At 41.8% G+C, this 72,089-nt stretch overlaps 1 protein-coding gene and 1 non-coding gene across 2 annotated transcripts; one reads left to right on the plus strand and one right to left on the minus strand.

Annotated features, from left to right (window-relative positions):
• Window positions 1-636: 636 nt before the first annotated feature.
• On the plus strand, window positions 637-22,516 carry SNRNP48 (small nuclear ribonucleoprotein U11/U12 subunit 48). Its single transcript, XM_050787459.1, has 9 exons — window positions 637-831; window positions 4,027-4,140; window positions 4,401-4,461; window positions 5,651-5,725; window positions 11,940-12,128; window positions 13,243-13,364; window positions 15,959-16,047; window positions 16,581-16,745; window positions 19,372-22,516. The coding sequence occupies exons 1-9, from the start codon at window positions 676-678 to the stop codon at window positions 19,418-19,420; spliced, it is 1,020 nt and encodes a 339-aa protein (XP_050643416.1). The 5' UTR covers window positions 637-675; the 3' UTR covers window positions 19,421-22,516.
• A 6,723-nt stretch (window positions 22,517-29,239) lies between these two features.
• Window positions 29,240-29,343, minus strand: LOC126954087 (small nucleolar RNA U13). Its single transcript, XR_007725533.1, has one exon. It is a non-coding gene; the product is annotated as a small nucleolar RNA U13 (small nucleolar RNA).
• Between the last annotated feature and the right edge of the window lie 42,746 nt (window positions 29,344-72,089).

Genomic DNA, 72,089 nt, shown 5'->3' on the forward strand with positions numbered 1-72,089 from the left:
CAACATTTAATGATTTAATTTTAAAAAGAGGGTGAAGGAGGCTGATCTGGATTAAAAGAGACAATAACTAATAACAGCTTATGGGTTGAAAAAATAAAACTGCTATGGAAATAATTTTGGGGACAATGGGGAAATTTGAATATGAACTGTATAATAAATGATTTTATGGAATTACTAATTTTCTTAGGTTTGATCATGTATTGCGGTTACACAGGAAAATGTTCGTATTCTTGGAAGAAGCATGTTAACATATTTGGGGGTGAAGAATCTGCAACTTACTTTCAAAGAATTTAGTAAAAATCATTGGGTGGGGCTGTGAATGTGGAGAGAACAGATGGAGAGAAATCAAACGTGGCAAAATGCTAACAACGAGCTGAAGGACAGCTAAACGAAAGCTCACTGTACTATTTTTAAAACTTTTCTGTAGCTATAAACCGTTTTTTCTGAGAAAGTCGAGGAGCGTGAACGTCTTTCAAGAAAGGCCAGCGCAACTGCACCCAAAAGCTGAGAGGAGATTGGAAAACGCCTCTCAAAATAACAGTCCCGCCCTTCCCGAGGCGCTTCCCTACAGGCTGTTCCAGTCACGTGGTGGCTGTGGCCCCGCCCACAGCTCCCAGAGGCCCGCGCGCGCCGTCTGCAGTTCGGCCGCTTCCTCTTGGCGGGTGGGCTGCAGCCATGGAAGGCGAGCCTCCACCTGTGGAGGAGCGGCGGCGGCTGCAGGAGGAGCTGAGCGAGTTCGTGGAGAGCTGCTGCCGGACGCTGGAGGAGGTGACGGCGTCCCTGGGCTGGGACCTGGATAGTCTGGATCCCGGGGAAGAGGAGGCGGCGGAGGTGAGGGGCGCGGCCGCGGGGCCCTTTCGGGGACTATCGGCCCGCGGTCTTCTCTGGAAGAAGGGAGATCCGCACTGGCAGCCGCGGAGGAAGGGCGAGGAATCGTCGTCCGTGTGCAGAGCCGCGATGGGCGCCCGGGACCCGAGGGGAGCCGCGGGCCCTGGAGCAACCCTGACCTCCCTGAGTCCTGGGCTCGGGCGCGCGAGGGCCTCCCGAAGGCTCCACGCCGACCTCCGGTGCGGCGCTCCTCCCGCGGAACTTCGAGCTTAAAGAAAACGGGGGGCCGGGCGCGGTGGCTTACACCTGTAATCCCAGCACTTTGAGAGGCCAAGGCGGGAGGATCCCTTGAGCCCAGGAGTTCGAGACTACCCTGGGCAATATGGGGAAACCTCTTCCTACCAAAAATACAAAAATTAGCCGAGTGTGATGGTGTGAGCCTGTGGCCCCAGCTGTTTGGGAGGCTGGAGTGGGAGGATCGCTTGAGCCCAGGAGGTCGAGGTTGCGGTGAGCCGAGATCGCTCCGCTGCATTCCAGCCTGGGCAATAGAGCAAGACCCTGTCTCAAAACACAAACAAACAAAATTCCGGAAGATGTGTTGAGTGAGGAGGGAATGGCAGATTTGGTATTTATTTAGAAAGTAAGTGAATGGGTCTCAGAGTGCTGCAGAGGGATTGGCGGTTTGCATTGTCATCTGTCATATGGATTCCGCAGCTGCACCAGATTCGGTGTCAGGAGAGCTGGGAGTTTGCCAGTTCGCCTTTCTATGCCTTAAAATTGGACACTTCTTACTGGGACAGCCCCGATTCTAGGATTATTAAAGGATGTCACCAAGAAATGGTAACTGGCAACTCCCGTGGACATTAGCATTGCTTTTTTTAAAATGTAGGCAAGTGTATTTAGAGTGAACAATGGTGATTTTTGTTTTTTGTGGGGTGTTTTTTGGTGGAGTGAGAGGAAGGGAAGTGCTCCAATGTGGGGTAATTCATTATCTTTAATATTACTTCTGGGTTTACCACGCTGTAATAATTTCTCCTGGGTTTAAGTTACTGATTCCTGAGACATTTAAAATATATTTGATTTCTGCATATACCATTCATTATTTATTGTATTAAAAGCACAGAAGAAATTAAAGGATCTTTATTGTTCATTTAGAGGGGTATTTGAAGCTGGGAATTCCATTGAGTGGGACTTACCAGACCTTTCCATACATTGTTTACTCAGCATTGGAGTAACATTGGATTCCTTGTATTAACATTTAAATATCACTTTGTTTGTGCCACTTAAAATACATTGCTTCATTTAATACTCAGAATAACCCTGTGAGGTAGGTATTGTTGACCACATTTCATAGACAAGGAAAGGGACACAGAGGTAATAATTTGTCCAAGGATACACTGCTAGTAAATGGCAATTAGGATTTCCACCGGTGTTTTAGTACTAAAATTTAGTGAACAACAGTTACAGTTCCTGGTCCTCACAGAGCTTATTGTCTGGTGGTGGTGAGGGGGAATACGGAGAACTCAACTGTTATATTATCATGGGTCTATGATGGGTGGGGTTGGAATTGCTATAGTACAGTTTATTATAGGCTGTGGTGGACAAAGTGGTGGTCAACAAAGGCTTCCTGGACAAAGTGAATTCTAAGCTGGTAAATAAAAGTGATCTGAATTAACTAGGGGATTGGGGAGTGAGAAGAAGCATCAACAGCATGTGTAGAAGTTCAGAGACAGGGAGTAACCATATCAGGAAGCAAGTAGTTAAGGATAGCTAGAGCATAGGGTGTAGAGTTACCGCAGAACGATGCTGGGGGGTAGAGGTCAGATCTTAAATGTCCTTGTTAGCCATATTAGAAAGTCTAGATTTTTTTTTTTTTAAATGAAGGCAGTGGGGAGGCATGGAAGTATTTTAAGCTGGGGCATATCATAATCATATTTACCTTTTAGTAAAATAATAACATACATTTATTGAATGCTTGCTATGTACCAGGCCCTATTTGAATTCCTTTATGTGTATAAACTTTGGTATACTTTTTTAAATCTTCACAATCACTTTTTGAGAGAGGTCCTGCTATTATTTTCATTTTATATAATAGATAAGGAAAATGAGACAAAGAGAGATTAAGTACCTCACCCAAATTCATGCAGCCAGTAAGTGGCAGAGCTGGAATTCAGACCAGGTACAGGATGGAAAATGAAGGGCAGGGCAGCAAGACTGGAAACAGAGAGAGAAAGCGAGCGTAGTCAGGAGATGGCTGTTGTATTCCAGCAGAGAGTTGATGATCCCTGATTTGGGGAAGTGGCAGTGGGGATGGAGGATGTTGAGGGATTTTCAGAAATATTCAGGAGTTAAATTGGCAGGGCTAGGTGATTGATTGGATATGGGTGATGAGGGAGAAGACGTGGTTTCTTGCTTGAGCAAGTGGGACCTTTCACTGAAATGGAAAGTACAAGAGGAGTAGGTTTGAGGGTTAGGAGACGATGAGTAGAATGAATTTATTTTTGTTTGTGTTGAACTTTTAGTGTCTTTAGTATATGGTACTGGACAGAAACAAGGTTTAAAGATATAAATTTTGGGAGTCCTCACTGTATAGTGAGAGTTGCAGCCTTGAGATCTTTCTTTCAGTAAGCAGATACTAAATAGCAAAAGGTCAGTGGTTATATTAATTTATGAAAACCAACATCTAAAGGGGGACAAATAGAGCAAGGTAGACAGATATTTAGAGGAGACCAAATAGAAGAAGCCAGAGAGGTAGAAAGAACATGAGGGGTGTGTCTGAATGACAAATGAACAGTTGGAGTGCGACCTTCCAAGAGTTCAGATATGACAAGACAGTGACATGTTCTTTGGCTTTAGTAGCAAGGTTGTTAGTGACCTATTGACTGGTTTCAGTGGGGTGATGGTGGCAGTGAGTGAGGAATGGTTATAGATGAGGTTGTTTAGACAGTGAGTGTAAATACACATTTCAAAGAGTTAGGCTTTGAAGGAGTGGACAGAGGACAGGGGCATTAGAGAGTTAGGGGTTGAAGGAGTTTTGTTTTTCTTTAATACACACCCACATGGGGGTTGAGAGAGGCCTGTAAAAGAGGATGCACTAGACAGTACTGGTACATAATTAAATGGTAAACATTTAATGGTAATAATTATTTATTTTAATATTATGTACCGATTTTCTTTGTTTCTGTTTGATTTTTATAGGATGAAGTTGTGTTATGTCCTTACGATTCCAATCATCACATGCCTAAATCGTCTTTAGCAAAGCACATGGCATCTTGTAGATTGAGGAAAATGGGCTATACCAAAGAAGAAGAGGTACCATATATTTATTATTTTATAGTAAAATATATATGTATATGTCATGCATTTCATGCCTTAATTCACAATTTTTGGAAGTTATATTGTGAGGCTCACCAACATGAAATAATAGCCCTTACTTGAAGGGTAGGATGGTACTTGCCTAATTTCACAAATTATTATGAGAAATAATTAAGTGATACTAATCTATTGTTTATGTCAAGTCTTAAAATAGTCAATTATCTGATACTTAAGAACACTAAGATTTTTTTTTTCAGGATGAAATGTATAATCCTGAGTTTTTCTATGAGAATGTGAAGATACCTTCAATTACTTTGAGTAAGTATTAAGTTATTATAATTTTAAAATATCTTAGTGTAGATACTGATTTTTCATTTTTGCATTATCGAAAGAATGGATTTTATAAGCATGCTTACGATTAAGAAGGACATTTAGTATCTTAAAAGCATGTAGAATTAATTAATGTACAAGGCAACTAATTCACATAATCTGAAGTTTAGAGACCAGGCTTGTATTTTTTTTTTTTTTTTTTTGAGACGGAGTCTTGCTTTGTCACCCAGGCTAGAGTGCAGTGGCCGGATCTCAGCTCACTGCAAGCTCCGCCTCCCAGGTTCACGCCATTCTCCTGGCTCAGCCTCCCGCGTAGCTGGGACTACAGGCGCCTGCCACCTCGCCCGGCTAGTTTTTTTTTTGTATGTTTTAGTAGAGACGGCGTTTCACCATGTTAGCCAGGATGGTCTCGATCTCCTGACCTCGTGATCCGCCCGTCTCGGCCTCCCAAAGTGCTGGGATTACAGGCTTGAGCCACCGTGCCCGGCCTGACCAGGCTTGTATTAATAGGCAGTGAAAACCTTACAAAGCTTTGTGTAGTAGAGCAGACACCTTCCTTCTCAGTTACAACAAAAATTTGAGCCTGTGACATAGATTGAAGGATGAGACTGAAGATGGACATGTGTTCCAGGGATTCACAGCATATATAGAGGTTAAAGTCTTGGGCTCTTGAAAGAGAATGTCCTGATTCAACTCCTGTTTTTATCATGAACAGATGTGACTTTCAGCGAGGTAATTAACCTGTTTGTTGCCTAAATTTCTTTATAAAATGGAGATGGTTATAATAGCACTTTGCGAGGATTAAGTGATATATATATAATATTCTTAGAATAATGTCAGGCACTTAGCTGGAGTCAGCTAAAGGGTCACAGAGTTGTGACCATTACAGCACAGGCTTCGAGAATGTTAGCTGTTACTGGTCAGTAAAATTTGTCGCTGCTACTGCTGCATGCCTAATTATAGGCATGAACTGCTTGAAGTCTGATTACTTACTGGGCTGTAGATAAATCTGAAAGGATTCTGTGTTCAGATTTCATAGACAGGGATGTGGATATTTCTTAAGATTCTGGAAGGTTTGTCCACGTGCCCAAAGGGCTTGGATCAGAAACCAGTTAATCATTTAATTATGGTCACTGATGATTCATATTGTATTTATGGATTTTTTTTTTTTTGACAGATAAGGACTCACAATTCCAGATAATTAAACAAGCTAGAACTGCAGTTGGGAAAGACAGTGATTGTTATAATCAAAGTAAGTGGCATTACAGTTTAAGTGAATTAATGAATCAAATTATTATTTTTCTCATAAACATGTTACTAATTTCAAGAAAAACCTGTGAAAACTGTTACATGGGAAAGGTTAAGTTTTACATTTAGCATTAGGCTAATTTGCTTCATTTCACCATCATTTGTTAGATGTTTCCTGTTGAGATACACTAGAGTCTCATTAGGACACTGTCTTAGCTAGGGGTTCATCCTTTGGAATAACCTGGTGATTTATAGGTGAGATTGTCTTGTGGCTAATACAAAAAACTGTTATTTAGTAAATACAGATGGTCCCAACTTAATGATGATTTGATTTAGGATTTTTTCAATTTTATGATGGTATGAAAACAATGCACAATCACAAGGTTTTAGACTTTAAGTACTAGTGATTCTTTTATCAGACTCTGGGCTGCATTTTCAACTTAACCGTATAAAGTTTATGATGGGTTTATCGGGATGTAACCCCATGTAAGTCAAGGAACATCTATAAATGCCACTGAGTGAGACTCTTTTACCCTGAGATTTCCTCTCTTTAGAGTATTGAAATGCAATGTAAAGAAAAGGCTTAGGCTGAAAGAGATTAGTCTCCACAGGTACCCTCAGATTGCTACACAGTAAGTGAGTTGGTTTGAAGTGATGAATGCTTGGGATCCCCTTCTCAGAAAAAAAGTACAAACACAAAAGTTTTACATATAATTTCAGAGGATTCATATTAATAGATCCTTTCATGCCCACCTTTAGAGCTGGGTTAAAGAGTTCTCCCTGGGAACTTCAGCAGAGAATAGGTTAGAAGTTTTAAGCATAAGCTTTTAGGAAATTGAAAGAAAACTTAATCCATCAAAAACAGAGACATAGGCCAGACACGGTGGCTCACGCCTGTCATCCCAGCACTTTGGGAGGCTGAGGCGGGTGGATCACCTGAGGTCAGGAGTTGAAGACCACCCTGGCCAACATGGCGAAACACTAAAAAATACAAAAATTAGCTGGGCATGGTGGCAAGTGCCTGTAATCCCAGCTACCTGAGAGACCGAGGCAGGAATTATTGCTGGAACCCAGGAGGCGGAGGTTTCAGTGAGTCCAGATCGCACCATTGCACTCCAGCGTGGGCAACAGAGCGAAACTCCATCTCAAAAACAAACCAACAAACACATAGACAAATGAGTTAATAAAAGTTTAAATTTCTCATGAATGTAGATATGATATGACATCTAGCCAAAACCTGAGTGGCTTCTCTTATAAGGATTTCTATTTCTGCATTGTCTTCTTTGAACCTTCTGTAGGTAGCTTTCTCTGCACAACTTACCTTTTTTTCCTCATTCTTTTTTCTAGCTGAATTATATTTACCAGGCTGTAGTCATGGTTGGTTTTCTCCCTCATTGAAGTTGAGGATCTTTACCAAATATTGTTTTAAGTCAGTATCTGGACTTGATTTCTCAGAGTTGCACTGTGGCTACAGAAGGAAGACCATCCTTAGCTGTCTATATTACATGGGTTCTCTACAACAGCCAGAAGCACATTTCTTGTATTTTTTGTTTTGAGGTTCCCACTTTTGTCCCTGTCAGCGAAATTCCAGATTTTTTTCTTTGAGGGAGACAGTTGACTCTCATTTTATTTATTCGGACAGATTACTGAGCTGTGACTAGACTGGTCAAGCCTTTTTTGGCCTCTGCTATTGGTTCTACTCATATCCCCTGGTAGTGTACCCATAAAAAAGTTGGAAGTTTTTGGTTTTTGAAGAGGTTAATAATACTTAAAGGACTTTGTTTGACTCTTAAGTGGTTAGATTTACTGAATTTATTTTAGAGTTGAAAGAGAACTTGGAGATCATCTAATACAGTGTCTGCATTTTACAGATAAGAAAAACTATCTGATGGAGACATGATAAAGTTCTAGTGTGTTGGTTCTAAAAGTCCTCCATATTTTTATTTTTTAAAAGGTTATTTTTTTAAAGCTCTTTTATGAATTACATTTCTCTTTCACAACAAACTTGTGATAAACTGAATGATATTTTCCCCTCCATGATAGGTGAAGAAACAGACACAAAAAATGAAGTAACTCGCCTTTGCTAGATAATAGCAAAGTGGATCCAGAACTAAGTTCTGAATTTTGACACAAACTCTGAACTGAGTTGATTTTCTGTTAGATACCCTACATTTAGTAAAATTTGTGGACTAGGATTCTAGATATTGCTCAAATTTATTTATCATGTCTTTCATGATTAAGTGGAAGAATATCACAAACTTCGTATCTCTACATACTAATTGTGACTATTGGTGCTGTTAATTGTTAATTCTGCTTTGCGTAAACCTGTTTTAGAGAAATAAAAGTAGCTGCTTGGCCATGTATTAATGATGACAACTCTGAGTTTTTGTTTCTTTATCTGTAATATAAAACTCTATTTATAGAGTTGTTGAGAGGAACAGAGATAATGGATGCTAAACAAGCCCTAGCTCCAAAAATTGGTAGCTTCTATGGTCTAAGTGGAAATTAATGTACAGAAAGTAATATTAAGATAATGAAATGGATGAGTTTTATATATATAAGTAATTTAGAAAATGTTCTGCTTTTTAATTTTTATAACGGTAATAAGGGAGATTTGGACATGGAGCTTAGTTCTTTTCAAAAGCAAATAATTACTTCGAATGAATAGTTCTTTTGCTAGGTAAGAGGAACTTTGATTTTGAATTCTTACACTATCTTAAATTAAGATATAATTGTTACCAGTAACTTTTTTTTCTTTTTTTTTGAGGCTGTCTTGCTCTGCCATCCAGGCTGGAGTTTAATGGCACAATCTCGGCTCACTGCTAGCTCGGCCTCCTGGGTTCACGCCATTCTCCTGCCTCAGGCTACCGAGTAGCAGGGACTGCAGGCACCTGCCACCATACCGGGCTAATTTTTTTGTATTTTTTTAGTAGAGATGGAGTTTCACCATGTTAGCCAGGATGGTCTCGATTTCCTGACCTCGTGATCCACCCACCTTGGCCTCCCAAAGTGTTGGGATTACAGGCGTGAGCTACTGTGCCTGGCCAACAGTAACTTTTTATATGATCTTTAACCTTGTTTAAAAATTTTTTTTTGGCTGTGCATGGTGGCGCATGCCTGTAATCCCAGCACTTTGGGAGGCCGAGGTAGGCAGATCACCTGAGGTCAGGAGTTTGAGACCAGCCTGGCCAACATGGTGAAACCCTGTCTCTACTAAAAATACAAAAATTAGCCAGACGCTATGGTGCATGCCTGTAATCCAGCTACTCAGGAGGCTGAGGCAGGAGAATCGCTTGAACCTGGGAGGCGGAGGTTGCAGTGAGCCAAGATGGCGCCACTGCAGTCTAGTCTGGGCGACAGAGTGAGACTCTGTCTCAAAAAAAAAAAAATTTTTGTTTTATGTTCTCTGTAGAGAGTTATGCAATTTCTGAACAGATTATTTTTGTGGCTCATTTATGTCTTAGACATTTTAAGATCTTTTCCCTCAGGACAAGACTTTCTTTAAATATCTTATTGATGTATTTACTTCGAAGGGAGAATGACTCACATGAAAAATTTTACATTTCTCCATCTAATTCATATTTTGTTTGTTACACACTGAAATGTAAGTTTTTTGACAAGGTTTTATATGCATGTTTTCATTTCATCTGTCATGTCAGGCCTAAACTCAGTGTACAGAATTCTCAATCTTAAACTTTATGAAAGCTCGAACAGCTATTAGATGTACATACTTGTTTTCAGATATAGTTACTTCGGCTAATTTTTTAACCAAGATATTTCAATCATAAACAATCAGTTTATGTTTAGTGGTTTATCTTTTTCCTTCAATATTAAATATTCAAGTTGTATATTTCAGTATCGTGAAGTGTGTTTGAGTCATGGCCATGATCAGTGTGCTATCAAAGATACTTTAAAAGACAGGATAGAATGGCTTTAGATCCAGTCTGTTCCTATCACTTGTGAGACTTTGGGCAAGTCATGTTACTTCTATGACCCTTAATTTCTTTATCTGTAATGTTAGGGAATTGACTCTGAATGAATTCTCCCTAAAATTCTGAATTTGTATCTTTGTGACAACACCTGCTACTACTATTTAATGTTGTATGTTATATGTTTAAGATCCCCTTTGATAACAAAAGTAACTAACAAGAATTAGAATTGGCATTATTAAAACAATAGATTAGAGTTTCAGTTTGGGGTGATGAAAAAATTCTAGAGATGGATAGAGGTTGCACAACAATGTGAATGCACTTCATGTCTCTGAACAGTACGCTGAAAATATAGTTAGAATCTTAAATTTTATGTTATATATTTTGCCACAAAAAACCTGCAAAAACAGGCAGCCAAAGGGTCTTAGAGTTATTATAATTACAGCGCATTCATATGTACCTTTAAATCATTTAGAAACATGCATTTTGAAAATTTACATTTTATGTAAATGTAAGTTTATTTAAGTATGTTTATCCTTTTTGTTGTCAGAAATATCTATGTTCCGAATGAATTGAATGCAGTTTGTTGCTTAACCTTTCCTGTACTTTTTCTTTTTCAGTAATTGGGGTGAGTATAAAGAGGAATTAGGAACCTGAATGTACTCCTTATTTAAAGATATGCAGTATCCTTTTTGCAAATGATATCCTTTTAAAAGTATCACTCAAATTTCTAAACTTTATCTTAATACCTGTCACATATTATAGTCTTGAATTGGAATTTTGGTTGAATTACAAGGAATTTAAGTGTCAGTCTTCATCATAAACTTAAGCTGAATAAATTGAAGAAAATGCTAAAATAATTTAAGAAGGAAATTATATTTCTTTGTTTAAAAATAACAGGCAAAGGTTTATATGGAGCTTGTTTGTAATACATCATTACTTTCTAATCTTTGTTTTTCTCCCAAATTTTTATAGCCTATATTCAAAGGAATTAGGCTTATCAAAGCTGTTTTTATAATTTTGTATTATAAAATGCTTACTATAATTAGAATAAAATTGATTGACTTGAAAGGGAACCCTTTTTTTTCCATTAATTCAAAACCCTTTGACTAGTAAAAATGGCCATGTATTGTTATGTAAAGCCGTGTTAAACCATGGCCTCAGATTGACTGCAGCGCTCCTCTTAATATGTAGACAAGTAGTACCTCTTTTTGTTGTAATGCTTAGTTCATAGTATGCTCTCATTTGAATTCTTTTTGCCTCTACCTAGGAACTTAATGAGGTTAGACTTTATCAAATATAAGTATCTGGAAAGAGCTACTGATTTTATGTTCTATGAACCAGTTACTACTTTAGAATAAGTTAGCAAACAATAAAAGGATTCCTTTAGTAGCTCATGTTCTTTGTTTGCATTAGTGAATAATGAAGTCTAGAAAGAATTGTTTTAAATTGCTTTTTTTACAGTTCCAATCATTTTTTTATTTGAGAAAATTTGAATCTCAAAACAAAAATTTTCTTCAATGTTTAATACATCACATCAAGGTATTGTATTTACTTTTTTTCACTAATGAGCAGATTTTAGAAAATTCTGTAATTACTGGGGGGCACTGCTATTAACTTTTTTCAGTTAATTTGGTTAAGCCACTATGCTTCCTCCTCAGGAAATTAAAATGAGTTTAGTTTCAATTTAATCTGTTCTTTTCTGGCCTGACGAGGTGTGGGATTTCTGCTACTTAATTATTTTTTGGCCCCTAGCTCTAAGTCCTTGCACAAGTGGGATATATTTTGAATATTGACCATCTAGCTTGATGTCTCATACAAAAGATATTTTTTACACAGTTTTTAATATTTCCATAGTTTATTTTCAAAGGGACTATAATGCATATTACTTATTAAAAGCATTTTCTTCCCAACTTTGATGGGGAAAAGCCTATCAACAGATACCTACTTTTGTAGATGGCTATAAAAATTGTTACCCAAAAGGTTTTCTTAGAGCAAATTGTCTTTTATGATTATTCCTGCCTGCCTTCTTGGGATCTGTCTTTATATTGTTGGAGAGAATAGCAAACATCCATAATACGTTGTATTTTTTTTGTGGATATAACATTCAGGATAGAATTGTTGTTTGTCATTTATTGCTTAGATTGATATTTTGTATATTTAGAGATTGTGAAAAAGAGTTTGTGTTAATATTGCATTATTAAAGCACATGTTTGAAGATAATTAGTAGATTTTAAGTTCACAGTGCTTCATGTATTGTTTATTCTTGTGATTTTATTTTCACTTTAGGGATTTATTCTTCTTTGCCTGTTGAAGTTCCTCTGAATCACAAACGGTTTGTTTGTGATCTAACTCAAGCTGATCGTCTTGCCCTCTATGATTTCGTAGTTGAGGAGACAAAGAAAAAGCGCTCTGATTCTCAGATTATTGAAAATGACAGTGATCTCTTTGTAGACTTGGCTGCCAAAATCAATCAAGGTTTGAGATGCACATCATAGCTTTACTTTTTTTCATTATCATTTTATTCTGTGAGTGTTATTAAGATGATTTAATTGTCGGGCCACTTTGAGTTAGAGTAAAATGGTTTTATATCATTTAATATTGAAGTGAAGTTGGCCCTCTGTAACTGTGGGTTCCACATCCATCAATTTGACCAACTGTGGATTGAAAATATTTGGAAAAAATAAAAATGGGTGGTTGCCCCTGTACTATACATGTAGAGACTTTTTATTGTCATAATTCCATAAACAATATATTAACAACTATTCATACAGCATTTACTTCGTATCAGGTTTTTGGTGTTTTTTTTGTTTTTGTTTTTTTGTTTGTTTGTTTGTTTGAGACAGAGTCTTACTCTGTCGCCCAGGCTGGAGTGCCGTAGCGCTATCTCTGTTTGTTGCAATCTCTGCCTCCCAAGCTCAAGCGATTCTTGTGCCTCAGCCTCCTGAGTAGCTGAGATTACAGACGTGGGCCACCATGCCTGGCTAATTTTTGTATTTTTAGTAGAGATGAGGTTTTGCTACGTTGGTCAGGCTAGTCTCAAACCCCTGGCCTCAAGTGATCCTCCTGTCTTGGCCTCCCAAAGTGCTGGGATTACAGGCTTGAGCCACTGTACCTGGCCTGTATTAGGTATTGAAAGTAGTTTAGAGATGACTTCAAGTGTACAGGAGGGTGTGTGTAGGTTATATATAAATACTGCACCATTTTATATCAGAGACTTGAGCATCCATGGATTTTGGTATCCTTGGGGGTTCCTGAACAAATCCTCCACGGATACTGAGGGATATTTACTCAGTACCTGAGGTTTTACTCTGACTTTTACATTAAATGTACCTTCTTTCTGTAAGAATATTACAACTGTGCTGTTACTTTAATCCATGTACCTAAGCACTCTTATGTTCAACTAATGGCTGGAGAAAAGGAATGATATAAAACTTAGCCCGTGTATATAAATAATATACAATTTTTAGAATGTTTTTATGTGCTACTTTGAAACGAGTTAAAAATATAGGATTGTGATGTGTTTATTTGATAATTCATAGAATTTAAAAGGTTTGAAGGATATAATAATTTTATTTTATCCTTTCATTAGATAATAGTCGAAAAAGTCCAAAATCCTACCTTGAAATCCTAGCAGAAGTAAGAGATTATAAAAGAAGACGCCAGTCCTATAGAGCTAAGAATGTTCACATAACCAAGAAATCATATACTGAGGTAAGTTTTACATAATCTTTGTTGATAACAAAAATTTTCTTTTGGTAATTTTCTAAATCTGTTCTATGAATTTCCACAATTTTTTGGAAATTTTCTGAAAGTGTCTTCAGGGTGGCCACACCTGATTTGTATCTGTTCCATCAGTTCTAGACCCACCCTTTAGCAAGCAAAGGCTTTCATAGTACAAGAACCTTATATAAAACAATTGTACAATCTTAAAAGGTATCTCCTTGTGAGAAAATAGTAGTGTATCATGGTAAGAGCATGAGTTTGGGCTTTAGGTAGACCTCACATTGAGTTTTGATTCTGCTATTTCTCATTGGCTCTTTGACTTGAGCAAGTTGTTGAGATTTTTAGATCGAATGTTTTCTTTTCGTAATAAGAATATAATCTTTGCAGGGTTGTTATGAGAATTGACTGACAATGCATGCAAACACAAATTTCTTCATGGATATTAGCTATTATCTTTTTTGGCAGAAAGCATGTTTTTATGTACTCTAGTAAATATTTGGGCTTAAGAAATGTGTTGATATACATTATTTATACATTAGTCTCTTAGTGTATATCTAGACTTATTTTCAGATGCCATTTAATGGCTCATTAGCGTTGATGAATTTTTTTGGTGTATGAATTACCTTGCCCAGACTCTACAAATAATTTCCTCATCAATTCCCTAATTGTTCCCATATTTTTTCTTACTTCTCTCTGATGTAAAAGACCTTCCATAATTTGGCCTCCTTTTCCCAAGCATTTTCTTTTGCTTTAGTCAAGCATGTCTCTTAAACTGTATCTGATTGCATATAATTACTCTTACCTCCATGCCCTATTACCTGATATTTTCTTACCTGAAATGCTCTGTTTTTGCCATTTTAAATGTTGTTGAGTTTAAAGGCCACCATTTCCATGAGGTGCTAGTTGACTAATCTATCACTAGTTTATTGTACTTATACTTTGTACCACACAGCTTAACTCTAAATTTTATGCTGTTCTTTTTTACAATTAAAGTCTGTGTTTTAGACTTACCTTCCCAAGTAGAGGCCTGGGTCCCTGTCGTACTACCTTGGTGATTCTTACAGTCCCTAAGATACTTGGCTCATCAGTTGTTTATTCTCTGGCCTCATAACCCTTGTAATCAAGCTTAAATTGTTGCTGCTAGCATTCTTCATGATTTTATAGTTTATATTTTATTGTGGAAATATTCAAACATACTAAAGTGGATAGCATCGTCTAAGGAACCCTTATGTACCCATCACCCAGCTTCAAAAATTGAAATATAAGATTGGCAAGGGCTTCATAGAGAATGTAGCATTTGAGCAAAAGGGAGAAGCAAGGAGGAGTAAAGGAATGTCTGCTTATTGACTCTTTCGTATGTGGTGGACCTGAGCTGGGTGGGTTCTGTGCAAATAGCAGACTTCAAGGCACTTATGTAGAGCTGCTGACAGGGAGGCTTGTAGGCCTGCTAGGGAAGTGCAAGAGCTGGAACTGGAGATAGGTGTGTGTGACTCATGTCACTCCGCTAGGTTTGACCTTGGTGTATCTTAGGTTTTCCATGGGAGAATATAGTGGAGGAGGAGAAGTGGTGGATAAGGATTTTCTGGGTAGAAAAACTAGCATTCTGAAAAGCAGATAAAAGTTTAGGAGTTTTTCAGAAACTCATTAGTAACCCAGGGTGGCTAGAGCTTAGGGCTTCATTGAGAGATGAGGCTAGGTTGTATCTGATGTAGTAAAATCCTGGAGGGCTTTGAAGGCTTCATTAAGGAGTTTGGATATTGTTCCATTTTACTTTGAGAGCCATTGAAAGTTTCTTTAAGGTAAGGAGAAATGCAGTCAGGCCTGAATGATAGTGTTTCTGAGATTGCCTCTTGTCCCCTATACCTTTTTTCTGGAAACATTTTCTGTTTAATCATGAGGGAAGTGTAAGCTCCTATTTTAGTTTTGTCTTTGCTTCTGCAGTGACTAACACTGTGCTTGGTGGCATGGGTGAATAGGAAAGTTTCCTTGTAGAGTCATTCAGAAAGTATCTGTGAAGTGGCTGTATGTTTCATATTTTGTCTTAAGTCATATGATTAAGTCCAGATGACTTAATTATAAGGTTTTTAGAAAATCATTTGTAAATAATCTCTAACAGAGAGATAAATTGCAAAACTAAAAATAGTACCAAGAACTCCCATATTGCCTTTACCCAGGTTACCCATTGTTAGCATTTTGCCACGTAGCTTATCATTGGCACTCTCTCTTTCTCTGTCTCGATCTGTACATATTGTTTTCCCCTGAATTCTTTAAGGGTTAAATTACATACATCATAACCCTTTATCCCCGGTGTGTATTTCGTAAGAACAGAGATATTTTCTCACATAAAGGTAGTACAGTTTTAGCAACTTCAAATTTAATATTGCTATAAAACTTTTATCTGCTATTCATATTCCAGTTTGACCATTGCCTTTTCTGTGTTCTCTAAACTACACAAGTCCCACAGTCTATTATGTCATAGCGCTTAGTAAATATTTGATTGTTAGCACTGATTTTTCTAGCGCTATAGTCTTAATTTTTTGAGCAGTTTCCTTACCTGAAGTTCGGTGCTTACCTCTCCCAAGGTGATTCGAGATGTGATAAATGTGCACATGGAAGAACTCAGCAATCACTGGCAAGAAGAACAAGAGAAGGCAGAGGATGATGCTGAAAAGTACGTCGTTATCTTTATTGGTGAAAATACTCTCTTTGATAACAGATAACAATTAACTTATAATTGTTAAATTTTAGCATCTCCAAAACCCTTGATAGCACATAATATCCTCATGAAAATGCTTTTTGTTTTTTGTTATCGGTGCCCAGAGTTATTATACCAGAGTTGTTCTGACATTACCCTTTGACAGTTTTCAGGGGACAACCATATTAGTGAAATATTTAAATAGCAAAACATACTAATATTTATGCCTAGTGTTCCATTATTGGAACGCCAAACCTGTGGGAATTATTTATATCCTACTGCCCACCAAGGTCTCATTGCAAAAATTTTAAAAATTGCAACCTCAGGCATAAAAGGGTTACGAGCTCTGTTTATTTGTTGTCTTATATGGGTTATAAGATTGTGCGTATTGAGACCATATCTACCATTGGTTTGATATAGAATATTACGCTTTAGACTGGTGTGTCTGTGTATGTATACTGGAGACCAGTGGTAAAACAAACTGATTAACATTCTTTTCTATGTTTTAGGAATGAAGAAAGGCGATCAGCTTCAGTAGATTCACGGCAGTCTGGTGGAAGCTATTTGGATGCTGAGTGTTCACGACATAGAAGGGACCGGAGTAGAAGCCCACATAAAAGAAAAAGAAATAAAGATAAGGATAAAAACTGTGAGTCGAGAAGAAGGAAAGAGAGGTGGGTCTAACCCTGCATCATCCAACATTGAATTCTCTACTTTTTAAAAGTAGAACAGGTTCTTCTGTTGTAAACCATGCTGAGAAAATAGATTTTAAGAATAAGCTAAAGTAAGGAGAGTAAACAATTGATTATGATTCTTAACATTCATTATAGTTCAGTTCAAATAGCCACCACTCTAGTGACATAGTTCTCTACATGTGTGATTGGATATTTTTTTCCCTTTTTTATCTCTTGCTTGCTTGCTTCCTAAACAGGACATATGAAAGTATTGTCTAGGCAGGATGTTAACTGTATTAAACACGTGCTTTCCTAGATCCCTTTCTTTTGCTCCTTCCTTCCTTCCTCTTTCTCTTATTCTTTCTTTCTTTTTCCTGCTAATTCCTCAAATAAGGGTATATTGACATTGTCAAAATTGACAGTCAATTTTGCCATTGTTAGTAAAATTTTTATAGCTCGAGAGATATGAATTAACACCGAATTAATAAATGTAAATCATTTGCGGTCTATTTCTGTATTCCAGCTGCTTACAATGTACCTGGATCTCGAGTTCATCAGGTCTAGAACTAAACTTACCTTTTTCTCAGTCTGCTCCTTTTTCCCCAGCATTACTATCCTGGTTAAAGAGATGACTCTCATCTATTAACTTAAGTCAGAAATCAAGGAGTCATTTTAGATACTTACTTCCACTCCTTACCATCTGGTCAGTTCCTAATGAAATGATGGTCATTTTCCTGATTTTTCTAGTTTTCTCTAAACTTACTGCATATAATTGCATCCCTTGTGTACTGCTTAGAGTGAATAGTCACCTCATAGAACTCTTCAGTGGTGGCCTGGCATGGTGGCTCATGCCTGTAACCCCTAAACTTTGGGAGGCTGAGGCAGGTGGATCACTTGAGCTCAGGAGTTCAAGGCCATCCCGGGCAACCTGGCAAAACCTCGTCTCTACAAAGAATACAAAGATTAGCCGGTCCCAGTGTCTTGTGGGGCTGAGGCAGGAAGAGTGCTTGAGCCTGGGAGGTTGAGGCTGCAGTGAGCCATATTCTCACTCCTGCACTCCAGCCTGGGCAACAAAGTGAGACCCCGTCTAAAAAAAGTGGGAACTCTTCAGTGGCAAAATTCACATTCTTTTGAATGACTCTCAAGACTTCTGGGATCCTGGCTCCTACCTACTTCTTGTATTTTGCTACTACCCCATGAAATGCATAACTTGTGCTCTAGCCAGCCTGAGTTAATTAGAGTTCCTCATCCACACCGTGCCACATCTGTGCCTTTCCACTTTGTGTTCTGCTGCCTACCTGGTTTTCAAAGCCTCCTTACTCCTCCTTATCCTTTAAGACCCATCTCAGCCATTTCCTGAAGCCTTTTTCTCACTGGTTCAAGCAGAGCAGATCATCTTTTCCATTTTGTCGCCACCTTACCTAGCTCATATTTGTTCTTGAGCTTAATAGTTATTATTATCGCTGCTAGACTGTGAGCTCCATAAAGGCAAGGTCTGTATCTTATTTAGTTTTATATACAAAGTGCTTTCAAATATTAGGCTCTCAAATAATATCCTGTCTCTCCAGGGCCACTGGTAATCAGGAATTAAAGCTTATTGTATTGGTTTGGTAATTTTGTTCATCTTACTATCATTCAGTTAATTAGGTTTAAAGCCAACTATGACTTAGTCCTTTTTTTTTACTTAGTCCTTTTCTTGTACAAATGAAATATTTGCTTAGTAATCCTTTTTGATTCATATGCTGTTTTGTAATAACTATAGTGCTGCTTCTACTTAAGTAATTTTTGACATCTCTAATCAATCCCTGTTGACTTAAATACATTAGAAGTCCTCAAAATCCAAACATTAAATAATTTTTATTTAAAGAAGATAAACTGGATATAAGCAAGAAATACTTCTCAACAGGCTAATCTTTGATATCCACCCCTGGGGTGGACTGAATTATAGGGACTTGGTTTATCTGACATAAACCAGAACAAGTAAAACATTCATTTAGAAGTAAAGTGTCCCAGCTACTCGGGAGGATGAGGCAGGAGAATTTTTTTTTTTTTTTAAGAGTATGTATGAAAAATGCATTATTAAAACTAAGAGACAGGCCGGGCGCGGTGGCTCATGCCTGTAATCCCAGCACTTTGGGAGGCTGAGGCGGGCAGATCACCTAAGGTCAGGAATTAAGGACCAGCCTGATCAACATGGCGAAACCCTGTCTCTACTAAAAATACAAAAAATAGCCGGGCGTGTTGGTGCACACCTGAAATCCCAGCTACAAGGGAGGCTGAGACAGGAGAATCACTTGAATCTGGGAGACGGAGGTTGCAGTGAGCCGAGACTGTGCCATTGCGCTCCAGCCTGGGCAACAAGAGTGAAACTCCATCTCAAGAAAACAAAAACAAACAAAAAAACGAAGAGACAAAACTGAAATAGGAATAATCAAAATGATTTTTTTAAATTACACTTTGAAGTTCTGCTTTAAAATTAACTTTGAGTATATGTAAATGATAGATACTCAGAAAATTCATTTCAATAGAATATTAAAGTAGTATATTACTGTTGAATTATTTTAAAGCTCTGATATTAAAATGTCCATCATTTATAACCATTTTTTTAATACCTCTTTTATTTCAGGGATGGAGAAAGACACCATAGTCATAAAAGAAGAAAGCAAAAAATATAAATGAAGTACTTGTACATGTATTAATTATGCTTATGCCATGGTAACCAATATGCTGATATATTAATTGGAATTGCTTTGCATAGGAGAATGTTTTTATGATCTGTTTAGTGCTTATTATTTTCCAATAAATATGCTTCAAACCATGAGTACACTATTAGGCCCTACAACTTTGTTTTCCTTATATTTTATTAGATGATTTGCTTCCTATAACTGATCTTGTTTTGTTCTTTTTGCTAATATTTGTATCTCAAAATTCTTTAATTAAAAAAGTCAATATTTATCATATGTAAATTAAATGTGAATACATTCTCATTGCAAAAAAACTACATCTTATAAATAAGGCTAACCCTTAGAACACTATCTGCAGTCCTGTCCTCACCCCAGCAGCGACTGCTGTTTACCACTACGCTGGTGAATTGTAGTAGGGACAAACAATGTAAATATTGAAGAGAAATGGCCTGACTAATTAAAATATGATGTAGTCATGGAGGATAGATTATTGTATTGGAGTTAAAGAATCTAGATCCATATTAACCTGGATTGGTCTCAAAAACATAATGCTCAGTGAAAATAGCAAGTTGTGGAAAGTTATATACAAATTATATATATGTACAAAACAATACTATGCATTTTCTATGGCTATATAATGTATGTAAGTCTATTTTTAAAGGTTCATAAGAATCCATACCAGAGTTCTAACAGCGAGTAGGGGGTATAGATGAGAGATTAGAGGTGCAAATCAGGATTGGGAGGGTGGTCAAAGGGAACTTTAGCTTTATCCATAACACATTTTTTTTTAAAAAAAAAAAGGTATTCATGTTTCATTTAATTTAAAATATACTGTCATGTTGTGTTTTATAAATCAACTCAATTGAGGTACTATTTACATACATTTAATTGCACCCTTTTTAAGTGTGTATTTTATTGGGTTTTGACAGATTCATAGCTCTGTGCAACCACCATCACAATCAAGATACAAATATTTTCATTACCCCCAAAATTCTCATACCCCTTTTCCCAATCAATTCCTCTACCCCTAGCCCTAGGCAGCCACAGATCTGCTTTTGGTTACCATTGATTAGATTTGTCCTTTGTAGAATTCGTGTAAATGGAATACTGCAGTATGTACTCTGCCTTCTTCCACACTACAGATTTTTGAGATTGATCCCTGTGCGTCAGTTGTCCTATTTTTTTTTTTGTTACTGAGTAGTATGTTCTATTGTATGTCAGATCATTCAGGTGAGACTTTGGCGTGAAATGTTAAGCATCTGACATCTAAATAGCAATATTTTGAATATTGGAAACTCAGGTTAAAGATTTTGTTTCCAAGTAGAAATGAAATCTTATTGTTTCAATAAGTAGCTGACAGTGACAGAAAGATTGACTGGATTTGGATCAGATTGGCTGTTAGGCTTCAGGTATGGGAAACAGCTCTCAGATTTATAAATTGGAAATCACCAGGTTACTTGCCAATATATAGTCATATTGCTGCCATTCTACTTAATTTCTAAATATATAAAATCCACTTTTAAAAATTGTAAAAGCAAGGACTCGGGAGTGACTGATGAATCATGAAATTGCTGCTTTTATAGATCAAAACTACTTGAATCATCAGGAATTGTTTCATATTGTGTGAAAATTTATAATTTTGTTTTAAATTATGATTTCATTTTACTAACTGGAAGAAACAGAAGAGTAAAATTGGCATATTTAGGTTTTTTGTAGAAGAAAGACGTGAAAATTAGGAGTGGATTGGAGAAATTGGGGGAAAATAGAACAGTACGGAGAAAGGAAGAGATTGAAAACGTAACCGAAGTTCTTTAAAGCTCACATTTTATAGTATCACTGCTGCAAACTAATAAAATGTGGCATTGAATGAAAAGAGGCATTTGTTTGATCCTTGAACGAATTAATCTTACATACTTCCCTGTTTGTGTTTTGAACCTTTCGCTAGATATGAGCCACTTGAGAGCAGGGTTTGTACCTTCATCAGTGTGACCCCTGTGCCTGCAACCTCATAGTTGTTAATATGTAATTTCAAATTTTGACAAAAGCATTTTCACTGCCCTGTCACATAAAATCTAGTTTTTATTTCCAGAGTGCTGATGAATAATTACTATAGCTGCTGGCCATCTTGCCCATCCATTAAGGTACCTTCTCACAAACATTTCTAATCTACTGGCTGGAGTACATTGGTGCAGTCCATAGTTCACTGCAGCCTCAAACTCATAGGCTCAGGCGATCCTCTTGCCCTGGCCCACCGTGTAGCTGGAACTATAGGTGTGCACCACTACACCTGGCTAATTTTTTGGTTTTTTTAGAGATGGAGTCTTGCTATGTTGCCTAGGCTGGTCTTGAACTCCTGGGCTCAGATGATCCTCCTGTCCTCAGCTTCCCAAAATGCTGGGAGCCACCAGGCATCAGGCGCGAGCTACCACACCTGTCTAAAAAGTATATGTTTTTAAATTTTTTTGTAGAGACAGGATCTCACTATGTTCCCCAGCCGGTCTCAAGCTCCTGGCCTCAGTCAGCCTCCTAAAGTGCTGGGATTACAAGTGTGAGCCACTGTGCCTGGTCACTTTAATTGCAATACTGACAAGTCAACTGCCATGCAGAGCCCAGGGCACTGGTTATATTCAATAAGAAATTGAACTCAGCACTTAGAATTTTAAATTATATCAATGATCTTAAAGTATTTGCCACTTTTGAGTTCAGCTAACTGGATAATCTCAAATCAAACCCTTCAGTGAATATTCATTGTCAAGTGGTAAATTTGAGATAAAATATTTTAAATGCATTGAGAAATATTTTCTAATTACCTGTGTATGCTATAGTACAGATATTAATTCTATAAACCTGTTCATAGGTCTTCCTCCCGGTCTTCTGAGGACATTTTCTGTTTCTTTTTAGTGAGCTCATGAATGTCTAAGGGTTCTTGTGCAAAGCTTTGTTGCATTCTAAGTATAAAAAAATAAAACCCACTTATATTGCTTGAGTTTGTTTACAAGACACTTATGTAGCTTGCTTTTTCATTTGCTGTAATTGATCCTGCAGGTGTGTTAATTATAAACTAATGCTCTTTTAAACCACACTTATTTTATTATATTAGTGATTGTGCTTCCTGCTGTGGTCACAAATTTGGGAGGTTTTGGTGTTACAGAAAGTGCTCATAGCTTTTGTATATTTGGACTGGGACCAGTAATTTCTAGAGCTCCCTTCAGGAAAGAAAAAATAAGATTTGCTAGATGTAAGGAACGCTGAGCTAGATTCATCTTTATTGAATAAGCCAAGTCACTTCCCCATTCTAAAAACAAGTAAGTCCACCTAAGAAAAAACAGGCTGCCTTAAAATAGCATATAAATTCCTAAACTAGTTTTTAGTCCTTTGTTTGAGTATTATAAAGCAGGGGGCACTTCCAGTTTACAATGTTGCTACATACTCCATTGGGAGAATGGTAAATGAAGAAAGGCTGCAGGCTCCAGGGAGTCCTGCCTTAGGAGTTTCACATCTTGTGGCACCAATGAAGGGATCTGGGTTTGAGTTACTTGAGTACTCTTTATGAGGCTAATTTCCCGTGAGAGTGGAGCTTTAGTAACCCGTGTACCTCCAGCTGCAAGCCGTGACTCCTAGTCTAGAATGAGGAAGGTCATTAAGGGAGCGTCAGGAATACAGAGATGAAGCAGGAGCCTGGGCTTTGTTTGGTAATGCCAACACAATTAATGTAATAAATTCTTCTCATACTGACAGAATATCTGATCAAAGAGGGCAGTATGATGAGTCAGGTACAATACAGGCTGTGTAACCCTGGGCCGACTCTTAGTCTCTCCATGCCTTCTCCATACTGTACACCCTCAGAGGATTGTCAGGCTTAATGTGATCTGGCCCATGCGGTGTCTGACATATGGCAGGTACTGAATGCCCACTGTTGCTGTGCTTTGTAACACAGGTGTGAGCTCTTTCTACTCTGGCTCCTGTGTCTGGTTTTGCTTATGGACCAACCTGGATATCTTACTGTGCCCTCAGAGAATTCTCTCACACAATAGTATTAGCAAATCAGTGAAGACTTCAAAAAGAAGTCTGTATAGGAGATGCTTCATGTTACCTACCTCTAGGGCATATATATATATATACAGCTGGTACACACATGAATCAACCAGTATTAAAATACTGAAATACTTCTAAACTTGCTGGTAAATAACTTGTTCAAAGCCCCACCTTCCCTTTCGTGCTTTGTCCTGGAAATTCTTGACCGTCTCCTAGACACCACCATGATCCAACAACAAAAAAATAAAATAAAAAAAAGAAAAGCCAGTGCCTGGAGCAGCTGGGGGCCTTGGAGCACCCTGTTCCAGGAATAAGGCTAATTGGTGGCTGTTCTGATTGATGACAGTGCAGTCAGCATCTCTCCTAAATAATGATGCATATGAATGACATGGGACATACTCTTTCTCACTTTGCCCTATATACGGTGGGCCGTGTGTGCAAGGTGCTGTATTGTGTGGATACTGAGCATGGACATAGTTACACACACTTGAATCAGCCAAGGCTGTCTGTCGACAATGTAGCACAGATTTTGGAAGGGGGAAGTGGAATCATGTTGTAAGGTTCTCATGCTGTACATGAAATGGTGTGTAACATTATTTGTAGATAGATTACGATAAGTTGAGTGTATATTGTAAATTGAGTGTATATTGAAATAAAGCAGAGAGGTATGGCTAATAAGTTACAATGGAGAGGAAATGAGATTATTAGAAACAATCCAAAAGAAAACAGGAAAGAAGGAAAAGGGGAACAAAAGAACAGATAAGACAAATAGAAAACAAATGGCAAGATAGATTTAAACCCACCCATCTTAACAACATTGAATGTTAAATACAGATATTCTAAACACTCCAATGTAAAGGCAGACCCAGTTATATGATGTCTACAAGGAACCCACTTTAAGTATAAGGACACAATTGGGTTAAAAGTAAAAGGATAGGAAAAGGTATACTATGCTAATACTAATTGAAAGAAAGCTATATTACTATCAGACAAAGTAGACTTCAGAACAATGAATATTATCAGGGATAAAGAGGAACATTTTGAAATGACAAATAATTCATCAAGAAGACAAAATTCTAAATTTTTATGCACCTAAGAAGAGAGATTCAAAATATATGAAACAAATATTGGTAAGACTGAAGGGAAAAATAAGCAAATGTACAGTTATAGGTGAAGATTTCAACACTCTTCCCTCAGTCATTCATAGTATAAGTAGACAGGGAAACCAGTAAATAAATAGAGGCCTTGAACAACACTATCAACCAAGTTGACCTCACTGGCATTTATGAATACTTCACCCAATAACTAGCAGAATACATTTTTTCTAAATGCACTTGTCTGTGCATACCCCTTTTGCACTTCAGCTGAGGGACCCTGGAAAGCAGCCTACTCAGGACTTTATACCCCAGGCATCACATAGCATGCTGGGCTAAAGTGTTGAAGGACGTCCTGTTTCTAGGGAGGGCAATGGAACAGAGCCTGGGCTGTTCTGGCCATCCCCATCTTATCTTAGGATGTTGCATTTCTGGCACATTCCACAGGTACTTTTGAGAACTGGAAGCACAAAAGGTGGGAGAATTATCCACACATATATTGAGAAGACTGAAATCATACAAAGTATATACTCTGACCATAACAAAAGTAAACTGAAAGTCTTCAAATGTTTGGAAATTAAACAGTATGCATCTAAATAACGCATGGGTCAAAAATAAATCATATGGTCAAGCAGGAAATATTTTTATGGAAAACATCAAAAATTGGTGGGATACAGCTAAAGCAGTGCTTAGAGAGAAATTTATGGCATGAAATGCTTTTTGTTAGACAGAAAGTTCTCAAATTAATAATTTACATTTCCACTCTAAGACATTAGAAAAAGAAGACTGAATTAAGACCAAATCAAGTAGAGGGAAGTCTTATTAGAAGTCTCCAGAGAAACAGAACCAATAGGATAGGGTCATGCAATTATGGAAGCTGGCAACTCCCAAGATCTGCAGGACGAATTGCCAAGCTGGAGACCCAGAAGGGCTAATAGCATAGTTCCAGTCTGAGTCAGACGGCCTGAGCCCCTGGAGAGCTCATGGGGTAGCTGCAGTCCAAAGGCTGGCAGGCTCAAGACCCAGGAAGAGCCGATGTTTCAGTTGGTGTCCAAAGGCAAGAAAAAGCTGACACCCTAGTTCGAAGGCCATCAGGGAGAAATCATTCTCTTACTTGGGAGAGTGGTCAGCGTTTTTGTTCTATTCAGACCTTCAACTGATTGGAGGGGCCCACCCACATTAGAGAGGGCAATCTGCTTTACTCAGTCTGTGGATTCAAATGTTAATTTTATCCAAAAATACAGACTCAGCCAGAATAGTGATTGACCAAATATCTGGACACCCCAATGCCCAGTCAAGTTGACACATAAAATTAACCATCACAGAAAGAAACAATAACAAATAACAAAAGAAACAATAATAAAATGACAGGAACAATAACAAAAAAAACAGAAATAAGTGAAATCGAAAACTGAGAAACAGAGAAAATAAGTGAAACCAAAAATTGGTTCTTTGAAAAGACCAATAAAATGGATAAGCCTCTAAGTAGATGGATCTAGCCAGACCATAGCCAGAAAAAAAGAAAAAAAAAAAAAAAAAAAAAAAGGAGACAGAAATTACTGATATCAAGGATGAACATGGGAACATTGTTATATATTCTATGGACTTTAAAATGATTAAAAATATTATGAATGACATTATACTAATATATTCAACAACTTAGATAAAATAAATTCCTTGAAAGACGCAAATTACCTAAACTTACTCAAGATGAAACAGATAACTTGAAATAGTTCTATATGTATTAAATACATTGAATTCATAGTTATAAACTTCCCCACAAAGAAAACTCCAGTCCCAGATGGCTTCACTGGTCAATACTACTAGACATTTAAGAAGAATGGTATCAATTCTCAATCCTTTCTAGGTAATGGAAGTAGAGGGAAAGTTTCCCAGCCAGCGTTATCCTGAATCTAAAACCAGACAAAGACATTTTAAATAACTACAAAACCAATATCTTTCGTGAACATAGATACCGTAATAAAAATTTGGCAAATATTTTGTGAACAAATGAATACAGCAATATAGTTTTTAGAAAAATACATTATAATCACGTGAGTTTTACTCCAGGAATGCAAGTTTGGTATAACGTTGAAACTCAATCAATGTAATTCCTCATATTAGCCAATTAAAGAAGAAAAATCATATGATCATCCATAGATGCAGAAAAAGCATATGATAAAATTCAACACACATTCATGTGTTGAATATGAATTCAACAGAAATCGAAAATTTTTAATTTTGTTTAAATTTTAAATTTTTGTTTAAAAAATAGAAAACGAAAAACAGACCTACAACAAACTAGAAATGGAAGGAAACCTCCTCATCCCAATAAAGGGCAGCCACAAAAAATGTAGAGTTAACATTGTCCTTAATGATGAAAGACAATAATTTCCTCCTATAATGGGAGCAAAGGAAGTATGTCTGCTTGTACCACTTGCATTCAATGTTGTGCTGGAGGTCCTAGTCGGGGAAATAATGCAATAAAAAGAAATAAAATACATGCAGATTGGAAAGGATGAAATAATGTCTTTATTCACAGATGGCAGATCTACGTAGAAAATCCTAAGGAATTTATAAGAAATAAAAATGAGTAGAACTAACAAATGAATTTATTGAGGCCATAAGATATGTGGTCATTATTTTAAAATCTATCATGTTTTTATATGCTATGAATGAATATTAGAAATAGCATACAAGGCTGGGTGCGGTGGCTCACACCTGTAATCCCAGCATTTTGGGAGGCCGAGGTGGGCGGATAACAAGTTCAGGAGATTGAGACCATCCTGGCTAACACGGTGAAACCCCGTCTCTACTAAAAACACAAAAATTAGCCAGGCATGGTGGTGGGCACCTGTAGTCCCAGCTACTTGGGAGGCTGAGGCAGGAGAATGGTGTGAACCCGGGAGGTAGAGCTTACAGTGAGCCGAGATCACGCCACTGCACTCCAGCATGGGTGACAGAGTGAGACTCCATTTCAAAAAAAAGAAAAGAAAAGAAAAAGAAATAGCATACAAAAGCATAAATCACCTAGAGATAAATTTAACAAAATATGTGTAATACCTGTACACTGAAAACTACAAATTTTGCTGAGAGAAATTAAGGAAGACCTAAATAAATAAAAGATATACCATGTTCACGAATTAGACCTTGATATTGTTAAGTTATGAGTTATCTGTAGGTGAACCATAGATACAATGCAATTGCAACACAGTCCCAGTAGGCTCTTTTAAAAAAATACATTTTTTTAATCATGGAAAATATACATAACATTTACCATTTTAACAATTTAAAAGTGTACAATTCAGTGGCATTGAGTATACGTTGACATTATTGTGCAACCATCACCAACATCTATCTTCCAAACTTTTTCAGTATCTTAAACTGAAACTCTGTACCCGTTGAACAATAACTCCCCATTCCCTCATGCCCCCAGCCTGGACAATCCCCATTCTACATGCTGTTGCTATGAATTTGACTATTCTAGGGACTTATGTTCGTCCCTTTTTGTCTGAGTTATTTCTCTTAGCATAATGCCTTTAAGATTCATCCATGTCTGTCTTCTTTTTTAAGGCTGAATAATATTATATTATATGGATATACCACACTTTGTTTATCCATTTATCTGTCCTTTGAAGCAGGATCACCTACTTTAAAAACACATTTTCAAGAAATCTCCAGGAGAGTCTGCTGTCCCACCAAGAGAGGTGTATCAAATGTGGCTGATAAAGCAGTCATTAAATCAAACATGAATGTAATCTAGGCATGGTGGCTTGTGCCTGTAATCCCAGCTACTCAGGACACTGAGGCAGGAGGATGGCTTGAGGCCAGGAATTCGAGACCAGCTTAGGGCAACACAATGAGACCTCATCTCTTTAAAAAAATATGATCATTGGCAATTTTTGGAATACTGAGAGATCAGCTAGTCTTTGGGCATCATTTAAGAGCAGGCAAGTGAGTGCAAAGCCTCAGGAGCTTGGACCCTTTGGAGCATGCTGCCTTCCCATCTCCCTCAGCTCAGTGCTTTCATTGTTGCTGCCCCGAAAACGTGCATGTGACCCAAACAAAACGCAACAGAAAGACAGCTGAATTTCACCTGCGGGGAGACAAACCTTCAAACATTTTTAGTTTGATAAAAGATTTTTCCAATGTAAAAGGTGGTCTTGGAGACACAGTAAATGCTCGGATTTCATCCTAGAGATATTAAAATCAAGGTAGAAAATAAATGAGCTTCCAGTTCAGCAAAGGTGATAACATTGATTTCATGACTAGAGAAATTGAATTATCAGGTTGTAAATCCACGGTTTCTTTTGTGTTTTTCAAAAAAACTGTCTCAGAGGAGAAGTTTTTATTGTATTTTATGAACATTTAACATAAAAGGAGCTAAAATGGAACTCCACCATTGGAACATGATGTAACCAGAGGGAACAAGTCAGTTCTCACGGTGTTTTGCTCCCTCATTGCGAGACTCATTCTAGGATGGGCTGTGCTATGCTGACGGCACACACTGTTCAGGGAACTCCTTTATTCAGGGCACTTTCAGTCCCATGGTCCATTGTACTGTGCTCATTTGGGGGGAATAACCAGTTCATGTGCCAGGGTGAAAGAGGAGACCAGAATGTGGCAGGCAAAAAGAGGCAATGGGTAAGAGCAACATTTGTAATAATAATATATATTTTCACATCAGATGGGTCATATGCCAATGTGGTAACAAGATTGGAGGGAGGCACATCTCACAAATGCATGTGAAAACCCAATCATCATGCTTATGAACTACAAAAGAATCATTTATTATTTATCCAGCTCCAAGGACATCATTTTAAATAACAACAACTGCCCCCGCTACCAAAGCATGGTTCTCATGGAGGGGAACCTCCACCTTCCTTTGAGCACTCCTGGCTCAGTGTTTTCCTTTTGGCTCATAGCCACATCCATATGTGCAGGGTGAATGTTTTCCATCCTCCTGGAACACTTGGGATGCGTGAGCTCATCACATGGTTAAGCACATATTGGAATTGACAATATAATGTGGAATTGGCTTTTTTAAAATGGGAAAATACTGTGATTCAGAAGCAGCAAATGTAATTTGAGTGGCTCTGTTCTGCCTGGCAAATCTCTTTAGAAGTGAACAGTCACAGGATATATAGTAGGTGTCGTGCTCAGGTTGACATGGAAACTGTGGTCCATGCAGTCAGGGGGATTCAAAATCAAGGTCAGAATTTGAGACTGCTGTTCAGAGACGGTGCCTGTATAAGTCCATTTTCACACTGCTGATAAAGACATACCCGAGACTGGGCAATTCACATAAGAAACAGGTTTAATGGACTTACAGTTCCACATGGCTGAGGAGGTCTCACCAACATGGTGAAAGGCAAGGAGGAGCAAGTCATGTCTTACATGCATAGCAGCAGGCAAAGAGAGAGCTTGTGCAGGGAAACTCCTCTGTATAAAACCATCAGATCTCATGAGACTTATTCGCTATCACGAGAACAGCACAGGAAAGACTTGCCTCCATAATTCAGTCACCTCCTACTGGGTCCCTTCCACAACAAGTGGGAATTCAAGATGAGATTTGGGTGGGGACACAACCAAATCATATCAGTGCCCAAGCCTGCTGAGGAAGAGCTTCCAAACGCCTTTATACAGGAGAAACACTTTGAGAAATGCATTTTTCTTCTCTTGTTAGTTTTACCAATTGTGTTATTAAATTCATGAAAACGACCCCTCCCTCCCATATGATCTCAGTTAATACACTATACTAGATTAAAAATGTATGTTATCTCAGTAGCTGGCATCAGAATCCTCTCAGAAGTTCCCTCTGAGCTCCCATAGCATTTGGCCTATACTTTATTTTTAAGTTTAAAAAATTTGGTAAAATATACATAACATAAACCATTTTAGGCATACAGTTCAGTGGCATTAAATACATCATACTGTTGTGCAACTATCACTACCATCCATCCACCAGGACCTTTTTCATCTTCCCAAACTGAAACCCAATACCCATTCAATATTAACTCCCTGTTTACTCCTCCTGCTTGCTCCCCCACCCCTGGCAACCTGCAATCTATTTCCCTTTGTCTGAATTTGACTACTCTGGGTACTTCATATTGGTGGAATCATACAGTATTTGTCCTTTTGTGCCTGACTTATTTGACTGAGCATAATGTCCTTAAGGTGAATCCATGTAGTAGTGTGGGTCAGAATTTCTTGCCTTTTTAAGGCTGAATCATATTCCATCCTATGGATAGACCACATTTTGGCCTATACTTTTGATATGGCACTCACCAGCTACTGTTTCTTCAGGCCTTCAAGCTATCTGGGGACAAAGGCATATAAAGGATTCATACTTTGAATCCAATCACCTTGATTTGTAGCAGAGTGTCTGGCATATCACAAGTACATTTTACTCAAATAGCATTGGCTGTTAATGCTAACCACACACACACACACACACACACACACACACACACACACACAGAGCCCAATGTAGTGGGGGCATGACTATGATACTATGAATGAGAGGGAATAACCTGGTCCTAGAAGTAGATTAACTACTTGATTGACTGGCTGACTGATAAACTCATTCATTATTCACCCCAAGAAATACTTTATATACATCTATCATGTGTCAGGCATTTTGCAAATGACTGAGGCCACAATGCAGATATGGTCTTTGCCTTCATGGAATTTTCAACAAATGGGAGAAAATTAAAATGTTATTCCCCAAATAAATATATAATCACAAGTGATGATAAGATCCAGGAAGGAAATTTATGTTTTTATGAGTTACTGTAGAAATCCCTTCTAAAATTTTATTTTATTTTTTTCTTCCTTTCTTTTTCTCTCTCTTTCTTTGTCTCTCCTTCCTTCCTTCCTTCCTCTTTCTTTCTTTCCTTCTTCTTTCTTTCTTCTTTCCTTTCTTTCTTTTCTTTTTCTTTCTTGCTTTCTTTCTTCTTTCGTTTCTTCTTTCTTTTCTTTCTTCTTTCTCTTTCTTTCTCTTTCTTTTCTTTCCTTTCTTTCTTTCTTTCTTTTTTCTTTTTCTTTCTTTTTCTTTCTTTCTTTCTTTCTTTCTTTCTTTCTTTTCTTTCTTTCTTTCTTTTTTTTCTTTCTGTCTCTCTCTCTCTCTCTCTCTCTCTCTTCCTTTTTCTTTTTTTTCTTCCTTCCTTCCTTCAGTGAGACAGAGTCTCACTCTGTCACCCAGGCTGGAGTGCAGTGGAGCCATCCTAGCTCACTGCAGCCTCAAACTTTCAGGCTGAAGTGATCCTCCCATCCCAGCCTCCTGAGTAGATGGGACCACAAGCGCACCCCACTATGCCAGGCTAACTTTTTAATTTTTTGTAGTGCTGAGGGTATTACAGTGTTCCTCAGGCTGGTCTTGAATTCCTGCCCTTAAGCCACCCTCCCACGCTGGCCTCCTGAAGTGCTGGGATTACGGGAGTGAGCCACCTCGCCTGGCCGTGTACTTGTTTTAATAAAGATTTTTTAATATAAAGAAAACATATTCATTGGGTCCCTGACTTTTGATTAAAATTGACAAAGGGAAGTCCAATCTCATAACCTTCCTCCCTGCAAAACCTAACAGTGTGAACAAAGAGGAAGAGTTAGCAAATACCCATCAGCAGCAATAAGGTGAAGGAAAGGGATGGTTTACAATTACAGGCAAGAAAGGAAAATCCAACAGATGGCTCAGCAGCATCTAGTCTCCAGCAACTCCTAACTTCACCCTCCACGGAAACACTACCTTGGAGAAATAAGTCAATGAAATCCCAGCAAATTGCACAAGTGACTTCCAAACTGCAGAAGGCAGAAGAGGGAGGGGCTGCTGAGGAAGGAGGTACACCTAAAACAGGCATCCGTGGAGGCTGCCACACACGATCGTGGAGGAGAGGGCTGAGCTGCACGGGATGCTACCGTTTAGAGGTTAAGTGTGGAATTAGGGCCAGCAAAGAGGAGGGGCCAGGGACAAATGAGAAAAGCCAGGTGATGTCCCAGAGCCAAGAGAAGAGGGTGCGCCACGAAGAAGAATCCATCAGCTGTGACTAGAATTGCCGACTGATTCCATGCCATGAGGATCAATACTGTCACTGGATCTGGCAAAATGGAGGTGAGGAGCTCTGGGCCATGAGCATTTGAATGGAGTCAGATAGGACAGCTCATGGCCCACAGGCCTCTTGAAAGCCACCTTGACCAGTGAGGTTCCATTGCCATCAATCCACAAATGCTCGGTGGAGGTAACTCGTGACTGTCCATTGAGTCATTGTGGCAAGCACAGTTGATGGTCATCGCCCTGGATGTGCGGACGATTAGCCACCTGTAATACATCATGCACCCACATCATATGTACCACTGCAGTTTCTTCTTTCAAAGCTTTCTCAACGTCTCTACCCAAGTCTACCTTCTAGTCTCTCTGTTGCATGAAAAATCTGAAAATCTAAGCTCGAAAGTGCATGTCTATAGAGGAGAAAAGCCCAAAGCCCACCCCAGGTCGCTGTTTCTGCCAGAGATGACTCTCCTTTCTAGGAGTGGCTTCATTTGGTCTTCACATTCTCCTGTCAGCTTCAACCAGGCCCAGGCTGTGAGCTTTGTTATTCTGGGGGAGTAATTTGAAGGCCACTCAGGGGACTAACGGGTCTTCTGAAAGGTATGGTCATATTGGCAGGCAGAATATGAATTGACAGTTAATTATTTTCCATTTGGTATCAATATTTCTAGTAGTTGTATGTGTTCATTTTGTCAACTCTCAAAAACATTAATATTTTTAGCCATGTCACAGACATATTGGCAGGATATTTTGTGTAGTGTTCTTTTATATTTCCAGGTTACTTGGCTGGAAAAGGGGAGTTATCTCCAAGGCCTCCTTTCCCCTGTTTTGTTTTGTTTGACACAGAGTCTAGCTCTGTCACACTGGCTGGAGTGCAGTGCAGCGGCATGATCTCGGCTGAGTGTAGCTTCTGCCTCCCTGGTTCAAGCGATTCTCATGCCTCAGCCTCCCGAGTAGCTGGGATTACAGGCATGAGCCACAATGCCTAGCTAATTTTTGTATTAGATGGGGTCTTGCCATGTTGGCCAAGTTGGTCTGGAACTCCTGACCTCAGGTGATCCACCCGCCTCTGCTTCCCAAAGTGCTGGGATTACAGGCATGAGCCACTGCGCCCGGCCTCCCTGGTTTTTATTTACACACCTCTTTGGGAACTGTATCCCGCGCTCAGGGTGGCACACAAAGCCTCAGAGGGGAACTGGTTGCAGGTCCCCAGCCTTGCCTAGCATTCCTGTACCCCAGGAATCTCATAGGAATATCAGGGGTGCTGGACATTTGCAACTATAGAGAACAACAGGAGCCCATTGTCATCAGTCCCTTAAGATAGGCAGAACCACCTTAGCACAGATGAGTGACCTAAGGACTGGATGACTGATAGCCCAGATGTGCCAGTGACTGTCGACTGCAGGACCCCTTTCTTTTGTTTTGGTCCCTGGCTCCATTCCACTTCTCTGGAGATAAGAAGAAACCCTAAAAATGGCTGAGATTGAGTTTCCCTCCAGCCCGGGGAAGGTGGGCACCTAGCCAAAATTAATTTGACCTAAACAATGTTTTTAAAATGCATGATTTTCTGGTGTGCTTGAATAGGAGGTCAGAGAATAGTCATACCTGTCCCACATTATGTTAATTTGAAGAAGTTAAAGTACGAGCAACTCTTAAAATAAAAATTGGTGGCCCATAGAAAAGAACAGCACATAGACGTGGAAGCCATTTCTAATCCCAAACTGCTTTTCCCCCTTTAAGCACTTTTCCTGTAGATTTTAAACAACTGCAAATTTTTGGCTCCTTTCCCTACTTTCTCCTGTTGTAAGTTAAAAATCATACATAGCCACTTTGGAAAACAGTTTGGCAGGTTCTTATAATGTTAAATATACACTTACCATGTGATCCAGCAGTCTCATTCCTGGTTATTTACCCAAAAGAAATGAAAACATATGTCCACACAGAGGCCAGTACTTGAATGTTCACAGCAACTTTATTCATGATAGACAAAAACTGGAAAAAAAACCCCAAAAGTCCAATTGGTAAATGGAACCCAAATCTGGTTTATCCATACAAGGGAGCGCTATGCAGCAAACTGAAGGAAGGAATTATCGACACATGTAACCATACAGAACAATCTCCAAAATACAATGCTAAGTGAAAGAAGCTAGATGCAAGAGTGCCAACTGTATGATTCCACTTACATGAAATTCTTTAAAAAGGAAAGCTACAGTGATAGAAAGCAGAGTGGTTGCCAGGGACTCGGGGGAGGGGATTGGCTGCAGAGGGGCCTGAGGGAACTTTTTTGGCTGCTGGAATATTCCATATTATGATGGCAGTGGTGGCAGCAGGACTGCATGCATCTGCCAGAACTCATCAAATTGTTTACTTAAGATTGGTGGATGTTATTGTCTGTAAGTTACACCTCAAAACAGCTGACAAAATTCATTAAGGGAGGAATAAAGATGGCGGTCGGTCGTAAAGGTGTTGACTGAGTAGTGCCTGAAGGTTTGAGAGACCTGTGGAAGGGACTCCCTAGATTGTGAATACTAATCTTTCTCTCTCTCTCTCTCTCTCTCTCTCTCTCTCTCTCTCTCTCTCTCTCTCTCTCTCTCTCCTTTCTTTCTTTCTAGACAGAGTCTTGCCCTGTCGCCAGGCTGGAGTGCAGTGGCGCAATCTCAGCTCACTACAACCTCTGCCTCCTGGGTTCAAGCAATTCTTCTGTCTCAGCTGTCCGAGTAGCTGGGATTACAGGTGCATGCCACCATGCCCAGCTAATTTTTGTATTTTTTTAGTAGAGACGGGGTTTCACCATGTTGGCCAGGCTGGTCTTGAACTCCTGACCTTGTGATCCGCCTGCCTCGGCTTCCCAAAGTGCTGGAATTACAGGCATGAGCCACCGTGCCCGGCTTCTTTAATATTTTTTACTTGTGTATTGCACGTCCCCTCCCTCCACCCACCCAAACCCCAATGCTCCAGTCAGAAGGGACCCTCCTCATCTTCTCCAGCACCCCTTAGTTTAGCATGTCTAAATGGTTCCTGGCTCCAAGTATAGCATGAGCAGGCACTGACCCTTCCCCACCCTGTCCTCTGTGGTAGGTAAGTGTTCCTTTCGCCTCTGTCCTTCACTCTCACAGCGTTACTGCTGATCACGGGCGATCTTTGTCACACTGTACTGGGCAGGGTTCTCCAGAGAAACAGGCCAAATGATCTATCCATCTATCCATCTGCCTACTATCTTTTTCCATATCTATCTATCTATCATCTCTCTATCTATCAATCATCTATCTATCTAATCTATCTATCTATCTTTGGAAAAAGAAGAGAGAAAGATATAAGGATATTTGTTATCAAAGAGTTGGAATGTTGTGAAACAAAAACAGCAAAGAAAGAATATTCTTGTGCAAGAAGTTTTAAAAATTTTTCTTAAATGCTAGAACTTGATTAAATGTCGATATAAAAGTAAGTAGGGAAAGCCTTGGGGCATGTGTGTGAATATTTGGTCCTGAAACTCCTGTTTCTTTATCCCCCATAACCTTATGGATCCCCATTCCTTTCCTTTGACTCCTGCTTGAATCAAGTCATGCATTGGCCACAACTGGGGAATGCTTTGACTCATAAATGTAATTTTGAGATAAACAGAAAATGTTATTGAAAATTAGTTAATACGCGTAAAATACTTAAACTAGTGACTGGCATATAGTAATTGGCTTATATGCGCTGAGTACTCTTCTAGGCTCTTTGAATGTAACACTTTTTAATTTTTATTTTTGTCGAGTTGGGGTTTCACTCTGTTACCCTGGCTGGAGTACAGTGCCATGATCATAGCTCACCACAGCCACAAACTCCTGAGCTGAAGCCATCTGCCCATCTCAGCCTCCCAAGTAGCTGGGACTACAGGCATGCACCACCACACAGGGCTAATTTTTGTATTTTATGTAGAGATAGGGTTTCACCACGTTTCCCAGGCTTGTCTCAAATTCGTAGGCTCAAGTGATCCAACTACCTCGGCCTCTCAAAGTGCTGGGATGACAAGCATGTGCCACCGTGCCAAGCCTACTTTTTTTAAAATCACGAGCTTGGCAGAAGCCTTGGATTTTTCTCTTTTTGGTAGTATGTAAATGGCATTTCTTGTACATTTTGCTTTAAACTGTGTCTGTGGGCTGGTGGAGACCCAGTTACCACAGATCAAATTTTCATGGGAAAAAGTATTCCAAGATCCAAGCAAATTACTTACAAACAAACTTTTTGCAAACAATCTGTCTCTCATTTGATGACTGTCTAAATGCAGACAATACAGCGAAGTGGTTCAGGGCGGAGGCTTAGGAGCTTTCAGACAGTTGCGAGTTTGACTCCCAGCCCCGCCACTGGCAGCAATGTCACTGTGGGAAATTCGTTACTTCCCCAGAGCCTCAACTCCTCAACTCGGTAATAAAAATAATAAAGAATACTTCACCGATTTGTTGTGAGGATTCAATGAATCAAATGGCACATAAAAAGTGCTCAATATGGATACTAGGCTTAGTACCTGGGTGATGAAATAATTTGTATAACAACCCCCTGTAACACGTACACCTATATAACACACTGGCACATGTATCCCTGGACCTAAAAGTTTAAAAAATTGCTCAGTAAATGAAATCATTCTGCTCTAGAGATCATCTCATAATATTTGTAACATTTCAACTCTTTGGTAATAAATATCCTTATATCTTGCTTTACAAGTGAGAAAAGTCATCAGAGGTATTAACAATTACACTTCTAAACTCCCTATGCAAATGAATTTATTTACATTTCTCCAAAGAGTATTCTTTTCCATTCAAGGACTTCCTGTATAATCATCTACTGTCTGGCTTCAGGAAGCATGCCTGAGATCACCAATAGTTTCTGCATTGCCAAACTAAAAGGATCCTTTTCACCTCTAACTTACTGGGCCTCCTGCACTGTTGGACTCTAGCTACCCTCTCTCTACCCTCCCTTACGTGCTGAGTTTTGTACCCCCCACCCGCTTAAATTTTATGTTAGAATCTTAGCCCCCTGTACCTCAGGTTGTGACTATATTTGAAGACGTGGTCTTTAAGGAGGTAATTGTTGGCCAGTGTGGTGGCTCACGCCTGAAATCGCAACACTTTGGGAGGCCAAGGTGGGTGGATCTTGTGAGGTCAGGAGTTCGAGATCAGCTTGGACAACATGGTGAAACCCCGTCTCTACTGGAAATACAAAAATTAGCTGGGTATGGTGGTGCACGCCTGTAATCCCAGCTACTCAGGGGGCTGAGGCACGAGAATCAGTTGAACCCAGAAGGTGGAGGTTGCAGTGATCCGAGATTGCGCCACCGAACTCCAGCCTAGGTGAGAGAGGGAAACTCTATCTTAAAATAAATAAATAAATAAAAATAAAAATAAAGAGGGAATTGTGTTAAAATGGGTCATGAGGGTAGGCCCTAATCCAATCTGACTGGTATCCTTATAAGAAGAGGAGATGGGGACACATGCATGCAAAGAGGGATGGCCCTGTGAGGACACAGGGAGAAGACGCCATCTACAAGCCAAGGAGACAGACCTTGGAAGGAACCAATCCTGCCCACAGCTGGATCTTGGACTTCCAGACTTCAGCACTGTGAGAAGATAGATTTCCACGGCTGAAGGCACCCAGTCTGTGCTACTTAGAGCTAATATGGCCTCCTTTTTGAAAGCCACTGTTGCCTGGGTTCCCACAGCTACACTTCCTCTCGGTTCTCTTCACACTTTTTCGACTGTTCTTTCTGGATGGACTTCCTGTCCTTTGCCCATCTTTAAATATTGAGGATTCTTAGGTTGGTGTTCTCTCTCATTCTGCATGCTCTGCCCAGCAGCTGTCACCCACTCTTATGTTTTAACTATGCTGACAACCAATTCCATGACTTCAGCCCAGACCTCTCCTCCAAGCGCCGTGTCTATGCATAAAATAGCACAGCTTCTCCTAGTGCTCTCCACGTATTTCTGACTCTACACTGCAAAACTACAGTTACCACCCTTCCGTCAAACCTCTGCCTCCTCACTCTGTCTTTCTGCATTTGGTTCACGTCCCCATCTTCCTTTTCGATCACGCTAAAGACCTGAGAACTGGCCAGGTGAAGTGGCTCATGGCTGTAATCTCAGCACTTTCAGAGGCCAAGGCTGGAGGATCACTTGAGCCCAGGAGTTCAAGACCAACTTGGGCAACATAGCAAGACACCATCTCTATGAAAAATTAGCCAGGTGTGGTGGTACATGCCTGTAGTCCCAGCAGCTGGGGAGGCTGAGGCAGGAGGATCACTTGAGCCCAGGAGGTTGAGGCTGCAGTGAGCTGAGATTGCACCACTGCACTCTAGCCTGTGTGACAGAGTAAGACCCTGTCTCAAAAAAAAAAAAAAAAAAAAAAAAAAAAAAAAAAAAGAGGGACCTGAGAGCCATTCTCGATTCCCCACTTTCCATTACCACTGTAGATTACCTCCTAAGTATCTTGTACAGGTTGAGTACCCTTAATTTGAAAATCTGAAATCTGAAATACTCCAAAATCCAAAACGTGTCGAGCACTGACATGCTCTTGAGCCTCAAGAGGAAAATTCCACACCCAACCTCATGTGATAGGTCTCAGTCAAAACTTTGTTTCGTTCATGGTATTATTTGAAATATTGTATGAAATTGCCTTCAGGCTATGCATATAAAGTATATATGAAACATAAATGAATTTCATGTTAGATTTGGGTCTCATTCGCAAGATATCTCAATCTGCTTATGCAAATATCCCCAAATTTGAAAAATATCAAAAATTGGAAAGGCTTCTGGTCTCAAGCATTTCGGATACAGGAAATTCAACCTGTACTGAACCCACCCCATCTTTCCATACTTACCACTGTTTTAGTAAGAAAAAGCCAGCAGACTGTTCTCTCTTACTAGACTCTCACCACAGAACACTTTTGTGACCAGATGTGCATGGATTTTCCCCACAAGTCACTTCTCTAGGGGCACCAGTTGGGCATCCTACAATTTAACTCATTTCTGACATTGTCCACCTGGAGTTATCATCAGGTCCCACAAGTTAAGGGCTCAGTCCCACAAGACCAATCCCCACTTCAGATACAGTCAGATGCAAGTCTAGGCCCCTGGTACTTCTGACAGACTGGCTATAAATTGGGGATTCCCACAATCCCCTTTTCAGTTTGATCATTTGCTAACGCAGCTCATAGAACATGGGAGAACAAACACTTTACTTGCTATCACAGATTTATTACAAAGAATATTTTAAAGGCTACAAATGAACAGCCAGATGAGGAGAGACACAAGGCAAGGTTCAGAAGGGTCCCACTCACAGGACCCTCTGTCCCCATGGAGTTGGAGTGCACCGCCCCTTCTGAATGTAGCTGTGTTCAGCAACCCGAAAGGAAACTCTGAACCCAGTCTTTTTAAGTTTTTATGGAAGCTTCAAAAAGTGAGCATGGGCCGGGTGTGGTGGCTCACACGTGTAATCCCAGCATTTTGGGAGGCTGAGGCGGGTGGATCACCTGAGGTCAGGAGTTTGAGACCAGCCTGGCCAACATGGTGAAACCCCGTCTCTACTAAAATACAAAAATTAGTCAGGTGTGGTGGTGGGTGTCAGTAGTCCCAGCTACTCAGGAGGCTGAGGCACGAGAATCACTTGAATCCGGGAGGTGGAGGTTTCAGTGAACCAAGATTGCCGCTGCCCTCCAGCCTTGGCAACAGAGTGAGACTCTGTCTCAAAAAATAAATAAATAAATAAATAAATAAATAAATAAATAAATAAAAGTAAGCATGATTGATGATATCACCGGCTCCCTACTTTCAGCCCCCCTCCCCTCTTCAGAAATGGGGCACAGGGAGGGCTGAAGGTTCCAACCGTGTCATCATGCTTCCGGTTCCCCTGGTAACTAGCCTCCATCCTGAGGCCATCGAGGTGCCCCCAGCCACCTGTCAGCTCATTAGATACAAAAAGACGCCTATCACTGGAGATTCCGAGTTTAGGAGCTATGGCTCGGAAAATGGGACAAAGGCCAAATATATGTTTATTATAAATCACAGTATCTTGCTACCCTGCCTAGTTCGAGTGGCAAACATCTCTTGCCTACACTACTACAACTGTCTCCTCATTGCTTTTCCTGCCTCTTTTTGCCCTCAGACCAGCCCCACTTACAGTTGCCTAAGTAACTGGCTGAATTCCTCCCCGAGCTCTTCCCTCTGCCTCCATGACAACCACGGATGCTTTCGGAGTCTGAACGGTTATCACCTCCAGAAAGCCTTATGGACCTACCTGGAGAGAGGCTGGACAGGGAAGGGCTGACTGGAAAGATGCTATTTAAGACAAGGCCGGGCCTGAAATCCCAAGGACTTGGGAGGCTGAGGCAGGAGAATCACTTGAACTAAGGAGGCAGAGGTTGCAGTGAGCCGAGATTGCACCACTGCATTCCAGCCTGGGGAACAGAGCGAGACTCCATCGCAAAAAAAAAAAAAAAAAAAAATGAGGCCGGAAGGATGAGGAGCACATTCTTCAGAATACCTGCCATGTCTTTAAAAACATATACTCAAAATCGACTTTAGCCTCTGCCATTTTCCCAAAGGTGTTCACTAAGGGTTGTTTGGTTCATACACAGCTGGCTACTGCCACCTTATGGCAAAAAGTTGAAAAGAAACACGTGCATAAAATTCTGCGAATTTACAAAAGCCTAACAATTTTCCAATTCATCTCACCTGGTACAATGGATGAATTATTCTACATTTGAGCTAAGAATATCACCTCTTCTTGTGTGCTGGAGACTGTTCCCTCTCACCTGCTCAAAGATGTTGTTCATAATATTTCCCTCTATTTTGCGTCACCGACCGTCGTCTATTGACTCATTCTCACAGGCACTCAAACCTGCTAATAGAATATCTTAAAGCAACAACAAAGACCTTCCCTTAGCCCTACCTTTCTCTAGTTACCACTCCACTTTTCTGCTCTCCTGGATGGCAAGCCTCTTCAAAAGAGGTTTCTATACTTGTCGTCCTCACTTTCTGTTTTCTGATCTCTTGAGTCTCTTCCCAATCAGATTTGCCCCAACACTCCACTCAAATGGCTAAGCCTCTTCAGATCCAATGGGGGAGTCTCAGTTTCGCCTATAGGTGGCGTTGCTCTCTCCCAGTTCTCCCTCCACTTCACAGGCCGTTCCTTCTGCATCTTTCTGATCTCTCCTCTTATCTCTGAGTTTTAAGATGGTAATCCCCACGGTTCACTCCAATCTGTCTGCATTGTCTCCCTTCCGCTTTTTTTTTTTTTTTCCCAGACACTGTTGCCCACAGTGATCTTGGCTCACTGCATCCTCTGCCTCCCGGGTTTAAGCGATTCTCCTGCCTCAGCCTCCTGAGTACTGGGACTACAGGCGCTCGCCATCACGCCCAGCTAATTTTTGTAATTTTAGTAGCAACGGGGTTTCACCACGTTGGCCAGGCTGATCTCGAACTCCCGACCTCAGGTGATCCTCCCACCTTGGCCTCCCAAAGTGCTGGGATTACAGGCATGAGCCACCATGCCCCACCTAAGTCCTTTTTATACTGACTAATCCAAACGCCACCAGCTTTTCCCCTGAATTCCAGACTGGGCACCACCACTTGTATACCCAATCTAATTGGCATCTGGAAGCAAATACATTTAACAGCCATTTTTGGATTTCTTCTCCACTTCCCATCCTAACCAGCCTTTCTCTGGTTTGTCTCATCTCAGTAAATTGCAAGTTTACTCTTCCAGTGGCTCATCTTTCACTCTTTTTCTCATATCCGCCTCTAATCCATTGGCAAATTCTACTGATTTCAGTGTTTTCCCATTTCTTACCACCACACTTACCATCAGCCTAATCAAAGCCAGTATCATCCCAGACCATCGGAAAACTTTCTTCTGGGTCTCTCTGCTTCCAGCTTGTCTCCCTTCTTGTCTATTTCTCTGTGTAGGAGCCAGGAGCCTGCATGGTCCTGTAATAATGAAGGTAAGACCATGTCACTTCTCAGCTCAGAACCCTCCAGCGGGTCCGCATCTCGCACAGAGGAAAGTTCAAATTTCTCATCAAGACCTAAAAGGCCGGCATGGTTTGTGCCCGCCCCTCGCTCTAACCTCACTTCCCACCATGGCCTCCCTCACCCATCCTGCGTTCCACTCCTTGCTCCCCAGCCGCATGAGGCTTGGCCCCATCTCATGTTCTCGCTATTCCTCCTGTTGAAAATCTCGTTCTTCAGGTCCTCTGTTCCTCTATTCCAGAGTCATCTTTTCAGAGCAGCCTTTCCAGACCCTCCTATTTAAAATTGTACTTTTCCTACCCTCTCCCCTTCCATTATTTTCTCCTGTAGCGCTTTGTAACCTAACATAGCTTATGAGATTGTAAGTTTCACAAGCACAGGGACTTGGTTTTTCTGCTCCCTGCTGCATCCCCAGTGCCTGGCACATGGTGGACACGCCACAGATATTTGTCAGATGAATGAGTGAGGACCAGTGTCCAAGGCGATTCAATTTCGAAAAAAAGGCACATGCTCTCTCTAACCTGTATATTTATAATTGATTACTTATTTATGTGGAGAGGAGCTGCCATTGCTCATTGTTTCTCTCTCTGGAAGGAGACAGCAAGGCAGATTTTCTCTGTCCTGGGAAGAATCGGGTGAATGCATTTGTTTCTGTGGACGTGCAGCAAGCTTTATCCTAGAGGGGTGGGCCAGGGCCTTTTTGGTGACTTCAAGAGGCTGTCCCTTTATTTGGTCCCTCCCTCAAGTGTAGGGAGATAAGGAACTTCCTTTGAAGAAAGAAATGAAAACCCCAATCTTTTCCTTTTTGAGGTTGAGCATTATCCAGACCTCTACATTTGGAGATAGTGCCTGCTGAGGCGGGTCTACTGATGGAAGGAAGCTCTAAGGCCTCCCTCAGGCAGCGAGCCCAGTGACCTGGGCTCCATGGGATGCCCACATTGTCACGGGCATGAAAAAGGTCTGGGTAGTGCTGGGTGGGGCACCTCTCTGCCTGGGGTGCATGCTTGTGAGCAGGATCTTGAGGATCCAGGCTTATTCTGAGTGTGGGACTTCTTGGGTAGAAATATCCTGGAAAAAGTGGAATTTTGCTGCCTTAAAGAGTCACTAAGTCTTGAAAGCCACAGTAGTGCCCATGATCTCTTTGAATTAGACGAGAAGAGTACTTGATCGTGGCTCTTGCCATCCTCACTGCCTGGCAGGGCCGCTTATTCCGGAGCAGCCTCGTTTTGGGGTAGCTGTGGTTTTCTCCAGCCCCAAGGGCATTTGTTGAGTTTTGCTTTATGTGACTGGATGAGACTGGCCTTGGAGACACTAATAAGCACATGGGGGTTTTTGGACAATGCGAAGAATTGGTGCCAAGCCACGAATGGGAGATGTTGAACTTCCTGCGAATCTGGTGTGTTGTAGCCTGAGCCGGTTTCAATATGAAAAATAAAAGTGACAGTGCCTTCCTTGTATGCTAATCTGGTGAAGTGGCTCATGCTGGCCGTGTAACAACCTGGTAGCCTCCTACAGAAGCAAGCGGGCTGTGGCATTCCTGCTGTCTGCATTTTCTGTTTGTCACCTCGCTCACTCTGTGGTCATATCCCTTGTCCTGATGGCTGCCATCGTAGCAGCCGGGGACACCTCAGCCTGGACTCATCCAAGCCTTTCTTTCTGTTCCTACACCTGTGTGGCTAGAGAGCATCACAAGACCCCAACCTGGTGCCAGTCACTCCCCTCCACGCCTGTAACTCCCCTCTTCCTGTCTTCTTTGCTTTCCTCAAACTGACAGCCCGGCCACTTCCCACTTCACTTAGAAAATAGAAACAGGCAGACACAAACTTCTCTCCCGTCCTGCCACCAAGGCTGTTCCCTTCTGTGCATCTGGGATGATGAGAGCTGATGGGTACTGAGTGTCTCCAAGGAGCCAGGGCTGTCCTCCAGGCCTCACACACTAACTCGTTTAATTGATTGTTTGTTCTCTCCTACATGAAAACCCCCAATCCCAAACCAACCAACAAAACCCAACGCACAGAGAGATTAAGCAACTTGACTGAGCTCACACAGCACTGGGATGAGACCTCAGGCAGCCTGACTCCAGAGCACCCAGCACCTGCTACGGAGCCTGGAACACAGAAGGCACCCGGGAAAAAAGGATTGAATGATTCCATGCGGGAATGTAGGAGGCTGAACTTCAGCTTTAGAGTAGAACGCCGGTCAGCTCAATATCAAACACAAAGGGAAAATAATGATGATTTTGGGGAGGAAGAAGTGGTGAGACACAGTAAATTTATATTTAAGTTTTATTTTCCAATGCAAAAAATATCTTCTAAGTGAAGAATATATGACAAATTCACACAAGTATAAAGAAGAAAAATAAAGCCACTAGGAAACCCAGCACACTTTGTTCCCTTTTGAAATCCAAATATCTCTGGGAGAAATACTTCTACAGGCCACTCTCCTTTACATCTTTGTCACAATGAATTTCAGATCCCCACTGAGATTGCTGTGATAAGTCTTTAAGATTCAGAGGTGCCAAAATGGAGATCAAAGTCTTAATTGTGGCAGGGTGCGTGGTGGCTCACACCTGTAATCCCAGCACTTTGGGAGGCTGAGGTGCATGGATCACTTGAGCCCAGGAGTTCCAGTTCAGCCTGGGAAACATGGCAAAACTCCCTCTCTACCAAAAAAAAAAAAAAAAAAGAAAGCAACAAAAACAAAAAACAAAACAAAGCAACAAACCAACAAAAAACAAAGTCTTGATTGCATCAGGTTCTTGTGAGACCAACTTGGAGACTGAATGTGGACTTCTCACGTCCTCTCTCAGTTTGAACATGTGTGGATCTGCCCTGGGCTCACTTGCTGTATTTGTCAGGGTTTTTCCAGAGAAATAGAGTCAACAGGACGTGTGGAGAGAGAAAGAGAGAGAGAGAGAGAGAGAGATTTATTTCGAGGGATCAGCTCATGCAATTGTGGAGGCTGACAATTTCGAAGTCTGCAGGGCGGACCAGCAGGCTGGAGATCCAGAGAAGAGTTGATGTTACAGGTAAAGTCCAAAGGCCGTCTTCTGGCAGAATTCCCTCTTGCTCGGGGGACACCAGTCTTTTCGTTCTGTCCAGGTCTTCCACTGATTGGATTTGGCCCACTCACATCCAGGAGGGAGATCTCCTTTATCCAAAGTCTGCTGGTTTAAACGTTCATCTTGGCTTCAGGAACTGTGGGTTATGGTGCAGACATGGGCAAGTTCAAGAACCACACTACATACAACCAGTCCTGAAAATAGTACAGAAATGCATCAAGAAATCCTCATCACAAAGATGGATCTCTTAAAGGGATGGACCCCAAGTTCCCGAGGAACCTGCACTTCACCTAGAAGCACAATGAGAAGGACCTGGAGAAGAGGCAGGCCAACAACATGCAAGCTGAGGCTCTCAAGGCCCCCGTAAAACCTACGGAAGTCAAGCCCAGGGTCCCAAAGAGCACCAGCTGCAAGCTCGATTTGCCTGCTCTGCCCACTCCAAGCTTGGGAAGCATGCCCAAGCCCACATTGCCAAGGGTCTCAGGCTCTGCTGGCCAAAGGCCAAGACCAAGGATCAAACCAAGGCCCAGGCCTCGGCTTCAGCTGCAGCTCCAGCTCCAGCTTCAGTTCCAGCTCCTGCTCAGGCTTCCAGAGGTGCCCAGGCCCCCACGAAGGCTCTGGAGTAGAGAGCTCCATTTGCCAATGTGAGGACAGAAGGACTGGTGTGATCCTTGGGCTGCTATCTGCATGGGGCTGGTGTTGTCCTGTGCTATTTGTATGAATAAACCTGAGGCAGGAAAAAAATGCTAATCTCATCCCCAAACACCCTCATAGAAATACGTAGAATAAGTTTTGACTACACATCTGGGTACTATGGCTTAGCCAAATTGACACATCAAGTTAGCTCTCACATTTAGCTAACTGCAGGTGTCAGAGCTGGGAAAAGATCCCCTTCCATGATAAGAGACCCTGGCTGGCAGGGAGGGGCTACCACATGGAGGCTAGAGGTGGGGAGCTCACTGTCCTCCAACTCAGGTGGTCTAAAGGCAATAGGCTATGCTGGACAACAAGGGCAGGTCCTACTTGAACATGTTAAATAATTGGGGGCAGATTTCACTTTTGGGGGGCCCTCTTTTTTTTTTTTTTTGAGACAGAGTCTCACTCTGTCACCCAGGCTGGAGTGCAGTGGCCGGATCTCAGCTCACTGCAAGCTCCACCTCCCAGGTTTACACCATTCTCCTGCCTCAGCCTCCCGAGTAGCTGGGACTACGGGCACCCGCCACCTCGCCGACTAGTTTTTTGTATTTTTTAGTAGAGACGGGGTTTCACCGTGTTAGCCAGGATGGTCTTGATCTCCTGACCTCATGATCTGCCCGTGTTGGCCTCCCAAATTGCTGGGATTACAGGTTTGAGCCACTGTGCCCAGCCGGGGGCCCTCTTTTTAAGAAAATACAAAATTAGGGGCTGGGTGCAATGGCTCACACCTGTAATCCCAGCATTTTGGGAGGTTAAGGCGGAAGGATTGCTTGAGGTCAGGAGTTCAAGACCAGCCTGGGCAACATAGGGAGACCCTGTCTCTACAAAAAAAACCATTTTTTAAAATTAGCCAGGTGTGATGGGGTGTGCCTGTAATCTCAACTCCTTGGGAGGCTGAAGTAGGAGGACTGATTGAGCCGGGGAGGTTGAGGCTGAAGTGAGCCATTATGATGCCACTGTATTCCAGCCTGGGTAACGGAAGCTGGAGTGACAGAAACTAGGTGACAGAGAGTGAGAAAAAAATTCGGTCTTAGACCTTGGAAGGAACTCCAAGCATAAACTTCATTACCCCATAGTAAATCATCTATGAGAAAGAATGCAGGTAGAAAAGAAAGACGAGAGTGGCCTACTTGTCCAGCATTCCTGGAGCAGGTAGAAAATAGGTTATCAATAATTGCATTTGAATAGGTGACTGAGGGAATGAAACTTTCAGGGTGAAAGTTGGGTGATGGCTGGAAGTTTTTGGCCATTGGCCTTGCTGTGCTTCTGAACCATGACTTACCACCTCCATGGATGGACCAGTGTTTGAGCTCATCCAAGTTCATATGTCTTTCTTCTGAATCAGGGGTTGGCAAGCTTTTTCTGTGAAAGATCAGAGGGTAACTATCTTAGGCTTTGTGGGCCATACAGTTTCCGTGGCGATGACTTGACTCCACTGTTGTAGCACAAAGCAGCCAGAGACAGTTGGTAAATGAAGGCGTGTGGCTGGGCACCAGTGGCATTTCATTTACCGAAAGAGGTGATGAGCAAGATTTGGCCCCCAGGCTGCCATTTGATGACCTCTGATCTAGGTCACTGGTTTTCAATATTTAAAAACAGGATATTTTCTTCAAATCATCTTCAAGAGCATCTAACACATAAGCCTGATGAAAACAGTTGCTGCAGTTTAAGTTTGGGTGGGTGGGGGTCAGCCTAGAGCCCAGTCCTTCTCATGGTGACACCAAAGGAAGCTCCATGGAGCTCCCTGGGTTCTGAGGAACCCAGAGTGAAGTCCACTGCCCCACTGCACAGGGCCTGTCCCCAACATGCTTCCAAATGATCCTTCCTACATTTGCTGTGATGTTACTTATTATCCCCACAACTAGATAGCAAGATCCTTGAGAGCTTAGGCCAAGGCCTTGCCAGCTTTTTCCCTTCACTATGGTGCCAAGCATGAGCCGAGACTCAGGCACAGCTGTTTAACGTGGATAACCTGGGAACTTGGTCTAACCTGAGTTAGTCCCTGACTCACGGTAATCAGTCGCTGAAGTACAGATGCTAGAGCTGGAAGAAGGCGGGGGTTCACTTTCTTCTCTGTGTGGGCCCCATCCCCCAATTTGTCAAGTGAGAATGAAGCCCATTCATTCGTAATGTCATTCACATCCAGATTTGTGCTCTGACCAAGATTTTACTTTCTCACAGGTATTAAGTTTGGGTATTAATCCCCAACTAGGTTTAACCCCAGTGATTTTGGAAATAAGCTTTCAAGGTTGTCATGGAATTATTAGAAGAAAAACAATGGGTGGCAACAGTGGTATATGTGTGTGAGTGGGTTAGGGTGGGGTGGGGAAGTCGGTCCACGTGTACAGTTCCTGCAATAGGAAAAGAAGCATGTGCTTCCGGTGAAGTGAATGCCGCTGACAAGGGTCCTTACTTATGCCTAGAATGGTGCTGGGCAGACATCCTCAATATTGGGCGAATTAAATGGAATGGTGGCCTCCAGGAGCCTTCACTGTCCTACTACTCATTATCTGAGTTCCTGAAGTTATAGAGTTACACAAAAAAGCAAAAATAGACACATCATGAAAATATTTGATGGCCACATATAAAATCTTCCCCTGCTCGGCCAGCCGCGGTGGCTCACACCTGTAATCCCAACATTTTGGGAGGCAGAAGCGGGTGGATCACTTGAGGCCAGGAGTTCGAGACCAGCCTGGCCAACACGATGAACCCCATTTCTAGTAAAAATACAAAAATTAGCTAGGCATCGTGACACACGCCTGTAATCCCAGCTACACAGGAGGCAGAGGCAGAGAATCACTTGAATCTGGGAGGCGGAGGCTGCAGTGAGTCGAGATTGTGCCACTGCAGTCCAGCCTGGGAGACAGGGCGAGACTCCATCTCAAAAAAAAAATTCTTCCCCTGCTCAAACATGTGTCCCCGGTGCCAAATATCTCTGATGACAGTCTGGTGTTGTAAACACTCAATGCCGCAATGCCAGAACACAGGGCCTGCAGAATGACAAGACCAATCTGGCAAAACAGGTAGGTTTTTTCATGAAGTTGATGAAAATGATGGTCATTTTCATCATCACTGTTCAACCCTCCTGAAAAGCTGTCATGATGCAAATGAGGCTCCGGAAGAGGGAGAGACAAGTTGAGAAATGAAAAAGAGAAAGTTGACCAAAAAATCAGGATAGATTCTTGAAAAGGGGATGATTTAAACATCAAAGGATTCAGAGAGACCCTTGGGGGAACTAATAAGGCAATTTTGTTGTTGTTGTTGTTAAAATGACAGTGCTGTAAAACATAAAGGCAATGATCTTACACAATCATAACATTTTATCAGAAATATTACCTTCTTTTGAAAAAGTCTAATTTACTTCTTGTTCATTTTGAAAATTAGTATATGGTTGAAATTATAACAAAAATTTTGCTAGATATAGGATTAAAACACATTTAATTTCATGTCCCCCATAACATTTCAACCAAAATTCTTCTTTCATTATTTCAACCCAAAACTCTTTTTTAAAATTATTTGTTATGAAAACATTTTACTCCTTTTAATGGAGCTCACTCTAATCCATCTTTCCTTGGTACCGATTATCCTTGGATAATGAGGACTGTTTTCCATAATGTTGGTGTAGAATAAAACCTTCTTATAAGCAAGACGCAAAATGCCAGAAGAAAAGACAGTCAGAATTGATTAGTAAAATGTTAATACTTTTGCATAATGAACTAATAGGCTACAACACCCTGGGTGAAAATACGTTTAACAGATATAATCACAAAAAGGTTAATAGCCGTGATATAGAGAAGGCGATACAAATCAAGAAAAAGAAAAGTAACCTGGAGGCAAAATGGGCCAAAACCATGGCTGATGGATTCACAGAAGACGAAAAACGGGGAAGGAGTGGAGCATGGTTAACAAGCATGAGAAAAGATACCCGCTCCTACCGGTAATCAGGTAAGGGCAAAATAAAGTGTCAAACACCACTTCACCCATATGTGTCTGTCCTTTGATTTCACTACTAGGAGTAGGAATGTATCCTTTAGAAATACTCACACATGCTCACACAGAACTATTTACAAGTTGTTAGAATATTTTAATAGCAAAAACAGGAGATATTTTATTACTATTGTGAAAGTTGTCATAATCAAAATGAAGTCACTAATGTGAAGGAAACTCGAACAAATAGAGCTGAGGAAGGCCATAAAGAGAGGGCTTTCGTGCTTGTATACCTGATAACAATAAAGACTGAAAAAACCACAAAGCTTCTTGGATAAAGTTTTCTTGCACAAAGGCCATCACAATCCTATACAAAAAATACTTCCTCAAGGACATCTGCCCGGCAACTGCCTGTCCAACCACAGACTGGTATCATCCTTGTTATTGATCTTTGTAGCCAAGGATAATTATTGCAAAAACAATTATGTAATCTTCCTCCTTTTTTCCCTTTAAAAACCTTTGTCTTCTTTTACCTCCCTGAATACACACATGCTTTACTATGGCACCCATATTCCCATTGCAGTGCTCTACTCCCAAATAAACATCTTTTCAGGAGCCGCTGTTTGTTATTTTGGTTGACGCTATTCATAGCTGATACTTACCTAAGGCCTTCTATGGGTGGGCACTTGTCTAAGCACTTTACATAAATGAGCTCAATCCTCCATGACAACCCTGCAAGAAAGCACTTTTATTACCCTTAGTATGCAGACAAAGGACCCGAAGCACAGAACAGAGCGGTTTATTCAGGGTCACTCAAACAGCAGGAGGCAGAATTGTGATGTGCCCCAGGCAGTCTGGCATGCGTCTGCGCTCTATACCTCCTACTATACAACTTACACCCAGGGTAGGATTGGTTAAATAACCCATAGAAAATCCTTACAAGGACTAACAACACATATTGTAAAAGGAAACAAATGGGTGGCAGTGTAATCCTATTTTTGAAATATGCAAACTGTGTATGTGTGGTTTATCGGGGGTGTGTGTGTGTGTGTGTGTGTGTGTGGTTGTGTGTGTGTAAATGCATGGATGACAGCAAATGGAATAAAGACACAAACTCAATAGTGGTTGCCTCTGCTAAGGAGCATGTGATGGGGGTAGATGATGGGGGAGGGGTGCTGGTATAGAAAGACTTCTAATTTCTGCTGTATAAATTTTTGGATTGTTGAATTTTTGGGAGAATGTGTATTACTATAGATAGATTTCTTTCATTCATTTCCTTCTTTTCTTTTCCCTTTTCTTCTCCCCTCCCTTCCCCTCCTTGCCCCTCCCCTCCCCTTCCCCTCCCCGCCCCTCCCCTCCCCTTCCCCTCTTTTCTTTCCTTTCGGGATGGTCTCACTCTGCCACCCAGGCTGCAGTATAGTGGCATGATCTTGGCTCACCGCAACCTCTGCCTCCCAGGTTCAAGTGATTCTCCCACCTCAGCCTCCCGAGTATCTGGGACTACAGGCACCCGCCACCATAGCAGGCTAATTTTTTATATTTTTTAGTAGAGATGGGGTTTTGCCATATTGCCCAGGTGGGTCTTGAACCTAAGCTCAGGTGATCCACCCGCTCTGGCCTTCCAAAGTGTTGGGATTACAGGCGTGAACCACCGTACCCAGCCTGTATTACTATATAATTTTTAAGATGTACAAAATGAAACACGAAGGGGTTATAGGCATGCCTGACCTGGTCTATGAATGGTGTCATTTGAGGCTCAGTGATCATTTATATGCTTTACCCAGGGATGGATAGCAGAGTGCAGGGAGGAAAACCTGGGTGGCTGAGGAAGTGGCCCAGCTGGGCGAGCAGTGGGCTGGCAGCTCTCTTCCTCCATCAGTACTCTTTGATTGGCTTAAGCCTCAGTCATAGGGATGAGAGAGGAAACAGGGATGTTTCTCATCTGGGAGGTGTATTAACACTAGCGCCCAAGCAGGCAATGACATGCTTAGTATACTTATGCCATCGTGGATTGGCAGAACCAAGGTCATTTACAATCCCCCTTGCCTTCCTCAACTATACAACTATAGAGGTGTTTTTTTTTTTCTGAGGAGTTTCACTGTTTGTTGCCCAGGCTGCAGTGCAATGGTGCAATCTTGGCTCACTGCAACCTCCGCCACCTCCTGGGTTCAAGTGATTCTCCTGTCTGGGCCTCCCAAGTAACTGGGACTACAGGCATGTGCCACCACACCTGGCTGGCTAATTTTTGTACTTTTAGTAGAGATGGGGTTTCACCATGTTGACCAGAGTGGTCTCAAACTCCTGACCTCAGGTGATCCACCCTGCTCAGCCTCCCAAAATGCTGGGATTATAGGCGTGAGCCACTGTGCCCAGCCTAGAGATTTGAAAACAAAAATATCCACTTTCCCAGACTCCCTTGCAGCTAAATGGTGGCCGTATGACCCAGTCCTCGTCCATGAGATGTACATTGATGTCACTGCTTGAACTTCCAAGAATGCTTCTTCCAGGTGCAGACTAGAATGAAATGGTCCATCAGATGTTTGCTCGTTCTCCCCTCTTCCTGACTACACCACAGATGTGATGCCTAGAAATGTAGTTGCCATCCTGTGGCAATGAGGATGAAAGTCACACACTCTTTTGGTGTCCTAGGGCTGTTGTAACAAATTGCCGCAAACCTGGTGGCCTAAAACAGTGGAAGTTTATGCGCTGGGCGCAGTGGCTCACACCTGTAATCCCAGCATTTTGGGAGGCCGAGGCAGGTGGATCACAAGTTCAGGAGATCGAGATCATCCAGGCTAACACGGTGAAACCCCATCTCTACTAAAAATACAAAAAAAATTAGCCGGGCGTGGTGGCGGGTGCCTGTAGTCCCAGCTACTCGGAGGCTGAGGCAGGAGAATGGCGTGAACCCGGGAGGCGGAGCTTGCAGTGAGCCGAGATCGCACCACTGCACTCCAGCCTGGGTGACAGAGCAAGACTCTGTCTCAAATAAATAAATAAATAAATAAATAAATAAATAGATAAATAAAAACAGTAGAAGTTTATTCTTTCACAGTCCTGGAGGCTGGAAGTCTGAAATCAAGGCATTGCGGGGCCATACTGTCTCTGGAGACTCTAGGGAAGGATGCTTCCTTGCAGCGTTCTCCCCAGCTCCAGGTGCTGCCAGCCATCCTTGACTTGGAGATGCATTGCTCATGGCTCCAGTCTCTGCCTCCTTTGTCACGTGGCTTTCTCTCTGTTTCTGTATCTCTCTTCTTCTTATAAAAGGCATCAGTCACATAGATTTAGAATCCACCTAACGCCAGCATGACCTTGTCTTAACTTAACTATATCTGCAAAGACTCTATTTCCAAATAAGATCACATTTACATGTACCAGGGTTGGAACTCAAACAATCTTTTTGGAGGACACAATTCAACTCACAAAACACACTAAAGATGGAGAATGGGAAGACAGAAGCCCCTGATAGCCTTGTGCAGCCACTCCCAACCTTCGGCAGCCTACTTGTGACTTCTTGCTGTGTGATTCAAAGAAATTCCTTATTTATTGAAGCCACAGTTTAGGTTTTCTTTTGCTCGCAGTTGGAAACATTTCTAACTACCACACTTCATCCATCCGTCCACCCATCCATCCATCCATCCATCCATCCATCCATCCATCCATCCAATCAGTTTTTAGGAAGTACCTATATTGTGCCAGTGATGTCTTACTCAGAGTTGAGGCTGGCACAGAGAAAGTACTCAATATTTATTAGTTAAGCGCATGAATGGAAGACAAATTCCTTTCATGGAATTTAGAGTTTGGACATACACACAAAAAATAGACAATTGAGGCCAGGCGCGGTGGCCAAAGTAATCCCAGCACTTTGGGAGGCTGAGGCGGGAGGATCACAAGGTCAGGAGACCAAGATCATCCTGACTAACACAGAGAAACCCAGTCTCTACTGAAAATACAAAAAATTAGCTGGGCGTGGCGGCGGGTGCCTGTAGTCCCAGCTACTCAGGAGGCTGAGGCAGGAGAATGGCGTGAACCCGGGAGGCAGAGCTTGTAGTGAGCCGAGATTGCACCACTGCACTCCAGCCTGGGAGACACAGTGAGACTCCGTCTCAAAAAAAAAAAAAAAAAAAAAAAAAAAAAAAAAAAAAGACAATTGAAATGTATGCAGGGCCTTGTATAATACCTAACTCTGACTTGGGGCTTAAGGAGTTTTCCTGGTGACTAAGAACGGTGGTAGGAGAAAGTACAGAAGCCAAAGAGAGATTGAGAAACAGAAAAATTGACTGTGACTGACTCATGGAAGGCAGGGAAGTGGGGAGTGAGGAGAGGGAAAGGGGAGGTAAGGGGAGGAGAGAGAGAGAGAGAGAGAGAGAGAGAGAGGGATTGTGTGGGTGTGTGACTATTAAAAGGTCAGTCTGGAAAGATGAGGCTAGAGACAGAAGCATGAACACTTGGGATCGTTCTTTAATATCTAAACCCTTGAATGCAGGACAACTATATGTATTTTAAGGGCAGGGGGTCTGTGAGTGGGATGTCTTTTAATCTGTAAATTACCTGGCTGATATGACAATATGTACAATGTATCTCAGAGAAGAAAGAACCTTATGCTGTGAACATCCCTCTTTCATATGGTCGGATGCTGCCCTGGTAAATACGTGATTCTTGGGTCAATAGAGTCTGCAAAGCTCGAGTTGTGTATTTTATGTAGCATGTGTTAACACTTAAGGGCTGTTTCCAGTAGGTCTTGCTTTAGCACATCATCCTTATGCAGCTGTGTTTTTTGGATGAGGCCATGGAGAGCTGGTTGACGCCAAATGCTCACTCTGGATACTCGGATTCTCGCCTCGCTTCTGGCTTGACAAAGGGACAGGCATAGACAGCTTTCCTTCCATGGGCTTCCTTTTCTGCATCTTAAATTAACTTCAAAATTTCAGGAAAAAAGACACAAAATTAACAGTGCCTTGTGCATAGTAAGTGCTAAAAATTGATTAAAAATGTACGTAAATTAAATTTAACATCATCTACAATCCCATATAATCCCTTATCATTGTGAGAGGGTAATCAGAAAACAGGTTGCTTTTGTATCCCATGGCTCCTTGTGGTGAGCTGGTCCCTGCCCTGCCCCTGGATTAATACTCAGGCAGGATTGTGGCTTTTCTGGTCATCTTAACTGGTAGTGACTCAAGGATGTAGCACTGGTCTGCTCCAGACTTGGCAGAGGTTTAAAGCTGAGTATTTCTCTTGAGGGTTCTTTTATGGGTTCTTGGGAGAACCCCCATTAACGTAGATCCCTCACCTTCATTCTCTTGACAAAGTTGAATACATCTCTATACTAACTGGTCCCCTGTAGCCCCTTCACATCCCCTGGGCATCTGCTACACCCCTCTGGACTCTTGTTTTGGGGTCTTCTTGCCCCTGTAGAGCAGCACTTTCAGGGCAGGATCTAAAACAGCCCCTCCCAGCCTTATCTCACTCATGGCCCCTCCTCTGCCCATCACACATCCTTTGCTATGTCAAGTTCAGAGCTCTCAGGCCAAGCCAGTGCAGCAACCTCTCCTCGCCTCTGCCCACAGCTCAGGAACTAACCCTGCTCCCTTTAGAGAATGCAAGTCAGACACCAGTCCTTTGGGTCCCCCAAACTACAAGAGACACACTAAACACTTTCTAAGTGGTCCCACTACACCATTTTCTTTAGGTTTGAGGCAAGAGGTGAGCATCCCCATCCTACCCCGGTAGACAGACAGCATGTCAAGAACTCTCTGTACATTCCCCTTTGTCAGCACCCCCACCCTTCCACTCTCCATGTGGTTGAGAGACCCAAGAGTCATGAACCAGTTTTGAGAAATTTAAAATGTACTGTTGGGTCCTTCCAAAATTCATATGCTGAAATTCTAATTTCCAAGGTGATGGCATGAGGAGGTGGGGCTTTGGAAAGTGATTAGGTCATGAGGGTGGAGCCCTCATGAATGGGATTAGTGCCCATATAAAAGAGGCCACAGGGAACTCTCCTGCTCTTTCCACTGTTGTGAAGACAAGAGGAGAAAATGGCCATCCACAACTGGAAGTGGTCTTGGGACCATCTGGGCAGGGATCCCAGGGTTCTGGGTACCCAGAGCATAGAAGACCATGGCCTCTGAGGGGGCATGTTTCCTCAGTCCTATGGACTCATCACCGTGTGAATGGAGCATGTCTAGAAAGCCAGAGAAGGGCCCTTAAATCATGGGGTTCAGGGCAGTTAATCCTCTTACCAGAATCTAGTAGTCATTCTTGACTGTCAAGTAGGGTTCCTAAATGAAGCTATATTTCAAGAGAGGACATGTTGGCTGCTGAGAAAAAAAACACAAAACAACGGACAAGAAAGAAGGCTGGAAGAATTGGCAGGATGAATAGCTCGGTTTAGTGGAACCAGGTGCAATTGTTCCAAGTATGGGGTGAGACTGTGCCGGACCAACCAAACAGCTCTTCTCCAGCAGCGCCCCCTGGGACCTGTGAGTGCTGGGAAATAGAGGATTTTCACAGATAGAAAGCAATCATATCCAACCTAAGAACTCAACAGCTCTAGTGTGGGGAAGACTCCTCTGAAAGAGCTGGACGTGCAGATCAGGAAGCACCTTCCACAGGTCCTAGGAGGAGTGCTGGGGAGCCTGGAGGTATAGCAGGCTGGTGGGCAGACCGAGGGGAGGGGCCTAAAGTTAACTGGGCCGGAGGAGGCAACAATGAGAGGGCACAGAAATAACAGTCGGTGGGGCAGAAGGTCAGAGAGGGCGGTGGACCCTGAAACAGGACCTGGAGAGCTGTTGGCAGTAACCCTCACTTTAGTGAACTTCTTGGGACACTAGAAAGAAAGGCTCAGAAACAACCTGGTTACATGGAGAACCCCTGTGGGGAGTTTGCGGACCACTGGAGAGGAGGATTCTGGGGAAAGACAGGCATGCTTGTAATTCAAGGTGATTATTCAAGAGCGGACTCTGAGCGTCTAGATCTGGAGCCAACTGAACTTGATTAATGTGAGTACCTAGGCCAGTGAAGCCTGGGGTTTTCTAGTTTCCTATGCTTTTTCTTGGGTGGGAGGGGAAGGCAACGTAAAGAATGAACTTATGTTTTATAAAGAGGAGTCTGGGTGCCTTATATACTCATAATATATTCTTATTGCTGGTTTGTGGAATAATGGGGCAGATACACAGCAGAAAATGCTTCCTACATCCCGGAAGCCCTTGAAATAGATAGTCCATCTCAATCCTCAGCTGTAATCTTTCTTCAGTTAATTCTCAGAAAGACAGATGTTTCCAATTTAGCCTCAAAAAGTACACAGTAATAAAATAATCTTCAAATTAGCATGTCGGCAGGGCCTAGTGTTTACAATCCAGTTTGAAAACAAGGCCCCGCCTTTGCCTGTTTGCGTTTCCATCAGGAAGATGGGATTGCCAAGCAAGCGTTACCGTGTTATCTTTTCAAGTTTTATGTTCATGTTCTGGTTCAGACATAACATCCTTCCTTTGAAGCTCTCTGCAGAATATGACCAAGTATTTTTACTTTTTAAAACGTAAAGTTCCTTCTTCTTTTTTGGTGATCAAAAAAATCTGCCTTTCTGATGAGACCTCATTACATCTTATTTGAATAATTTTGAAATGCTTTAGAAGATGGTGGAGACCTGTTTGATTGGTTAAGCCTTTAAAGGAGTGAGAGATTCTCAAAAAGGTTCTTGATCTATTTAACTTGAAGGAGGTTTAGATGAGTGGTGGAGAATGACAGAAACTGCATGAGGATAGGAAGCTGGCCGTCGTTAAAGGTGCCCCACGAGGTACATAAAAGAAGAATGTGGCTTCTAACACATGGCTTCTGCTTCATATGTTTGGTGGAAAATCCTTTCTAGGCTGAGGCCAACCACCCCAACCTTCTTGGGAGTAGAATCTGAGTGCAGCTTGCAGCCCGTTCATGAGAACTTTGAATTCTCGTTCTCTTGTGCCTCCATCTTCGTCCGGGCTCCAGGTCTGTGCTCATCCTCAGTGGGAGGGCCTTGTGATGGATGCCATTTCTTTGGCACTTCTCCTATCAAGAGGTAGTGTCAACATTTCCCTCTTTGAATCTGGGCTGGTCCATGACAGCTCCGCAACAGAGTGTGGTGGAAGTGGTGCTATGGCAGTTCCAGGCCTTGACTTTGAGAGGATGACAGCTTCCACTCTGGTCTCTTGGAGTCCTGGGCTGCCATGACTCCAAGAAGTCCACCTACTGTTTTAAAAAGACCACATGGCAAGGCCCTGAGACCACACAGAGAGAAAGGGGGGTCCAGCTCAGCTCAGTCTTCCAAATGTTTCCATCGAAGCACCAGGCCTGTTAGTGAAACATTCCTAGGCTCTCCAGACCCAGACCAGCCTCCAGCTGAACACCATTTAGTGACCCCAGTCAATATAGCATAGAGAGCAGAAGAATCCCCCAACTGAGTCCTGCCCAAGTTCCTGACCCACACAATTGTGAGCAGTAATTGTTGTTTCAAGCAATTGCATTTTGGATCACTTATTTATGCAACAACAAATAACTGGAACAGGCAATGGAGACCACCCAGGAAGTATGCAGAGAATTGAGACATTGTCATGGCGCATGTTCATGGAGCCCATTCGTGGGGATTGCACTGTAGGAAAACAAACCCGGGAAGAGGGATTCCTCTGAACATTTCCCCTCTCTCCAGGGGAGAGTCACAGACACCAAAATTGGAGGAGACTATCATGCAGGTTACACAGTCTGCCTAAGTCTGTGCGTCTTGCCAAGTCTTAGCCTTTTTACAACTAGACTCCAAGTGGATAGGCTGTAGCAGTCCATCATACTGGGCAGGTCTGAATCTTGCTGGTACATATAGCCTGTGCTTAAGCCAAGATCTGCTGTCAAAACAGCATCTCTTCCAAGAACAAAGGTCTATTTAAAAAAAAAAAGAAAAAAAAAAGAAAAAGAAAACAGTATCTTACTTGTACCCAAGTCAGCATCTCTGATCTGTCAAATGCTCCTTCTCCATTACGATGAATCAAATGACTCCATCATTACCATGGTGACAAAGGAGTGTGGGTGACATTGGTCTCCCATCAAGTGTAAACCTGATCTATATCACAGTTGTCTTTGGCTGGGAATATTCACCATAAGAATCCTCATAACAAGTACAGCTATTGTTTGTGGGAAAGAAAGGAACAGTGGAATGCAGTTTTGTAGATAAGAATACAAAACATTTTAAAGAAAATTTACCAGCTGTTCGACCCTCAGTATATATCACACAGACAATAAAATAAACACAATCAGCATGATTTACTCAGTGTGAATGACTCCTGGCTCTAGCACCCTGGCTGTTTAGTTGAGTTAAGCTGGCTTTAGCTGGGTTGTGTCTGCCAGGTTGTCTTCTGAAGGTAATGGCTTATAAAACTGCATGAAAAAATCTTAAGGAGTAGCCTTATTTTTAAGGCAATAATCCTCACTGAGGAAAACTGTGTTAAATAGATTATTGTAATGAATTCAACTTAAGGATTTTATCAATTCTTTTTCTATTGCTAGGAAAGGTAGTGTGACACTGAATTTTCTCTCCGTTATTATTATTATTATTATTATGTTTTTGACAGAGTCTTGCTCTGTTGCCCAGGCTGGAGTGCAGCAGCATGATCTAGGCTCACTGTGACCTCTGCCCCCTGGGTTCAAGGGATTCTCATGCCTCAGCCTCCCAAGTAGCTGGGACTACAAGGTGTGCACCACCACACCCGGCTAATTTTTTGAATTTTTGATAGAGACAGCATTGTGCCATGTTGGCCAGGCTGGTCAAGCTCCTGACCTCAAGTGATCTGCCCACCTCAGCCTCCCAAAGTGCTGGGATTACAGGTGGGAGCCACCGTGCCAGGCTTCCATTAATTGTTTCAAGTTTATTTTTTGCGACTTTTTCTGTACTGAATGGTAACATTTTGACATGAAGGATTTCTGGATAGAAAACAAAAACAAAGACTCAACTGTTTTAATTTCCCCAGAAAGGGTCTCAGATCACCTTTGTTATGCTTTTCTGTTCAGTAGGAATGTTCTGGCAGAGTGTTGAGTTGCCATATTTGGCTTCTGTTATGGTAGTGTGTATATTCTAGGAAACTCATGAGTTCTCTATAAGAATTTTATATTTTCTGTTTTAATTTATATCACATAAGAAAATTAATATTAGCGTATCTGAATTGTCTGACTACATAATCACCAAATACTGCCACATAGTTTCAATGCTGGTACTTATTTGAATTTAATATATTAATTTGTTTTAATTTTATAGTTGTATAAAACAATAGTTATACTTTAGTCCTGTCTATATGTTTGTGTATTTGTTATTTTATTAAGCTCTTTTCTTTGTGCCAGGTGCAGATCTAAAAACTCTACATGTATTATCATTGCCTTGCTAGTATTCTTTCTTTCTTTCTCTCTCTCTTTCTCTCTCTCTTTCTCTCTCTCTCTCTCTTCTTTCTTTCTTTCTTCCTTCCCTTCCTTCCTTCCTTCCTTCCTTCCCTCCCTCCCTCCCTCCCTCCCTCCCCTCCCTCCCTCCCTCCCTTCCTTCCTTCCTTCCTTCCTTCCTTCCTTCCTTCCTTCCTTCCTTCCTTCCTTCCTTCCTTCTTTCCTTTCTTTTTGATGGAGTCTCACTCTGTCACCCAGACCAGAGTGCAGTGGTGTGATCTCGGCTCACTGCAAGCTCCACCTCCCGGGTTCACACCATTCTCCTGCCTCAGCCTCCCGAGTAGCTGGGACTACAGGCACCTGCCACCACACCTGGCTAATTTTTTGTATTTTTAGTAGAGACAGGGTTTCACCATGTTAGCCAGGATGGTCTCGATCTCCTGACCTTGTGATCCGCCCGCCTCAGCCTCCCATTGCTAGTATTATTTCTATATTGTATATGAGAAAATGGTGACACAGACTGGTAAAGTTTAAGTAACAGAAAACCCAACTCAAAATTTCTTAAATGAGAATAGAGGTTTGTCTACTCACATTGTTGAAAAGTCCAGAGGTAGAGTGAGTTTGTGCTGTGGTTTGGCTGGGGCTCTGCCTCAGTTTCTTAGCAATGACTCTGGCCTGATCCTTTCTATGGGTCAGCTTTATTTTTTGGTTGGTGTTTCCTGGTTGGGTAACAAAATGGCTGCCTTTGTCTGTCAGCACCACATACTTCCTCGCCTACATCTAGGGAGAAAGAGTCACTTCTACAAGTACTCCTGGCTCTACTGTGATCTGCAGTCACATGGTCTGGGAGATGCCCTGCACTGATTCGTTTAGGCTTGACGTCATCACTCTGCCCATGAGGTTGGGAATTATGATTGGCACTGTAAGCCCATGGAGCTAGAGTCTACCCGTGGAGTTTGAGGGCCATTTATTCCCACATGAACTACCTAGCTTGCTTCACAAGGGTGTTCTGCTCAAATGGAGGTGAGGGTCGATGCAATCACAATTTCACCCTACTTAGGAAGTTGCCCAAGGTCATGTGGTTAATAAGTGGTAGCTGGGATTCCCATCTAGCAGAACCACTCAGGCCAGCAATCTTAACCACTATCCTATAGATCTAAATAACTTCACATTAAAAATTATTTGAGTGGCTGGGCACAGTGGCTCATGCCTGTAATCCCAGCACTTTGGGAGGCCGAGGTAGGTAAATCACTTGAAATCAGGTGTTTGAGACTAACCTGGCCAGCATGGTGAAACCCCAGCTGTACTAAAAATACAAAAATTAGCCAGGCGTGGTGGCAGGCACCTATAATCATCAAGTCCATTCAATACTCAATGTTTGTTAAGAAGACTATGGGAAAGAATATTTTATAAGAAGAAAGAGAAAAGATTAATAATCCTGGATCAGTTGTCTATTGCTATGAAACAAATCATCCCCAAACTTAGTGGCTTATCTTTTATGGTTTCTGTGGGTTGGGAATTCAGGAAGGGCTTTGCCGGGTGTTTCAGGCTTCCATCTCCTGTGTTGTTGTGGTCAGACAGTGGCTGGAGCTGGAACAGTTGGGGCTGGTCAGACATCTCTCTTTATTCACATCTTTCTTTTTTCACCAGGGACACTCCCTGTGTTCTCCCTGGAGGGGATAGTTTGGGCTTCCTCCTAGCATAGAGGCCTTAGAGCAGGTAGGTGGTAGACACTGTGACTCAGACCTCCAAAGGCAGGAAGTCCTAGAAAACCAGGGGAAGCCATAACATTTTTTGCAAACTAGTCTCAAAAGTCATACAACATCCCTTTCATCACTTACAAGCCTACCCAGACTCAAGAGATTTCACCTGTCTGTGGGAGGCCTGTCAAAGTCACGTTGCAAGAAGAACATGTGAGATGTGAGATAATTATGGCCATATTTGGAAAATACAATCTGCCACAATTTCTGTACTTCTGTTATTGATGGGTTCTCATGATCTTTAAAATAGAATTAACACCTAATCAGTAGCCTAGACAGTTGCTTACGGACACCCTATTGCTTGCTTTCAAATTTCAAGTGAAATCTTTAAAACGTGGTTTCAAAGGAGAGTAGTAATTTCTTCCCCACCACAGTCATGTCATGCCAAAATGTACTTCTGTGTACCATTTTTCAACTGCAAAACTTTGTTTCTTATGTTTGCAATTTAGAAAAGAATAACATTGGGAGGTTGGTGTCTTAGCTCATTTTTTGTTTCTTCTAACAGCATACCTAAAACTGGGTAATTTATAAGGAAAAGGAATTTATTCTTCACAGTTCTGGAGGCTGAGGAGTCTAAAGTTGAGGGTTTGTGTCTGGTGAGGGCCTTCTTGCTGGAGGGGACTCTGCAGAGTCCTGAGGTGGTGCAGGGCATCACATAGTGAGGGGCTGAGCATGGTGGCTCAGGTCTCTCTTTCCCTTTTCTTAAAACCACCAGACCTGGCCAGGTGCAGTGGCTCACGCCTGTAATCCCAGCATTTTTAGGAGGCCGAGGTAGGCGGATCACGAGGTCAGGAGATTGAGACCATCTTGGCTAACACGGTGAAACCCTGTCTCTACTAAAAATACAAAAAATCAGCCAGGTGAGGTGGCATGCGCCTGTAGTCCCAGCTACCCAGGAGGCTGAGGCAGGAGAATCCCTTGAACCCGAGAGGCAGAGGTTGCAGTGAGCTGGGATCGTGCCATTGCACTCCAGCCTGGGCGACAGAGTGAGACTCCATTTCAAAAATAAGTAAATAAAATAAAACCACCAGTCCCAATACCATGATAACACATTAATACTAACCCATTAATCTATTAACACGCTAATCCATTTACCCATCAATCCATTAATGTATTAATTCATTCATGAGGTCAGGGCACCCATGATCCAATTACCTCTTAAGGGCCCACCTTTCAAAACTGCCACATTAGGGTGACTCAACATGAGTTTTGGAGCGGACAAATTCAAACCATAGCAGTTGGAAATAGAAATAGAAGATAAAGTGAATGGCAGACCAGGAAGAGAGGCTTTTTCACTAAAACTTGGGAGAAAAAAAAGGAAGGGAAAGAAAGTTTAATCTGGGATGTAAAATCTGTCCTTGGGATGGAGGCTGCTGAGACATGAATCAGAGGAGCTGACAGCTCCAAATTAGTCTGGAAGTGATGCTGGGCAAGTCAAGGCTGCATAACTCTGAGTATTGGGAAAGGATGTTAAGAACATTTATTCACCCATGCTGCAGGAGAATACGAAATACCTACTCACCATGCTGCTCTTGTGCCCTGGGGCCAGTATGAAGTACAACAAGCGTGACTTAAACACAAGCACTGCAATGCTACCACAGTCTATCTGAGAACCCAGAAGGCTGATAAGCGATTAATAGGTGGGTACTGAGGACAGCATGGATCTGCTTAACAAAGGATGACTCATGGCCTGGGTAGGATGGCTCAAAATTTCATCATGCTGCTTAGAACAGTGTGCAATTTAAAACTTATAAACGGTTTATTTCTGGAATTTTCCATTTAATATTTTAAAACTGCAGTTGACTCTGGGTAAGTGAAACCACAGAAAGCAAAACTGCAGATAAGGGAGGACTACTGTATTTACATACAATGGAATATTATTCAGCTATAAAAATAGAAGGGAGTCCTGTCCTAATCTACAGCATGGATGAACCTGGAGAACATGATGCAGAGTGAAACGAATCACTCACAGAAGAACAACTACTGCATGATTCCACATATATAGGGTGTCTGAAAGAGTCAGCCTCATAGAAACAAGAAGAGTGGTGGTTACCAGAGGCTAGGGAGAGGGGCAATGGGAGCCGTCACTCAGTGAGTATAGCGCTTCAGTCATCCAAGATGAAAACACTCTGGAGATCTGGACAATATTGTCTCTACAGTTACCAATACTTAGAAATGTATCAAGAGGGGTGGATGTTACGATTTGTGTGTTTCACCACTATAAAAACATCAGTGGTAATTTATTTACCCCGTATGTTGCTTTTCTGCTTATTTTTTGTGAATATAAAATGTTATAATGATATTCATATGTTTCCTTGTAATTTCTCCCTTCCTACCTTATTTTTTGCCTTAGCATTTCTCAAAATTAAGCCATACCCTGAGGCTCTTAGAAAACTAGCTCTCTGTGTCAACAAAACACAAAAGGAAAAAAGATAAAGAAAAGTAGCTCTCACCCCATCTCACAGGGACGGGGTGCTACACTAATGCCAGTTTCCTGTGGGTAATGGTATGTGGCTGTAGTTTTTAAAAATTTAATGAATAGTGCATCTGAGTCTATAATGTGAGCGATTTTCTAAAAGAGTTGGTTGTAGAAAACATGGAATTAAGTGGGAGCTCTTTTAATTAATTGCTTTCATGGTTGGTTACTCCTTCATTGCTTGTGTTTACAACAAATTTCCAGAAATAATTTTTGCACTTCAACGTGAGCACACAAGGTCAGGAGAGTGACTCAAAAATATAAGCCTGCAAAGGCAGAATATCAATACCGTTAAAGAGATTTCATGTCTTAGAAAAAGGCTTTTGATTAAAGTGATTTATTCTTTTTTTACTACCTAATGCTTTAAAAAAATCTACCTTTCACTTCTCCACAATAGAATAAAAAAACAATTTTAGAACATGAGAAACTTTTTGACATTTTCAGAATAGACCAGTGACCAAGAACTTTCTGAACTGGAAGGTTGTGGCTCCAATTTTACAGATTTTTCCCTTTCTTTGAAAAGGTATCTTATCATCTATAGCAGGGCTTTGTAGTTTTGAAAAAATATAATTATCCAAACTATTTTCTAGGTCAAGAATTATTAACAAGAAACCACTGAGGATGGTAGAATGCATTTCAGGTTTCTAGACCCGCAAGGATAATCTAGACCTGCAAGGATAATTCATTCCTATCTCTTCTCTTTTTCATACAGAGAAAAGTGGACACTTAGTCTGGAGCCTTATCTGACAAAGCAATAGAATACTAGAAATTCAGATTGGAAACCAGGGAACCTGGCACACTTGTTTGCAGTAACTGTGATCTTGGCCTCTGTATTAGTCAGCTTGTGCTGCTATAACAAACTGCCATAGACTGGGTGGTGGCTGAAACAACGGAAGTTTGTTTCTCACAGTTCTGGAGGCTAGAAGGCTGATCTCAAAAAGTGCTGTCTGATCTGGTTGCTGTGAGAGCTCTCTCCCTGGCCTGCAGACAGCTGTCTTCTCACTGCGTCCTCACAGGGCCTTTTCTCCGGGCATGCACGAGGAGAGAGCGTGCTTGGGCTTTTTCCTTTTCTTATAAGGGAACGAATCCAATCTTTAGGGTTCCACTTTCATGGTCTCATCTAACCCTAATCCCTGTCTGAAGTCCCCATCTCCAGATGCCATCACACTGGGGCTAGGGCTTCAATATATGAATTTTGGGAGACACCATTCGATTCACAACAGCCTCCTTTATTACCTTTTATTCTGGAATATAATCTAAGCTCTGATTTTCTGAGATACTTTCAGAAAGAGTATCTTCTCAGTGTCTTGTTTTTAATATCTGAAACAATGATTCTTACTAGCAACTTCTCAGGAATGTCAAAGTTCATTTAGAAAATAATTGCATGTTTAAAAAGATCAAATCTATTCTGATGCCTTAGATGTAAAAGTAAACCTGAGGAATATTTTAATGATTGTTATCACTTTTACTGGGAAATTGTTGCTACAGACACAGATTCTTGTTGTCATTCCCTTTAACTCGTGGAGTCCCCTTGGTGGAGGAGATAGAGAGAACTGTAGTCTATGTCTCAAAGTTCAAGTTCTAGCTCTGCCTGGAACTTGCAAATCTAAACTGTCAGTCTTCCCACCTTTAAGCAGTCCGTTTCCTCTATAATATTGGGGAAAGAGGAGTGGATGTCTCCCATCTGCTCTCATTTGACTTCTCTGAGTTATATTCTCACCTTTTCCACTTTACGCTTCACTTCCTTCACTGCAGGTCTCAGTCTGGAACCCACTGACTACAGCGCCCTTGCTCTTTGCATATGCGTGTGTGTGTGTGTGTGCGCGCATATGGGTGTACCTGTGCATATGTGTGCACATGTGTGTGCATGTATGTGAAACGATGCTGGTTAAACAGGATGATTATCCAACACCAATCAGCTTGAATAATCTGATTATCCAAGGAAGCTCAGGAATGTATTGACTCACATGGAAAGTAGTACAAAGGTTCTTTACCACTGGAGTCTAGTGAGAAAGAACAGTCGCATGAGTCAGGCAAAGCACCTTTATTACTCACAGATAGGTGGTGAGGATAAACAGAAGCGTAGGATCCATGGCAGGCCAGATCCATGGCAAGCCAGGGTCAGGGGGTTGCCCTGGGTGGCTGGAGTCTTGTCTGCACGTGACCCACGTTGCACTGCAGCTAAGGGAGGGCAAAAGCACTCCACTCTGAGTTTTATGCCCTTGGTGGAACTCAGATCACTGAGTTCAAGTACTGCAGGACATCCTGTTCTAGGAGGCACGAGGACATAGCCCACGCAGTTCCGGACAGTTGCCACTTAGCTCAGGATGTTGCGGTCTCTGTACATTCTACAGTTATTCCAAGAACTACCAGCAGGAGTAGGGAGAGCCGGGTAGGGCAAAGCCATCTGAGGACCTGTCCTCCTGTATGTAGAAAACACAGGGTTACCCAAAACTCGGGCTCTGTCTTTCACCTCTTTCTTTCTACATGCCATTGTTCTCCTAAATTGTTTTACTCCATGGGATTAAAATTAGAGCTGCTGGCAGCACTGGGCACAATCTTCCCAACTTTCCCACCTGGTAGGAAAGAGCTTCTTCCAGCGTTAGCTGAAAAAACCTGGGCAAGGGTTCTGATTGGCCTGGCTTGCCTCCTGGGTCAGCTTGACGAGCCTAGCTAGGGCCAAAAGCCTCCTCTGGACGCATGTGGTCATGGGGGTGGTCCCCTGCAGCTCGCACATGGATCACCTGCTACAGCGAGGCCATTTCCCCAAAGAAAGGAAGGTAAAGACACAACCACCATGTGGATGTGAGCTGGGCAGTCACCCTCACTTCTCAGTTTCTGCTCTAGTGGGACAGGTTTTGCAGCCCTCTTTTGGCTCTGTAGATGGAGGTCCGCTTTACAGCCTGTCACACATAGCTACATGGCTAGATAGGGTTTACTGAAGGGCTGGGGAGAACTAAAGGGAATGACAACACGTAGTGGGAAGAACTGCAAACCATAAGCTGGCAGTGCCCATAGTCTCAGGGCAAGCGTGCAAGGCAGCCCACCTCCCACAGGGACCCTGTTCTGAAGCACTGATTTCTTTTTTTTGTTGTTTTTGTTTGTTTGTTTGTTTTTGAGATGGAGTTTCGCTCTTGTCGCCCAGGCTGGAGAACAATGGTGTGATCTCGGCTCACTGCAACTTCCTCCTACCCGGTTCAAGTGATTCTCCTGTCTCAGCCTCCCAAGAAGCTGGGATTACAGGCGTGGGCCACCATGCCAGGCAAATTTTTGTACTTTTAGTAGAGATGGGGTTTCACCATGTTGGCCAGGCTGGTCTCAAAATCCTGAACTCAGGTGATCCACCCTCCCTGGCCTCCTAAAGTACTGGGATTACAGGCGTGAACCACCCATTCCTGTACTGTTTTTGTTGTTGTTGTTGTTGTTTTGAGACAGAGTTTTGCTCTTGTTGCCTAGGCTGGAGTGCAGTGGTGCAATCTCAGCTCACTGCAACCTCTGCCTCCCGGGTTCAAGCAATTCTCCTGCCTTAGCCTCCAGAGTAGCTGGGATTACAGGTGCCCCCCTACCACACCAGGCTAATTTTTGTATTTTTGGTAGAGACGGGGTTTCACCATGTTGGCCAGGCTGGTCTCGAACTCCTGACGTCAGGCCATCCACCTGCCTTCGTCTCTCAAAGTGCTGGGATTACAGGTGTGAGCCACTGCGCCCAGCCTGAGGTACCCAGTTTCTGCCCTCAGACCCTCAAGCCTCTGTGCCATGCACCTCCACCCTCTAAACTCCAACTTGACTCTCCTGCCATTTGGGAAACCTTGTCACATGCATTGTTATGGCCCAGCACACACCTGCCTCCTCCCAGCAGAACTTCTGCAAAGTCTTAGCAAGTCAATCTGGAAATAGCATCCCAGTAGCTCAGGCTGGGAGGGAGGGACAGGCTGTGGTGGTTTTTGCCATCCAAGTTCTGCAGAATTGTGCAGGCAATGGACTCTGGTTCTACTGCTTGTGAATATGCCGTGTCAGACTCTCCTATGAGACTGCCTGGGAGACTTGTTTGTGCCTTGCCTAACAGTGTGAGTTGCAGATGTGGATTCGGTCAGCTCTCCATATCCGTGGGTTCCACATGCATGGATTCAAGCAATTGCAGATTGAAAATATTTTGCAGAATCATGTCTGTATGGAACATGTACATTTTTTTCCTTGTCATTATTCCATAAACAATATAGTATGACAACTATTTTCATAGCGTTTACATTGCATTAGGTATCATACGTAAACTAGAGAGGATTTAAAGTATATGAGAGGATGTGCATAGGTTATATGCAAATACTATGCCATTTTATATCAGGGACTTGAACATCTGTGAATTCTGGCATCCTTGGGGGGCCATGAACCAATCTTCAGTGGATACTGGAGATAATTGTATTTATTTTCCTGACTGTCTAGCAGAGAGAAAGAGATTGATACTTTCCTCACAGTTCCATCACTGCAAGTCCTACTTACTCACAACAGGATTCTGTTCACCTTGCATTTTAAATTGTCTCCCTGTGGGTCTGCTGGGGACAATAAACAGGCCCATTACTCAGCCATACTCAGTGGCTGCTCCTTTGGCTATCAAGAATACCTTGCCGATACACTGAATTTTCTGCCGAAAGGATTAACTTCTTAGATGAGGATCATGCTTTCTCATCTCTGCCTGGAAGAGAAAAGTTGTTATCATTACTACTATTTTGAGACAGGGTTTCGCTCTTGTTGCGCAGGCTGGAGTGCAATGGCGCGATCTTGGCTCACCATAATCTCCACCTCCTGGGTTCAAGCAATTCTCCTGCCTCAGCCTCCTGAGTAGCTGGGATTACAGGCATGTGCCACCACATCTGGCTAATTTTGTATTTTTAGTGGAGACAGGGTTTCTCCATGTTGGTCAGGCTGGTCTCGAACTCCCACCCTCAGGTGATCTGCCTGCTTTGGCCTCCCAGAGTGCTGGGATTATAGGCGTGAGCCACTGCACCCAGCCGAAAAAGGTTGTTGTTGTTTTTTTTCCTCTTCGTTATGCAAGTTATTTTAGTTTGGGTCTCCACAGCAAGCTTGAATATTTCTTTGAATTTTATGGCTTATCTTAAAATTATTGTAAACTTTTCATTCTACTCCATTATGTATCTGTTTGTTATATAAGTAATGTTTTAAATTACTTTCTATTAAGCAAAGTAGATTTTCTGAAAAGATATGCCACATTTATCTTTTGATTCTATTATTCTCTAGCTGTGAGTTCTTCTTGGCATTGAGCTTGAGCATGAACATATGGAATTACAGCCTGACTACCCACCACCCGCAACCTCAATCCTCTGGAGAAACTTTGAGAGCTTGAGCCTTTGTGAAATTGCATCTTTGGAACACACAACCATATCTGACTCTTACAGGGTGACAAATGGAAAAGAACTTTCCAGACAAGCTCAGGACAGTCAGAGTCACTGCAATGCCCTGTGGCATATGCAACATCCATGCCTTCTTTCAACAATTTCCCTCGTGATTGGGGCTTCGGCATCATGTACTCACTGGCCTCAGGTGAATCATTGGTTTATTGAGTTCTCAGCTGAGTGCAGCAGCACCAGCTCCTGGTCAACCTGAATGTTATTTAGAAAGCCAAGGGTAGAGATCCTGGGCTAGGTGTGCATGTGAGTCAGGATGTCCCCATGCCTCTGGATCTGGTGGATGTGCCTTACTGCCCAGTATCCATTCACTCTTCTCTGATGACCACACCCCAATATCCTTCTGGGAAACCACCCCTAATGCACTTCTATTCTATCTCCTTCAGGTGGCCTTGGCTTCTTCAGGGTGTGGAACATATGACTGAGGTCTGAGCAATCAGGATATTTCAGTTCCCAGTCAGGGACTGAATATGACACAAACAGGGCAAATAAAATAAAATCCTATTGAGCTTAAAGCCTAGAAGATACACAATCTAGGTCTTCTGTAGAAATCTCAAGATCAAGAAGACAGACTCTCTGAAAATAAGGCCAAAACACAGAATAGGCCGTGGCTAATTGACCATGTGCTAAGGAGAAGCTGGGTCCTGGTAACACAGGTTGGTATTTGCAGCAAACTACCCTTGAACCCAATACTACCCCTGGACTTTTCTGTTATCTTAGCTGGTAAATTACATTTTTCCAAAGGCCTAATTGGGTTGGATTTTTGGTCTTTTAGAACCAAATGAATTCTAACTATATGTTCCATGTAAGCATGGATCTTGCTTCATGGGCTATGGAAGAAAATGGGGAGGGGGGAGCCTCCCAGGGCATCCAGGTTGGCTAATCAAGGATGAAAGTCCAATGCCAGGCAGTAATTCAGTTTTGTTATTCTTGTTGAGCAGGACATGACATGTGCTCTGGATCAGTGAGTACTGTAAATTATTCTCGTTCTTGCCTTTCCCAAATGGTGGCTTTATGGCCATTCTCTTATTCTGTCTCCACCATGGTACACTGAATGAATTAGGGGTTGCCACATTTATTATGAGGCATGACATTTTGCCTTGACTGACAAAATTGAATATCGTCCAGAGATCTTAGGCTTGATACTGGATTAGATGTGGATGATCTTTTTTTGACAAATAGTTTATTTTAAGTAGGTGCAGAGACTTGCAAGGGGTGGTAGGAAGGATGTATGTGTATGTGTGTTCTGGGCAGCCAAAAGAGGGGATGTAATGGATTCCAGTTGTATTTTGCCACCCAGTCAATATTTACTCTTATTCTGATAACTCTACGTGATTTCCCCCGGGGAGGTCACCTCATCCTGATTCCCTCGATGATACATTCATATCTAGATGTGGAACATCCAATTTGGTATCTACACGTGACCCAAACAAAGCCAAAGATACCCCATGGGGCTTTTTCTAAACACTCTGGGAAAGATATTCTTGCTCTTTCTAGCTGGAATTGAAGCTTAAAGAAGAGAATATCTGAAATGACTATAGCCATCTTATGACCACAGAGAGAGAACTTACTTGAGTATAAAGCCCACCGTAAGGAGGACAGCAGATCTATCTGAGCCAAAAGATGGCGATGTGGTATTTTAAATCCATGCCTTATGGTACCCGAAGTCAATTCCGTCCTTAGACTTTTCAGGTAAGTGAGGCCACCCTTTCCAATTTATCAAAATATACTTTCTGCTGGGTTTTCTGCCATTT

Source organism: Macaca thibetana, chromosome 4, assembly GCF_024542745.1.
Source record: "Macaca thibetana thibetana isolate TM-01 chromosome 4, ASM2454274v1, whole genome shotgun sequence".
NCBI classification, from domain to species: domain Eukaryota; kingdom Metazoa; phylum Chordata; class Mammalia; order Primates; family Cercopithecidae; genus Macaca; species Macaca thibetana.

Bases quoted from the DNA above. Each gene is read 5' to 3' on its own strand.
- SNRNP48 (XM_050787459.1), top strand. From the start codon at position 676: ATGGAAGGCGAGCCTCCACCTGTGGAGGAGCGGCGGCGGCTGCAGGAG. The intron at 832-4,026 runs GTGAGGGGCGCG...TGATTTTTATAG, and splicing joins GGGAAGAGGAGGCGGCGGAG to GATGAAGTTGTGTTATGTCC. The intron at 5,726-11,939 runs GTAAGTGGCATT...TTTTCACTTTAG, and splicing joins CAGTGATTGTTATAATCAAA to GGATTTATTCTTCTTTGCCT.